Raw genomic sequence first — 72,089 nt, forward strand, 5'->3', positions numbered from 1 at the left:
AACTTCATACAAAGGAAATTATATATAATCGGTAACTATTCGCATCTCTTTTTACTTACCATAATTTCGAGTGGCAATCTCATCCATCTTGTTGCATTTATCATTAACTGGTTTATATAATTGATATATAATATTCTATCATACCGAAACACCGTGAATCAAACATTTGCATTTGCACAGAATGAACAAATCTGAAAAAAAATGTACAGTTTCTATGGGATTGGAACTAAAAGCTATTGAAAAGAAAACAACACAGTTACTATGTCTATGGAAAATATAAGTACAAGAAAGAAAATGAAATGATAATGTATGATAATGTATTGTGTCTCGATTATGAGTAATTCTGAGTGAGCCACACTAAATAAACATTCACTATTGTTAATATTACCCTATTATGAGGGTACAACTATAGAAGCCATGGAAATGCATAAAAGGGGGAGAGTTAAAGATAAAAAGGAATTCTCCATGTTCTATGCTAAGAAGTCAATGCATATGTAAATTTTCAAAAAGAAAATCATATTAGCTTATAATTTTAAAATGCAGAGGAGATAACTTTAAAAATACTAAAAATTGTTGTAATCATTTTCTTATAGGAATAGGGTTCAGGAGTGGGAAGGAAAGAACTGGAAGCTTCTGTTTTTATTTCATATGTCATTTAAGATTTACAGAGCATGGTTTATAACATGAAATTTGAAAAATAAAAAAACAATTATGTATGTTTGCATGCTGCCTTCTACATATGTTATTGCAGAAGCCATTCTTCTAATTTCCATTTCTTACAAACTGCATCAAATTAAGTTCACCCAGGAGAGAGAACATCATCTAATAAGATACTTATGTGAATAGACTAAGCCAAAGCCATGTCCAAAGTTGAGTTATTTCAATTTGTCAGGAAATCTCTAAGAGATTAGAATGCTATTGTGTTTCTATCCTGTTTTAACTGGTAAAAACATTTCTGCCTTAGGATATGCTCATTTCATGCCCCAGATTTTGTTTTCCCTTCAGATACCATTTAAGCTGCATGCATGATAATTAAAACGCACAGGAACAGATGTTTCTAGGTCTCTGTCAGACACTGAGCGAATGTTTTGATGTGTCATTTCTTCTAGTCATGGTGCATAAATACCACAAGAATGGTGTATTAGGTTCCCAGAGCTGCGGTAACAAATCACCATAAACCCTTTGGTGAAATTACTGTATGTCACGATTCTAAAGTCCAAAACTACAAACTCAAGGTGCCAACAGGGCTGAACTTACTCTGAACGCTTTCCATGCCTTTCATAGCAGCTGGTGGTATTCAACTGCTCTTAGTGTGTGATTGCTTCGCTCCAGTCTCTGGCCCGCTTTTCACATGTCTTTCTCTTCTTTTCTTCTCTCAGAGACTCTTTTAAGGGCCCACTCAAGTGTTGCTCTCCTCCCTCGGCTTTTAATATATCTATTAAAAAGCCTTTCAGAGATAAGGTCACATTCCCAGGTTTACAGAGAATGTTAAGCTAGGAGTGTATTTTAGAGGGTTGCTCTTCAGCCTACTCACCATGCACAAAAGAATAACAGGAGGAAAATATTACTGGTTATTCACTCTTGGCTCATGCAGCTAGACATGGATTGTCAGGGCCCTGAGAAACAGAAGCTGCAAGCATTCAGGAGAATGGGAAACTAAGGAGACAACTTCATCAACCAGCCGCATATTTATCCTATTCTTTTTCAGATGTACCCTGTAGCTCCTCTATCCAATTTTATGCCAGCTGTAAATTTGTTTGGTTTATTGCCTGTTTCGAAAGCAAACACAGATGTTGACTGGAAGTTCCCAGTAGCATCATATCTTGGATAACAGAAAGTGAATTCTTTCTCAGTGAGGAATGAAATCTCTCTGGGGCAGCATGGGATATTTTTAACACACTAAAGAGAATACACATAATATAATTTGACAACTTTCATTTATTCCATCATCTTCCCTTAAAAAATTATGGCATTTCATATTTATTGGGATAGGAAGGATCCTGAAAAAACTTTTCAATGTTTGTGCCAGGCTGGCAATTATCAAGTCTATATACTTCCCCTTGAAATGGCTCAAAGTAGAATTCTGTAAATATTTGGTGACATTTTCTTCACCAGAATTTTTTCTTTTTTTTTTTTTGCCAGTCCTGGGCTTGAGCTCAGGGCTTGAGCACAGGGCTTGAGCACTGTCCTTGGATTTTCTCAAGACTAGAGCTCTACCACTTGAGCCTCAACACCACTTCCGGCTTTTTTCTATGTATGTGGTACCGTGGAATCGAACCCGGGTCTTCGTGCATGTTAGGCAAGCACTTTAACCACTAGGCCAAACTCCAGGCCCCACCAGAATTTTTTCTTAACATTAGTCTAGATAGATTCTCTTGCCTCATGTAATATCTTTTAATTTTAGTCACATTCTGCTTAAACACAATTTAAATTCCATAAGAAAAGATTGTGCTCAAAAAAAGAAAAGATAGTGTTCATATAAATATATGTATATATGTATACGCATATATGTGTATCTGTGAATATGTATGCATATACATATATATGTATGTACGTGTTTATATATATATGTATATATGTATTTGTTAAAAATGAGTCAGTGAATAAGTCTTGGGTATAGGGCCAGGAAAGTAATCTAGTGGTAGTGCTTGCCTAGCATGTAGGAAGCCCTGGGTTCAATTCCTCAGTACCACATACACAGAAAAAGCCAAAAGTAGTACTGTGGCTCAAGTGGTAGAATGCTAGCCTTGACAAAGCTCAAGGACAATGCCAAGGCCCTGAGTTCAACCTCCAGTACTGGTAAAATATAAGAAATAAAAATAAGCTGGGCATGGTGGCTCACATCTGTAATCCTAGCTACTCAGGAGGCTGAGAGCCGAGGATCATGGTTCAAAGCCAGCCCAGGCACCTAGTCCATGAGACTCTTATCTCCAATTAACTACTAGAAAACCAGAAGTGGCCCTTTGGCTCAATGTATAGGGCAGTAGCCTTGAGCTGAAGAGCTGAGGGATACCACCCAGATACAGAGACTTGGGTCTCAAAGATATCCACTACTGCCTTTAAAAGAATTAGAAATCATATTTCTTAGTTTAAAATTTATCATCTATAGGGTGTACATAATTACTGTCCTCTAAAATTTATTTTAATTTTAAAGTAATTCAGTGGCTCCTAAACCATTAGCCAGGGCCTGACACATGGCAAGCGTTTAATAAGAACCGATGTTATTAATTCTTTCATTTAATGATGACTTTCCCAGTAATCAAGAAAGTCTTTTCTTAGCTGGGCACTGGTAGCTCACATCTATAATCCCCAAATATTCCTACTAGATGTTGTGTTTCATTCATAAAGTTCTAGTTCCAAATTACTGACTAATAAATTCATAGCTTATGCTTAGCAATTGCCTTTTGTTTCACTATATTAGTTGGAATCAAGGAGGTATTTGAACTTCCCTGTCTTTGGCTTCCATGACATTTTTGTTACCTGTCTATTGGTTTGCTAGTTTTGCCTTCTTCTGATTCTTAAATGCCATCTCTCTCAACATTTATATCCTTGAACTTACCATTAACATTCTGTTTTGATTTATAATTTCCATCTCTCTGGCTGCTAAATTGAAACTTCGAATTCTAGACTTTCACCTATACCCATATTTCAAACTTTGGTGCTTACAATCTACACCTTGTTATTTCCTTGAACCCAAAGAGCCTCTATACTCTCCCTTCAAAACTAATTCCATAGCAGCTTTACTTAGTGGAAATAATGCATTTCTGAGTTATCCAGATTTAAGATTGGAGTAATTGTGCATATGATACATATTGGTAAATCCTGGCCTAAAAGTACGACAAGTCCTCTCTGGTCCATGAAAATTCTCTTCTTGCAATATCCTATTTACAAATCTCCTATGTTCATCAGGAGAAAAGAAACTATAGTTTGCAAGCTAAGATTGGAAGAGCAAATCAACCCTGGAGACCAGTGGCACTAAATAAAGACAACATAACTACAATCATCTTTTCTTTATCCTGTCTCCTTAACTTATAATTATTGAAGCTATATACATTTGTCTTCCTCAAGGATCAAAATGATTGAACTATAGATTGACCTACAAAGGTGTTCTTCACAGTGTTATTTATATTAACAAAACCAAAATGATTTCATTTTACAATAAGGCACAGACTAGATACTTATATATAAAATATTCGATTAATACTTTGCAGCAATATGAATTTTTATAGTTTTTTTGAATTTTGATAGTTTTAAAAATTGATACAGAAAGGCATTTACATCCATTGCAGAATAAAAGCAGGGACTAGAAGGAAGAGAAATAGGATATTCCAAAAAACCTAAAGAATATTATTTCCTTTTAAGTTTGACTGTCAAATTTCTGTATATAAATGCAATAATTCTACCTTCATTGTATGCAGGGAAAGTTTGAAAAGAAACACAAAGCGTGAAATAGATCTAGAGCAATCAAAATATTGTAAGGAACACCAATTTCCCCAGAATTGTACACTTCAAAAAAGACATGAGATACAAGCCCCAAATCACTTTATGTGCCTTGTAGCAAGTGAAATTGAATGGTTTTTCTCCATGCCACATGCCCAGCCATGACGGATATGGAATTTGAGTCTTCTAACATGGGTGTATTAATTCTCACTCTTTCCTTATCCCGGTTAATATGACAAATGCATCCACTTTGAGCATTTTCAGTGTGTGTGAAAACTCATGCATACTCAAAGCTTGCGAGACTGTCTTCATGAAAACCAAATGGAATGTTAAGAGTAGAAATTTGAGGAATAGTATTTATATTTGATTTTTGGTGACTTCTACAAAAGATGATTTTATGCAAGTTACTTAATTTTTCTGAGCCTCAGATACTTGGTCTGAAAAATGGGCTTGTTTCTATCTACTTTACAGGGAGGTTTTGAGGCTTCCATGAGGCAAAATTAATTTGAGACGAGCCTTCAGCCTGAACATAATGACTCTTCATTCAATTGCAGTCCCTTTCCCCCTTGGATAGACGTGTTGAGTCTTCATAGCAGCTGGTAATGTGTCCAGTTGTGTGCCATGCAGCCCTAGATCTGTGACTTAACATCCTGTCCCCCAGAATCACAGAAGACATTTCTGTTGATTAAACTGTTTTTGGTACCTCGTTATGGTAGCAGTAACAAATAACCCCGTATTTCTTGTACACCACTGCTGATACTTACGTCCCTTAAGTCTTAATCAAGATCGGTGAAATTCTTTTCTAAATTCATGGAAAGCGAGTCAAAATGTCCTTTTATTCTACTCTTCGTTTGCAGGCCTTTTCAAGAATATAGAAGGTAAAGAGCCTTTCTAACATAAATGACTCTGGTTCTAGTATTCTGCTTCTTTAGTGCGTCTAGCCTGTACACAAAATGTGAGTTGGTAGAACAGATGGATAGATATAAGGAAATGCAAAGAGACAGAAAAGCTCTATATCTATATCAAAGCTATATAGTCCGTGTGTATACTTCTTAAGAAACATAATACTAAAAGTTTCCCCACATTTCATAAAAAAAAACTTGCTATAAACACTGCTCAAATAAGTCATTTCATATCCTCTCATACATCTCTCAGTTACTCTAATTTGCCAAATATCAGAGTAATGTGAAACTATTCAGCTCCTTTCTCCTTTTGTGGCACTCTAAAAAAAAAGAGCTTTGTCTACATGTCAGAATATTTTCTTGAAACAGTGTGATAGAAGGGTAATTACTAAGCTAAAGGTTAGAAGCATTTTTTAATATTCTTAATACTACATGCCAAATTGCTTTGTAGAAACTGATTATTCTTTCACTTTGAGCTTCATCCCAAGATAATTGTTGGTATGGAGGAAAAAGCCATTTGTCATGAGAAACGTTGGAAGCGTCTATGCTCAAGTGCCATGTCAGGTCATTGAATTTCACATCACAACGAGCTCAAAGGCATGCACAGTGTTTGCAAAACATGTGCACAGATCTCGGGTTCATAACCCTACTGAAACTCAGTATGCAAATGCAATGCAACCTAAATCGCCAGCTCAAGTGGGAGCAGCAGGCATCTCTATCCACCCTGCTCTTGAGGATGTTCTGAGTGACCTGCACACTGGAGTGTTTAGTTCAGAGATAACGCTCAGTAAACGGTTGTCACTTGAAAATAAACAGTCTGGACAATGTATGCTGTGCTTGGGAATACTGGGGAAATAAACCATCCAGGCTTTGCCTCCTCCTTCATCCTCGTAGCCCTTTCTGTAACGTAGGTTACTGATCTTTTCTCTTTCTTCTCCACCACAGGAGATTTTGCTTAAAGCTGTTTATTTGACATTTCAGAGAGACCCATTTTGCGAGGAACCATAGCCATGAGTGCCTTTGGTATCCTGCTTCGAAGCAACCAGTCCGTCCTCTTCCTGCTGTTTCTCTTGCAAATTCAGAGTTTGGGGCTGGATATGGACAGTGGTCCTACCCCGGAGATCTGTGCCACACACGCCATTTCACCAGGACCCAAAGGTGAGGCAAGAAATCCTAATGTTTCATCTAGTACATGGGATCTTTGTCCTCCTCTCCTAACCTGACCCAGCTTTGCAACAATTTTCTCTTTCTGTCTCCCTCAACTTATGATTGTATTGTGTTGAAAATCAGTATTCTGTCCCCTATCTTAAACTAGAAAGTATAGAACTCCAGGCAGGCATCTGACAAGAGCCACCCAGACTAGTCTAAACTGCCTCATTGCCTCTTCCTTTTCCAAAGCATTGTCTTTTGGAGGATTTTCTGGCGTTTCTTTGTTTGGTGTCGTTTTGTTTTAATGTCAGTACTAGGATTTGACTTTTCTGCCTGGCTGGCTTCAGACTGTGATCCTCAGATCTCAGCCCCCTAAGTAGCTAGGATGACAGGCGTGTGCTACTAACACCTGGTCAAGAGGACTATGTTCAAACAGGCTCCTGGGTCATATTTTTTTTGTCTTCTCTTATCCTACCTTTGAGACTGCTATTTAGACAAAAAGATCAGTGAGCTCAAAATAAATCTGAAACATTTATTTCATAAATTAAATGGCTCCTTATTTCCAGTGGGAATTTTTTTTAATCAGGGACTGAGGGTAGACTATAATGAACATTTCTTTCTGTGAAAGTGAAGTTTTTCAGGCCAAGTGGCTTCAGCTGAAGAAGGGTAAAATTATTGCGAATCTTTTTTAAAGTAGAGCCAAGATCCAAAGTCCAAATGTGCTTCAAGCAACTAGCAGATAAAAAAAAAATCTGTTTTCCTAGTTACAGCTCTTACCCTTTTGTTCTGAGAGTGGTCACTGTACTGCAGACTGGTGCTCTTATATTAGTAATTCATGTTCAGTTTCTCTAGGCTGTAGAGTGGAAGAATTGCAGCTGCTTAAATTTTCAAGTAAAGAAAAAAAAGGTTCTTTCCAAAAAAAAATACATGGCCCAATTGCTTGTCGGTTATTTAAATGTGTATTGCTTAAAGTGCATTTTTCTTAATCAGTGAATTAATTTCCTCCTAAGATTGCAATCCAAACTTCAACCTTTGCTACCATAAAATAAATGCAGGGAGGAACAAGGAGACCTTGGGGCTTCCAAATAATTTATCTGGTGAACAAATGAATAATGTGAGCACAAATGGGCAGAAAAGAAAGTTTTGGTTAGAAATAAAGTATTTACTTAAAACTATTACTGGATTTTCTCTAGAGTATAGAAAAGTGCACTATCGTGTAGAATGCTGAAAATTAAAATATTCCTTGATTGTGCAAAAGGAAGAATTCACTTGAGAACGGCAGTATTGAACAATTTTCCTCAAAGAGAAACCGAACCTTTCAAAGAGGAATAATGGAGAATATTGTTAAAATAATGTCCAAAACATAGTACATTTTAACCTAACAATTCTGTTCATGGCGATTCAGCTATTACACACTGAATATTCATTGTCTGTTACTATATTAGGCACGTGGTACATCAAATAATATATATTGGTGGTGTCATGAACAATGGAGAAATAATTAATTTAGAAGAAGGGAGAGATTAGAGCAAACAGAAACAAAGAAGAGAATATGTAAGAAATGCTTGGGTATAGAATCATTAATCCTTGCTTTTAAGAGTTTATAAAACATAGATAAAAATCCTGAATCTTTCTATGGAAAAAGCAATGCATACGCTTTGTAAAAAAAATTAAACCATTTTATTTTGTCTTACATAAATCTATATGCAATTAATATTTGTCAAAAATCAGAGGTTTAGTTCTGGAACTAAACCTTTTCAGTTCACTTTTTCTTTTCTGGAGCATGGAAACTTTGAACCAAATACATTCTAAATTCCTTTCTTGACTCTGTAATGGTGGATTTTCCTGGACAAACCACCCCCCTCCCCCCCCACTAAGTTTCAGGCAATGAGGTTTTGAAGCTAAGGAATCCATCTGAAATCTAGTATCTTCTTATCAAGCTTGTCTTTGGATCATAAACTTTAGGAATCTACAGCAGTTGTTTTTCTTTTTTTTTCTTTGCTAATTGCTTATACATCAACATGAAATGACTTTTTCTCTGCGTTAGGTAATGTAACAACCAAAACTAACACATGGCACTTTTTCCAACTATCATCTACAGTCTACCTCATTTCTTTATAAATACTCTAACAGCCCTTCTCGATTTTCTTAGATGACAAATTTGTATATTTAGCTCCTTCCCCCCGGCCCTAAATAAAACCCCACATATTCTTGATAGCTACCATTTGAAAGAATTAAGTTAATACATTTTGTTCAAAATGTATTTCCTACAATAAAACCAATCTACACTTTTCTCCAGGACCAATCATCTTGTTTCTCTACTTGCTTTAACTCTCAGCTCAGAAACTTCCAGATCCTTTGGTAAATATATAATAAAAGGAATTTACTCTAAATTAATTTGAGAGATAACCAATAAATTATTCCATTTCTGATGAAAAACCAATACTATCCAGCTACAGAATTTGTTGTCAAATATACAATTTTTTTAAGTATTATTTTCTAAGCATGACTTAGTGGAAAGATAAAGTACTACACTTAGCTTGGCTAGTGTTTAGCATGCTATTATATCTTGTTATGTTTGTTTATTTGCAAGATGAGCTTTAATTATAGACTTATTATTATTATATAAGACAATCACTGTAAACTTGAGTAAACATTAAAATTTCTGCTTGTTTTTTCTTCATCTCTTTACCTATATTCATTAAGAGTTTTTGATTATCATGGCTTCTTTTATTTGATGGCATCATTATTTTTCTTTTTATACCTCAATTTATTATTTTATGCTGCTTAGCAGGAAAATGTTCTCTCCCTCTCTGTCTCTCTGTCTCTGTCTCTGTCTCTGTCCCTGTCTCTCTCTCTCTTCCTCTCTACTGTTTTCCCTCTTCCCTCTCCCCACCACCCTCTCTCTTTTAGCAATTTATATGAAATTCTGACCTCTAGTGGCTTTCTTAAAAACGACAAAATATTTTAAACTCAGTATTTAAAAATTTGGATGGAAGTACAACAGACAAAGGCCTCATATCTAAAATATATCAACAGCTCAAGAAATTGAATCACCCCAAAACTAATCTCCAAAGAAATAACCATCCCATTAAAAGATGGGCCAAAGACTTAAACAGAGACTTTGAAGAAGAAATAAGAATAGCCTATAGACACATAAAGAAATGTTCGACATCTCTGGCCATAAAAGAAATGCAAATCAAAACAACTCTAGGATTCCACCTCCCTCCAGTTAGAATGGCCAGGATCAAGAAATCTAATAACAACAGATGCTGGAGGAGATGTGGATAGGAGGGATCATTACTACACTGCTGGTGGGGGTGCAAACTTGTTCAACCACTATGGAAAGCAGTATGGCAGTTCCTCAAAAGACTAAGCATAGAGCTCCTCTATGACCCAGAAATTCCATTATTTGGCATTTACCCAATCGTCCAGAAACAAGGACATACTAAATCCACCAGCACAACAATGTTCATTGCAACACTATTTACCATAGCAAAGATATGGAACCAAACCAGATGTCCCTCAGTTAATGAGTGGATCAACAAGATGTGGTATTTGTACACAATGGAATTCTATGCTGCTGTCAGAAAGAATGACATTGCCTCATATGTAAGGAAATGGAAGGACTTAGAAAAAATCATATTAAGTGAAGTAAGCCAGACTCAAAGGAACATAGGTCCAATAGTCTCCCTCATTTGTCATAATCAGTAGAAACCTTGGGCTCTCCTAGCAGAGATTCACAATAGAACAAAATCTAGATAAGGCCATATGGTATGAGCTAAATGTAAGGACATCCAGGATAAAGAAACAAAAGCCATATAATGAATGATTGTTGTCTTTAACCTACTATGTTATCTCTCATCTCTTTTACTGTCCCTTAGTTATCTCATATTGTTACAATGTTTCACCTTGTTATCTGATATATTTTATATATGCTTAATTGGTTATTTGAAATTGGATAGGGTAGGGGGAAATTAAGTTGTGCGGGGGGAGGGGGGAGGGAAATGGGGACCATGACATGAGAAAGGGTATCAATATTTGTGAAGTAATGTAACCCTTCTATTAGTTACAATAAAAAATATATGAAAAAAATTAGGATGGAAGGCAGGTGCTGTGGCTCATACCTGTAATCCTAGCTACTCAAGAGGCTGAGATCTGAGGATGGCAGTTCAAAGCCAGACCTGACACTGAAGTCAGTAAGACTCTTTATCTGCAATTAACCACTAAAAAACCTGAAGTGGGGCTGGAGCTCAAGGGCTAGGGCGGTAGCCTTGAGCTGAAGAACTCAAAGAAAGCGCCCAGGCCCCAAGAGTTCAAGTCCCACAACCTTGGGGTGGGGGGTGGGAAAGGATGGCATATTGGAGTTGTGTTACAATTTTCAAGGAAATTTAGGGGAAAAAAAGTTCTTATTTTCTTCTCACAATTCTCTGTCCAGTCACAATATCTCAAAGTTCAATATATAGAAACATTCTCAGTGAGGCCCAGGGGAACACCCAAAGTCTTTCAGTTAATGTAGTTTTGCAAATTAAATTTAACCCCTGACCTTGACTTCAAAATCAGTGTCATTGCAGGACATCTACTAGCTTCCAGTACTTTCCTGTTATGTTTAAAGACAGAAACCACTGGTCTCTTTTTAAATGATAATATATGGACAGGATGATGCTTCCTGAAAGCTCACTACTCAGTAGTGACATTAGACTCCTAAAACATGAACTGAAAGGGATGGCATGTCTTCTTTATTAGTAACAGCACGTTATTAGTTGCTTAGCAATTACCACTAATCATCTTGATCCTTATTTTTGTCTCTTCTAACTTTTAAGGTTGTTTTTGGTGCCATATTATGTGTGTGGCCTATCAAGTCCTCTTCAGTCTGCCTCCTCTCAACTTCACATTCCTCTATTTGTAATTTTCTCAGGTAGTCATAGTTTTGTATTCTCTGTGACAAGAGGAGCTATCCATGAGAAGGCCTGTGCAGCTCAGCACTGGTTTCTGGCATCATTTCTCTCTCAGCAAATCTCTAGCCATGGGAAAATGAATTTCTATTTGGACATCCCACTATGTTCCTCGATAAGTCTGTATATGTATAATTGATGGCACAACTTAAAGTTATTTTTCCAAGCACTTCTCAGCTCCCAACAGCCTACTTACGATTTCCAAAAGACAGAAGGCAAGATATACCCAGAAATAGTCATATCTCTGTGTTCAAGTCAGAAGTCACATTACCTGCCAAGATAACTCCTGTAGATCAATACACGACACAGTGTCAAAGACTTGGCAAATATGAACAAACTACAGATTAGCAAAAATCCAAAGGAGAATTTTGATTTGATTGTTTTTCCTTGGATTTTTCTCTATGAAAGTAAGCAAGTTGGGGAATGTAGTAGATCCATGGTAGAATGCCTGCCCAGCGTATACAGGCCTAGCACAATTAATATTCTTTATTCAATCCCCACCACGTGCACACACAAAGAACTTTTCTTCCAGCTACTCTCTGTGCCTTAGGCAACATATCCTATTTGTCTTGAGTCATTGATGAGTTCTGTTTAGTTCTATGACATTTTACATGGAAACTTGGTAACTGTTAGAATAGTTTTATTCATTCTTATTCCTCTCCCCCGCCCTGATACATCTCATTATATTCTAGCCCATCACACATCTTTCTGCATAATGTGTATCACATATTTAATCTGCAATATTTTATCCTTCATAAAACTCCTTTAAATCAGACTTTATAGCTTCTTCTGCTCTTTTAGAAAATTATCGTAAATATATGCTACTTCACTCAACTGAAGTAGCATTGAAATAATTTAATATTTTTGTATAATTCATTGCTGTCCTTGATGGGAAAGTTCTAGATGCAACATTTTCAGTTTCTTGTGGACACTTGACGATACTCATATGTATTAAGCAAATTAAATGAATGGAAGTATTTATTTATTGTTCCATTTTAGTTCGGCTAATAACATATATAGAGATCATTGCCCTACTCGGAAGGAAAGTCAAGTACACTGTTCATGCATGCTGTCTAACTACACAGCTGTAAGCGGGTATCCTTAAGAAAAATGCTGTATCTATTCTTCTCTGGGTATGAGAGAACCACAGCTGATTCTGTGAAAGGAGCTGGGCTCTGTTGAATGGGATAGCATCATCTTAGGAAAACCAGTCACCATTCAATAAAGCAGGTTCAATACGTTGATAATATCAAGGTGGTTTTTTTTTTAATTAGGAGACTTCTATTGCTTCTAGATTTCAAGAGCTTCTCAATTCTGAGGATTTTAATTTGATGCTTCCTCAGAAACAATGTATGTGCAAAACATGGTAATACTGAGTGTAGGCAAAACTACCTTCAATATTGCTCTTGTTACCTGGCTTGAGAAGAAGCAATAACTCAAGAAAGAATTCCATTCTGCTCCAAAAGCTGCAACAAAATCTTAGCAGTATGTAATCTTTCATCAGGCTGTATATGCTGTGGGACCCAATGACAGGACAACCAAAAAGAGGGGACCCCATATGTGCAATGGGAAATTAGGGATTGGAGTAACACTCTAGTGACACAAGCCAGACCAAATGCTTAAGTCCCCACAGAAATGGAGGGTGGGGAAGAACTTTCATACACTAGAAAAAGTTCCCAGAACTATGGTCAGTGTCATCCTAGCTCTACACTTTTCCCTTGATCCAACCTGAACAGCCCACAAGGATTGTGGGTAAAAGATAAACACAGTCATTAGAGCTTATCTCACAGGATGTGCAAACACAAGAGAATTGGGCCTACTTCCTATGTTGAAGTGCACCTGGACTTTTGCTTTTCAAATTAAAGTAAGCTTAGGGCTAGAGGTGACAAAGCATTTCCTTCGCATGTGCAAGGTATTAAGTTTGATCCCAAGCACTGCATGTATGCGTGCATGAATACATACATGCACGCATACATGTACACACATATAGTATGCTCAATATTTTATGAATCAGTATAAAGAATGTTTTGCTTATCTCCCAATAATCACAAGGCGTAATATCATGTTGCATTGTTTCAGTTGAATTAATAACAAGGCTAAGATGTTTTCTGCTGCTTCCTGTTCCCAATTATCTATCTATTCTTTTCTCTCTCCTTTCTTCTTTTCTATGTGTGTGTGCAATTGGGATTTGAACTCAAGGCCTCATGCTTCAAAGGCTGGCACTCTACCATGTGTTCATGTCTCCAGGCCTAATTTTTCTTGGAGGCTATTTTTAGAATGAGCTATAGTGAACTTTTTGGTGCAGGCTGACTTCAAAGCATGATCTAGCAGATCTCAGCCTCCTAAATAGGTAGGATTACAGGCCTGAGCCACTAACACCCAGCCTGATTCTCTAATATTTAAATTCTGAACAGATTATTGTACACAAAACTTAAATGTCTTACATTCACTGCTGCCCAACATTTGTAGCTCTTCACAAATGGGCACTGAGTGTCTCAAAATACTTCCTACCACTGCTTCTCCTATAACCTTTGTGTTATTCTTAGGAATATGGGTTATGAGTTAGGAGTAAGGAGTTATCTTTAGAGGAATGGAAAATATAGATTAGTATAAGCCATGTCTTGTGACTTCTTTTTGCCATTGACTTTTCCAAAGACTTACTTTGTAATAGACCAACGAAGTTCCACTGTGGTTTTCCTTTTGTAACTTACACACCTCTAGAACATTTTTCTGTGTCCTTTCCCCCACTAAAGTGTAAGGCATTGATTATGTCTTATTGAAGATGTGGCTGAATCTCTAGGCCCGTAGAAATGCAATACATTTTCCCAGTGAGTAAGTGAATAAGTGAATCAATTGTGAAGCTTTGAACAATGCTGCATAGAAAAGTGGGCTATTCTTACCATCCAAAAAATGCACACTCTAATTAAGTAGTTGACAATGATATGAAAGTTAAATAAGACTGTATTATTTAAATAATATTTCACGGGAGAAATTAGGAAGTACTAACAAGGAACCAGATGGTGAGTTACAAGGAAATAATTCTATCAATAAATTTAGAGAAATAAGACATTAACTTGCTACAAGATCATGAGTAGGACTTAGGAAAGGAAAGAAGAGCTATAGTGATTTTAACATTGTTTACTGTATGTATTTCAAATTGAAGAAGTATGCTTTGGTAGCATGTAAAATGTAAAAATGTACAAAATAAAGGTGTGTTAAAGAAAGCTAGTGGTCTCCTTTTCACTGTCATGCTTCCATTTCTGCCATAGAATCCTCACTGATATCTTGTATTAATACTTTTATCCGTATCGAATTTTCCTTCATTTTAAATAGCATCTTACGGCACCTATTACTCCCTGAGAGATCTTCTACACATAACATGATATGGAGAACCCTCCATATGAAAAGCCTATGCCAGCCCCTTATTTTTTGCCTTCCCTTTTATGGGGGTAAGGGGTGGGGGTGGGGTGTGCACAAGTCCTAGGGCTTGAGCTCAGGACATGAGCACTGTTCCTGAGCTTTTATGCTCATGGCTGTCCCTCTGTCACTCGAGCCACAACTACATTTCTGTTTTTTGATGGTCAAGTGAAGGTAAGAGCCTCATGGACTTTCCTGCCCAGGATGGCTTTGAACCACAGTCCTCAGCTCAGCCTTCTGAATAGATAGAATGATTGGTATGAACCACTGGAGTCTAGTGAGCCCCTTATTTTAACTGGGAGAATAAAATTGTGCTATCTTTTTTTGTTTTTTTTTGTTTTAATATTTTTATTGTGATTAATAGAGGGTTACATTATATTCACCAGATAGAAGGTGCATAACTTCACAAACATTGATACCCTTTCTCATGACATGATCCCCATTTCCCTCCCCTTCATCCCCCCCGCTCATCTTGATTTCCCCCCTTCCCTATCCAATTTCTAATAACCAATTAAGCACATATAAAATATATCAGATAACAAGGTGAAATATTGTAACAACATGAGATAACCAAGGGATAGCAAAAGAGATGAGAGATAACATAGTACATTAAGTACAACAGTCATTATATGGCTTTTGTTTCTTCCTCCTGGAGGTCCTTACATTTGGTGTCTCTAGATTTTGTTCTATTATAAATCTCTGCTAGGAGAGCCCAAGGTTTCTACTGATTATGACAAATGAGGGAGACTCTTGGGCCTATGTTACTTTGAATCTGGCTTAATTCAAAATTGTGCTATCTTTTAATACAACTCATCATTACAATGTTATATTAATCATTGTTTTAGTTTTCAATGATTAATTTTTAGACTGCTTACATTTTTTCTACTATATAATTGTATATGCCACTTATGGCTGTTTCAAGAAAATAACTTTACTGTGGTAAATTAAGGTATGTGTGTTATTTTAATCATTTCCAACAGATTATTATCCAGAAATGTAGTAATTTACATAGTCAAGAACAATGAATGACAGCATGTAGACTGTCTTTAGATCTGGTGGTAAAACATATAAACCTTATAAACACACGAACACACACATACACACGTATACATACACCACATTTCTTTGACTGGAATTGAGAAATTGGGCATTTTTTGATCTTTTATTGATCATTTAAATATTTGGACAGGTATTTTGGGGCTTTTTTGCAAAGCAGTTTATTCAAACTATTTTTTAAATTTCATTGTCAGGGTGATGAACAGAGGGGTTACAGTTACATTGATCAGGTAGTAAGTACATTACTTCTTGAACATTTTTACCCCTTCCTATGTTTTGGTCCCACTTTCCCTTCCCCACCCTCTCGCACTCATCTTGTTTTTCTCTCACCTTCCCTTTTTCAAATAAATATACAATATGTCAGGTACCACATTCAGATATAATAACAACATGAGATAAACCATAAAGGGAAAAGAAGGAAAAGGAAATAGCTTCACAGAGCACATTAAGAACAACAGTCATAAAGATAAACCTCATGTTTCCATATCCTGGATCAAATTAACTTTAAATTTCTCATTTGATCATTCATATCTGTTTTATGACTCTGGTTCTCTGAATGGAAAAAAATTCCAATAGATAGGTAGATCATGTGTGATCACATGGCAGCAGAAACTGGAGGACCCTTTGGTGAGCCATGAGCAGACAGGAAGCAATGATAGGAAGAGAAAGTTATGCAAGTCGACACCAGAAAGTAACATCGGGAAGTCTCTGTGAGGCTAACTGAAAGTCTCATGCTACATTAATGAGTGAGGATTTGACCTAAATAGTACACCAAAGAACTCTTGAAATATTTTAATGGGACAGTTGCATATGAAAACATGCTTTTATGTTTTTATGCAACATGGTTTAGAAAACTGAATTTCAGATCCAAGGAAACCAATATCCTGGTAGCTATCTAGTGATCAGCCAACAATATTGATTGAATATTGATGACACTATCAATGGAATTACCATGAGATTACCCCAGGAAATCAGCCATATGGGACACAGATAGGAAGAGGTAAAATAATGATAAGAATAGAAAGGTAAGGAAAGGATGGACTTCAGACAAATTTAACTATAGGATGTGAGGAAAAATGAATGATTACAGTTGACTTTGAACTCAAAGGTGGTAGTGTACACCTTTAACTTCAGTCCTCAGAAAGTACAGAGAAGTTGATATGAAATTAGGACAGCCAGAGCTATCTTGTGAGACCCTGACTCAAAAGTCCCAGGACTGGGGTATCAATGTCCAAAGAGTAACGTACCCACTACCTGATGAATGTAACTATAATCCCTCTATACATCACCCTGATAATAAAATAAAATTTAAAAAACAAATCCAAGGACCAAAGACAAAGCTTAGTGGTAGAGCATTAGTTTAGCATTCAGAAGGCCCTGTGTTCCATTCACTCTATGTTCCATTCACTTCAAATTAACTACAGAAGTAGCTGAATTGGATATGGAGCCTAGAAATTAAAGTGGGGAAAGTACTGGGAGACAAAAATATAGAAGGAACAAAAAATATGGGGGTACAGATAATCAGTAGAGATTTATTTGTGTGTATGTTTTTCCTGGGCTGCCTCACTAGATGGTAGACTGTCTCTACAGATGTCCCAGGAGATGGAAATCAATTCATTAATCCACCTCTACTGAAAATGACATTTCAATCAATTATGGATTCATTTGACTGAATTGTCATTAAGTTCACATTTATCTATCTTGTCATTAAAGATGCCACTCCTTTTACTTTTAGAACATTTATTGAGCGAGAACCTACTGTATCCCAAACTCTGTGCCAAGTGCTAGAAATACAGATACAATATTTGATCCCAAACCCATCTCAGCCTCAATGATCCCATGTGGTAGCATGCTTTGAAGAATGAGAGAAGTGCACTTTGGGGACTGAGATTAATAATTGTCTTTGAAGAGGAAGACTGAGGCAGAAATGTGTCCCCAGCACATAGAATTAGTTTGCAAAAGATAAAATATACAGGAGCATTTATTGAGAGTGCTTTGGTAACAGCTTTGCCCTAATACAGCATCAAATTTTTGAGTGAGCCTCTTTCTATCTCTTATCTTGAGATACGAGTGTATTCTGGTGGACCGCAGTCTAAAAGATCCCATTGACTCTTCTCTGACAAAGACAAGGTGAGAGTCTAGGATCTGGGAGGAAGAAAGTAGTCAATTTTCGAAACTTCTTCAGCATATATCAACAAAGCGTCCCCTTGGCTTTCATCATAGGAGTCTTCTGAGGATTTCCTCAGCTCATGGAACGGGACATTATTGTCCAAAGCAGGATCTATTTTTTATATCAAACAGGAATCTTAGGTTCACATGTCAAAAAATCCAACACAAACTACAATTGTACTGGTTTGTCAAACAAACCATCAAAAGTGAGAATGTCAAGTTCATAGACTCAGGAAAAAAGGGAAGGCTTTTGAGCTCTGCCAGAGATAGGTGCTTGGGTGATGGGTTGTAGATTCAGCCTTCTGGACTTGGCTCTATTCACCTCTGTCAGGATTTAATTATAAACCAGATGCTTTATTGATAAACTCTTCTATGAGCCTCACAGATTGACTCCCTAGTTTCTAAAAATTCTAGCCAGGCACTGGTGGCGTATGCCTATAATCCTAGTTACTCAGGAGGCTGAGATCTGAGGATTACCATTCAAAGCCACCCCAGGCAGGAAAGTCCATGAGACTCTTAGCTGCAATTAACCACAATGGATGGATGGAAGGAAGGAAGGAAGGAAGGAAGGAAGGAAGGAAGGAAGGAAGGAAGGAAGGGGAGGGAAGGGAAGGAAGGGAAGGAAGGAAGGGAAGGAAGGGAAGGAAGGAAGGAGGGAGGGAAGGAAGGAAGGAAGGAAGGAAGGAAGGAAGGAAGGAAGGAAGGAAGGAAGGAAGGAAGGAGAACAAGAGAGAAAGAAGTGAGAGAGCATGCTGGAAGTGAAGAGAGAGAGAGAGACAGCGAGAGACAAAGACAGAGAGAGAGACAGAGACAGAGAGACAGAGAGAGAAACAGAGACAGAGACAGAGACAGACAGAGAGAGAGACAGAGAGAGGGAGGGAGAGGGAGGGAGGGAGGGAGGGAGGGAGGGAGGGAGGGTGAGCACTGGAAGTGAAGCTGTGGCTCAAGTGATAGAGCATTAACTTTAAGCACAAAAGTGCCCCAGGACTGACACTCACATGTGCACCTGAATACACACACACACACACACACACACACACAAAGGTGTAACCGAAATTTTCAAGTTGAGATTTATAAGTTCTTATTGGGTCTCATTTCAATCTGCTGAAGCCATTACTGGGGATAATTTCCAAACTATGTCAGAATAAGTGTAGTTTTTCTAGAAAGGTGTGGCATTCTCATCAGAATCTCAGGGAGTGGATACCAGAAAAGGGAAGGCAGTAGATGCCAACTATACATATAATGTTTGTGAAGAGCCAGACATTCAGGACTAGACCTCTGTCAGGACTTTTACTATCCATAATCTAACTTGATCTTCAAGTAACTCCATGAGCAAGGGGTCATTATCCCCATTTTCCAGGATAGAAAACTGAAGCAAGTAGGTTAATTGTTTCATTTAAGATTTTATTAAGCTTTAAATAATGTATTAAATAGCTTGATAAGATGTTTATTAAAATTATTAATATTTAATTATTTATTAGATTCAATTATTTATTGAACTAGAAGTATAAATTATTTAGCATATGATTAAAGAACTGTTATTTGGAAAATTCTGAATTTTAACCTAAGTTTGCATATATATATATATTTATGTGTTTACATGTATGTGTGTGTGCATGTATGCATGTGTGTGTATGTGTATGTGTAGAGATACTTACAGAAAGTAAGAGTATATTCCTATAACCTCTATTACACAAAGATTCCAGAGGGAATCTGAATGAGTGCCCTGTGAGCTAGGTTACATACAGTTCCTAAAGGTGGAATCCCTCGGCAAATTTTACCTTTTTAAAGAGTTGCTCTCTCTTCCAAGATCCTCCTTCGAGCATGTTTCCTACCTAAAGGCATAGTTTCCTGTTCATTTGAACAGAACAGACAATGTTAAATATGTTAGGGAAGATGTTCATTGATCTATGTGAATGATCTTGTCCACTGCACATTTAGGATAACTGGGTGATAACCCGGGGAGGAGAATCTCCAAAGTCTTGGAAGTATATTTTGTTTCTTTTTCTTGCTGTTTTGAAGTGCAGTTGGACAAAGCTGGGGATCTTCCTCCACACAGCAATAAAGGTGGCAAATGTAGAATGTCTTCAAGCCACTCTTCACTTACAAATCATGCTGTGTTTCTGCTTTTATTAAATATGCAGAACTCACTTTTTGTGTCAAATGAAGAAAGAGCAAGTATAGCCTTTGTTACCTCTGAAGACCAGAAAGCTGTGTATCCAGAGGCCTGGTTTGAAGTTACACACCACTGTGTGCTGGTTTCCACTAACCAAGCTACCATTGCCACTTTATTTAGCCTGCTGAAGAATTCCATCTTCATTGCAATCATACCTTCAGAGAGGCAGAGATACAGAGAATCAAGGTTAGAGGCCAATGGTGCCCCTATTACCCCAGCTACACCGAAAACTGACTTTGTGGAGATTGCAGATCCAAGCCAATCAAGGGAAAGCCCATGAAGACCCACTCATCCCATGACAAAAAGCTGAGTGTGGTGGTACATTCCTGCCATCTCAGCCACAGAAGAAAGCATACATAGTAGATCACAGTCCAGGCAAAAATGTAAGATTCTTTCTTTAAAATAGCCAAAGCAAAAAGAAGACTCAAGCAGCAGAGTCAACAGGAAGCCCTAAATAAAAACCCTCAAATCCCCCTAAGACAAATCGTACCCTTAGACAGCAAGCATCAGCCACACAGGCAATACAGGACCTTCCTTGTCACCTCAGTGAACAGGAAATTTGGAAGGCATTGGATGTGTTTCCTCCTCTGTTGGCAATGCACGTCACAGAGCTATTGAAGCTAATCAAAGAAACAAATGTCTGAGACTGAACAAACTACCTTTGGCAGGGGTCATTCTAGCAGAAGAAGGTACTTGAGCCATTTCCAATTACAGATATGAAAAAAGAGATTGTGGAAAGTTAACTAGGACACCTCAGCCCAGCGTATTAGCCAGCTCTCTGTTACTGTGACAAAATACCTGGCATCATTAATATGTAAAGAGGAAGGGATTATTTGAACTTTTCTTTTCAAGGTTAGATGTAGTAGCTGTGGATATGTGATGGAGGCATAGGTGAACTGGCTACAAGTGTGTACCTGAGAAACTGTCTATCTCATAGCCATCATGCAAAAGAAGAGGAAGGTGCAAGGATTCCACAATCCCCTTTAAGGTCATTCTCTCAGTGACACAAGGGCCTCTTAAAGGTCCACCACCTCCTAATAATGCCATGTGTGGAACCAAGCCAGGCTGTTAAGAAGCATTGAACATCTAGTCTACTGCGGTTGGTAAGCAATATAGTGAGAACATGGAGACAGGACAAATAATCAATATATCATTCCACCTTCCAGTTTTCAGTTAATGGCCAGTGGAAATTTGTCTTCCTCCATTCACTCTGTTTTAGAGTTGTTTGTCTCTGAAGAACATAGTCTACCCCTATGGATTTCTGCTTCTCTAAGAATTCAATTCAAGATAAATGAGATCACAGAACTCTATGAAAGCAATTTTAGAAAATCTCTGCAGCCTATTAAAAAGTAAAATAATTATAATGATAATATGTTTGAAGAAGAGATGGCTCTGTCTTTTAGAGGCATTTACTGAAGTATTTCAGGAAGATATGTCATGTCTATAATTTGACTTGCTTTTCTAAATCAGCAAAATAAGCACATGAAAGTAATGATACCATGTGAATTGTTCAGTCTCAGCAATGAGTGTCTGGTTTTCATAGTGCAGAGTAAAACACAGTCAAGTACAAAAGTAAATAATGGAGCTAGCCACAAAAGGAAGGGGTAAGCTGAGGTTTCAGTGGTAGAACAGTAGCCTTGAGCACGAAAGATCAGGGATAGCACCCGGGCTCTGATTTCAAGCCCCAATACCAGCAGCATAATAAGAAATAAAGGGACCAGGAGTTCAGCCTAGCATGCATGAAGACAGGAGTTCGATCCCTCAGTGCCACATATATAGAAAAAGCCAGAAGTGATGCTGTGTCTCAAGTGATAGAGCTCTAGCCTTGAGAAGGCTCAAGGACAGTATTCAGGCGCTGAATTCAAGCCCCAGACAGACTGGCAAAAAATAAATGATATAGATTAAGTTGGATACAAAAGAAGAATCACTATTATACTTCTCTTCTAATTGGAGCAAAAACCATAGAGATTTATCAAATGAGCTGTGTTATATACATTTCATCCATGAGAGGAGATACTTTTAATTGACAAGAGTCCTGTGAGTCGTGGGCCATGTTCTCTAGTCTATGGATAAGGAGAACGAGACTCAAAGAAGGGAAAGACATTGTTCCAGAGAGCTTGATACAATGCTGCTCAGGCTGTTCGGAGAGCCATGGGGAGAAGAACTAAGGTGAGAGAACCCCAAGGAAGATAAGGCAACAGCGGGTGGTAAACTGAGTAAGCAGGGAAAAGACAAACATTGGGTCACGATTTCCTCAGCATGAATGGAATGAGAAGTGTCTAGTACATGCCTCTTTCATGTACCTAGTTCTACCTGAAAACCCTGTACAGCAATGGATATGACTATTGAAAGTATATTTAGAAAGATGATGCAAGTAAGGCTGGGGAGAGTATCTTGTAGACACAGTAATAAAGGATACCATGCCACCTCTAGTGTTCTGTGCTAAGGCTAATCAGGAGAAGTTTGCTAACTCTCAGTCATTTTCCAGTGAGTTTTCTTTATATTTCTAAAAGGAATGCACTAATTTTTCATAATTACTTCCTTTGAGTACAGGGCACTGACCTGGGTTTTCAAAGGAATTTTTGGTTTTAGAAGTGTGTGTGTGTGTGTGTGTGTGTGTGTGTGTGTGTGTGTGTAGAACAAAAAGAAAAAAAGACCCACCTAAGAGAATTTTGTCAATCGGGTGCTCTGCAGGAATTCTGGACAGATTATCACAGTTGGTAAGCTAGTGGCTTGGAGGGTCCAAACAAATCATTTGTATGAAATTGAAGTCAGTTTATTTCAGTTTATAGCTTTTCATCTACTTTTCAAATATAAGTGGCTATTTTTAAATGAAGGGAAGGAAGTCTAAATAGCCCCCTAATCCAATGAAATATTGGCAAAAGGATAAAGACAGACAACTGTGGGACACATAGAGGATATTTCCCAAAGCTCGCTTTCATGTCTCCCTTCTGATCTCATTAAAGCAAGTCCCAGGGATCAAATGAACCAGGACCTGAGCTGAAGGCAAGACACAAGTTGCTTGCTTTACTGCTGCCAGCCTTCTGCTTGCCACTGGGCTGCATCTCATCACGTGGTTGATGGTCACAAGAACAATCATGTTGTGTTCCCTTGCCCACATTTCTATCTGGAGCCTATGTCACTCACCAGACCATCTCCAGTTAGACACTTGTTTGAAAATCTCCCGGGGAGAAGGAGAAGGAGGGGAAGGAATAATGATACCAATATCCATATCCATGTGGCATTAAGATCCTGCTCTTTGTAAGTAGGGACATGTGTCTTTAGGTCCAGCATACCGCTACCAAACCATCACACAGAAATAGTGAGCTAGGAATTTGTTCTAAATTGTATAACCTGTTCAGAACATTGAATTTTTAGCCAGATGCTTTGATTTGAATCCTGCCTTTATCATTTATAATCCATGTGATCCTACATAAATTGTCACTCAACTTTAACCCAATTTCCTCCTTCAAAAAAATGGAACAACATCCAACTCAAAGGTTATAGAAGGGAATGAAATGATAGAGGACAGGTCAAATCCTAAGCACACATTGACCACATCATCCTCCATCACACCGTTATTATGTTTGTAAAATGCTTTATGGTTCACACAGAATATATCCAACTATACTACATTTGTCAAAGATCAGACTCCATGACTGTGCCTAAACACTGGTTGTGCTGGGAGAAATTGATAATGTCCTAGCCATCATTGAGTCATACGTGATTGTGAAGGATAAACTGATCCAGCGAGTTGGAAATGGGATCTGTTTTCTTTGAATATATTTTATTGTTATTGTAGAGGTGGTGTACAGAGGGGTTACAGTTACATAAGTCAGGTTGAAGTGATATTTTAACCAACTAAGGTAATGAGAATTTAGCTCAGATTATCATTTGATAGGAAAGGCTTCCTAAAGGAAGACAAAAATTACTTCTGGGGGAAAAAAGCACTTTTGTTCATTATACAAATGAGTGAAACAAGGTTTTTGGCATGCCAAAATCTCTCAATTTGACATCAGCAGAGCCAGGTCTCAAGACTCATCTCCATATTTCCTCTGAATTAAATCACTGAGACAATGAACTAAGCTTTATTTTCCTTTTTTTCCCCTACTACAAAACAGTGCTATTATTTTCTGTATCTCCCCTTTTCTCCCTGAAAACTTGACCAAGTGCCAAATTCTCTAAAAGCTACGATCTGCTTAATATCATGAGGCCTGGCTATCAGAGCCAAGCATCTACTGTTAGGCAAGGCAGAAACATAAGTGGCATTGAATCCTCACTCAACCACTAATAAGCTCTAGGATAACAAGCAGGCAGCATAAGACTTTAAGGTTTTCTTTCTGTTTATAAAATTAAACAATGATAGTGTCCATCTTCTAGGAGGTGGATGATGATGATTTCATACCAAGTCTTTAGCTCAGTGCCTAGCACACGTTGTAATTGCTCAATACACATTCATTGGTAACTTTGACTAGAAAAGTATCCTGTGGTTCAACCCTTCAACCCTTCAAGGCTGGCAACAGAAGTCATCTGTACATCTTTTGTGAAAGCCTTTCCAGGAAGGAGCTCCTGAAACACTCTCTGCTTGACCAATCTTATAACCTGCAAATCCAATGCATCATTCACTTAAAAAGTTCACATTGTTGGGGCTGGGAGTTTGGCCTAGTAGTAAGAGTGCTTGCCTAGCATGCACGAAGACCCAGGTTCAATTCCTCCTTATCACATATATAGGAAAAAGCTGGAAGTGGTGCTGTGGCTCAAATGGTAGAGCTCTAGCCTTGAGAAAAAGTCCAAGGACAGTGCTTAGGCCCTGAGTTCAAGCCCCATGACTGGCAAAAAAATGTTCACATTGTGCTCTCAGAAAATACAGTTATTATTTATGTTTTTCCTTTTCTGGAGAAGTCAGTGAACACTTTATCTTTTTTTTCCCTCTGTTCTGAACTGTCTAGCCCCAGGAATTTTATTTCCTTTTGGTCTTTAGAAATTGTTCCATTTCTTTCCTCCTGTGATGAACAGAAACATTTCATGTCATGGTGATAATGTCAGTGTACTATTATGAATGTTGCACTCTGTATTTTCAAAGCACGTTCACATGCTTATCTTGTTGATCCTAAAACAATCAAGTGGGCTAAACAGGGAGGTCAGGTAATATTCCACATAAAGAATGTGGAAACTGCAGAATACGGAACACAATAACACTGCAAAGCCCTGATCAGGTCCCGGGGGTATGCTATGTGTATTATTGGACTTCAACTTCTAAACTGTAACCTACGCTAGCAGCTATTATTAATTCAATTTACAGGGAAGGAAAGTGAGGCACTGAGAAGAGTAGCATATGTTCAAGTTCTTCCAGAAAGCCTGGAATAAATAAATAATAAACAAACAAAGCCAACCATCAGTTTACCAAAGAGTTTGCTCCATATCTTAATGACTAATGTGACATTACAATCTGAAAATTCGGACTCATAATCTAGCATAGCTTTTCTTGAGCAATTTACTCAGTTTGTTTTGATTGTCCAGGCGTTGAAGCTATGCTAATTATGACTAAGACAGTCACAATTCTCATACAACTACTTTGTACCTGTTCCCTAGTCACAATCGCGGGTGGTTTTGCTACCTGGTCTAGGGCTTTAAATGCACGGTGAATGTGGAGGGTTGGAGACACAGTATGAAGTATCCAGTTCATGTGAGCTAGGTTTGTTGTCGTCTCTGAGTTTCTAGGTGGATTCTAATGATGTTCACCTCCGCTCAGGGAGATTACATATGAGATGTTGAATTCTCTTTCATTTTCTATCTATTTTTAAAGGAGATGATGGGGAGAAAGGAGATCCAGGTGAAGAGGGAAAAGATGGTAAAGTCGGACGCAAAGGGCCAAAAGGTAGGTAAACCCATGTAAAATGGAAACTATAATATGGAAATGCTCTCTTTGTGGGAAATCAGCAGTCTGATAATGCCCTCTACCCTGAGGATACTTTTAACCATCTCAGATGTACTGAGCTTTCCTGTCAACAAAAATAAGGCATATTTTACAAGTTGTATCATTAGGGCTGCACAGAGTAGGGAATTCTATGAACCCACCAAGATATTCTCTGGGAGTATCTAAGGAACGATGAGTTTTAAGAAACATCTCTGTTCATAGCCAGGTATCTTTCAGAAGTTGCAACCAAGCTAGTGTCTCTGGCTGGCCTAGAGTTAAAGGAGGGAGATTTAAAAAATAAAAGTATAGGTGTTGGGGCAGATAGAACTGTCTGATCCACTGATACATTCATCTTTTCCCAAGATATCTTTATTTAAGACCACCTTCTTTATAGAACTAAATAGCATAATGGGGAAAATGGAGGGTGATTGAGGGAGTGGAAGCAAAAGAAATCCCAAAATATGAAAGTGATTAAGGGATATATATATGTTGTGTAAGTATATATCCTATGAACACTTGATTCTCTGCCAACCACTACCCATACGGTTTGCTTGTACCACTTATAGTAAAATCTTGAACTATTTATTTTTGCTTGTAATGATTGTTCAAAGAGATTTTGATGTGATACATCAAATGCACACATTGAACTTTAATCAAATTCACCCCCTCTAATATTCTTTAACATCCTTCTTCTTCTCCTTTTAATAAGCAATTTTCATGGATTTTATGCTGATAAAATACTTCAGTCCCATTTACCTTCCATCACTCTCCTTTCTCCAAATCTCATCCCATTGGTTTCCTGCTTCAAGAGTCCCATTTTTGTGTTTATGTCATATTTTTTCAGTCTAGATTTTACATATGACAGAAAATGTGAGATGATTGTCTTTCTAAATCTGTCTTAGTTTATCATGGGTATGTCTGATCCATCCATCTTTCTGCCAAGAACACGATCTTATTGTTTGTGTAGCTGAGTAATACTATAAAAGGAAGAAAAGACTCACTAGCCTCCTAAAGCTTCATGTTGAGAAATATTGATTTCAATTCATTATATAAATGTGCATGTCAAGAGCAGAATTATTATTACAAAACAAAGCTTTCTGTGGCAAATATTGTAAGGTTTTCATTTTTTAAAGAAAGCAGAATAACTAGACATTTTAGAAGAGCTTAGTGATGCCAGAAAAGGTTTTGTATTAACAACTCAGCCAGACACTATTCAGCATCGTTATGCTCAGTCTCTCTACAAAGTACAAATGGATCAAGAAAATGTGAGATATATATGGATATAGAGAGATCCATATGCACATATATACTTACATATGAATCATTATATATGTCATATATGTGTGTATATCTGCATATAATGTAATTTTCTTTCTCTGTCAGGAAATATAATATGCCATTTGCAAGGAAATGAATAGAATTAGAAAAATTACATTGAGTGAAGTAAATTGATGATGATCTCTGATCTCTCTGTGCAATAGGTTTCATGATCACACGAGTACTCTCTTCTCTCATTTTAAAGTGTCTAACACTGTCAAAAAAGAAAAGAGAGAATCCCCAAGCAAGGCCAAAATAAATCTAGAAATGGATAGCTTCAGATAGAGTAAAAAAAATCTCTCTACTCATCCCCATATCTATCCTTGTGATGAAGCATTCTCTGATGTGTCGTTCTAGAAATACTGCATCATTAAGTATTTTAATATCATCATATATAGATTATCATCACGACTGATATTTGAATATCTATATTATATAGTAGAGAGTGTATATAGTGGCAATCACAAAAAATCTTTTTGCTGTTTCCTATTAGTGAACATCTTGTTAGTTACAACTTTGAAAGAAACTGGTATAAAGATGTCATGCTTTGCTTTTCAGGACTCAAAGGAGAGCTTGGAGAGAGAGGAGATCAGGGGATTATTGGCAAGTCTGGGCCCATGGGCCAGAAGGGTAAATTGTCTTTTACTACTTTCCAGTCACAAATGAAATAAAATTGTGCATATCATATATTTTAAGTCTTTTGTGTTATGAAAACAATACTTTGTTCTTTCTTTTTAAAAAGAAATATTTTACTATCTTTAAGTAGTTGTATAAAGGAGTTGCCATTTAACAAAGCACTTTTTTTTTTTGCCAGTCCTGGGCTTAAGCTCAGGGCCTGAGCACTGTCCTTGGATTTTTCTCAAGGCTAGAACTCTACCACTTGAGCCTCAGTGTGGTACCAAGGAATCAAACCTGGCTCTTGGTGCATGCTAGACAAGCACTACCACTAGGCCAAACTCCCGGCCTTAACAAAGCACTTTTATGTATACAGTGTATTTGGATCACAGTGTTACCGCTTTCAACATTATCACCTAATCCTTCTCCTTCCACCCCTTCTCTTGTTCTTCTTAATTTGGATTCTTGACTGCATTTCCCACTTCCTCCCTTTTTCATTCATCTATCCCCTTCTCCTTGACCCCAACCCTTTTGAGTACCCATTTCTTGGTATTTTATTTTGCTCAACCTTGATTTAATCTTTTGAAGGAATTACATTTGGAGATCTCCCTTGAATCTACCACATCTTAGTTAATACATTTGTAATGCTTGCATACCACCCAACATATTTACTAATGATTTTTAAGCTAACTCTACTTTCCATATAAAAGGGAAAACCTGGATTCTTTGTCTCTCTCGGCCTGAGTTACTTCACTTAATATAACTTTTTTCCAAGTCTTTCCATTTCTTTACAAATGGTACAATATTATTCCATCTAATGGATCAGTAAAATTTCATTGTGTGTAAGTACCGCACCTTGTTTATCCATTTATCCATTGAGGGGCATCTGGGCTAGAGTAAACATGGCTGTGCAAGTGGCTTTCTACCTATTGGGTAAATAACCAAGAGTAGAATTATCAGACCATAGGGTAGTTAGTTCTATGTTTAATTTCAGAGACAGTGCTTTAGGCCCTGAGTTCAAATTCCAGAACTGGCACACACACAAAAAAAGATCCTCTAGATGAAGAAGAGTTACAGAGCCCCCATGGTCCACGAGTCCTGCTGCATCCGGTGTCAAGTGGTTTTACCATGAAAGAAAGCTAAGACAAAACTTACTCCCTCATCACATGGATTCCTACCAAAATCTAGGAGAAGCCTTAATAGTGGATCTAAATAGCCATATACCTTGGTAAAATTTGTAAAGTAAGACAGTTTTACTTCCAACTAGTGGAGACAAAATAGTGGTTATCTACATTTTTTATGAATTCTTTTTCAAAATAGACTGTTTAGATATATTTTTCCTAATTGCTTCTCCCCAGAATAATTTAATATTATCTATAGCATATATGTTTCATTATTAATTTAGATAGCATATACATTTATATATACATTGCATATTATACTTATAGAATATATGTTATTTATTTTTCGCCAGTCCTGGGCTTGAGCTAAGGGCCTGAGCACTGTTCTTGGTTTTTCTCAAGGCTAGAGCTCTACCACTTGAGCCTCAGCACCACTTCTGGCTTTTTTCTATGTATGTGGTACCGAGGAATCGAACCCGGGTCTTTGTGCATGCTAGGCTAGCACTCTACCAGTAGGCCAAACTCCTGGCCTATAATATATTGTAAAATATAATTCTATGTACACACACACACACACACACACACACACACACACAAAACCAACTCACATTTTGCATCTTTGAGGTAAGATCACCAAACATGAGGGGGCACAGTCTTCTCCACCGTCTTCCTCCCATTATCCTAGTACTGAGTGGTTTGAGACACATACAAACATTTTAGGAGCTATCTGTGATGATCTTATTATATGGGGAAATATTTTATGTAGTGCCATTTGCATGCACAATGAAGTTACTGATAACAAATCCAACGTAGTAATAATCTCCAAGAATTCTACCACTTACTGTGCAGATGTGTCCGAAGCCATGATATAAAATTGCCATGCGAGAGTCCTAGGACACCCAGCACAGGAAATGCAGCATGTAAATAAAGAAGGCAATCTTGAAACTTTTAGGGCTTTCTTCTGATATTTGATTATATTCTTAATTTATATATTAATAATAAGTTGCAAATTTGAGAATAATTGTGATGCTTAGTTCAAAGGGCTGAGAAGTTGGTGAGATCATGTCCATTTAACTACCAGAAAACTGGATGTGATACTGTGGTTGTGGTAAAGAGCTAGCCATTAGCAAAAGGAGATCAGGGGCAGCACCCAGGCCCTGGGTTCAAGTCTCGTGACTGACAAAGAAAAGTATAGTGAAATAGAAGTAGAAGGAAGCATACTTAATCATAAAAAGGACTATTAGTAATTACAACATCTATTTTAAATTATATTCAATAATAAAATACTAAGACTGGGAATGAAGTTAGCACAGTCTTCTATCACAAATTCTAATCAATATTTGGCAATGAGATTCTAGACAGAGAAAAAAATATGATAAAAAGAAATAAGAGGGCTGGGAGTTTGGCCTAGTGGTAGAGTGCTTTCCTAGCATGCAGGAAGACCCAGGGTCAATTCCTTGGTACCACATACATAGAAAAAAGCTGAAAGTGGTGCTGAGGCTCAAGTGGTAGAGCCCTAGCCTTGATAAAACCCAAGGACAGTGCTCAGGCCCTGAGCTGAAGCCCAGGACTTGCAAAAAAAAAAAAAAAAAAAAGATTATCCAATAGTTGAAAGAATAGTAAAAAGAGGGTCATTATCTGCAGATAACTTATTCCATGTCTAGAAAATTCAAAATAATCCACAGGTAAACTATTGGTATAGAGAAATTTTTTAGACAACCAAATATACAAAGAGCATCTGTTTTTTGTTTCTATATAGAAATAATTAAAACAACAAATAAAACCAAGGCATGTATCATATCATTTAATTATCAAACCTACTAAAACTTGCATAATGCTGCCACAATAGACACAGCAAAATGATGAAATAAAGTATTTCTAAGGGAAGAGAGGGAAATTTATCTTATGGATTACAAGATTGAATAACATTAATATAGTATGCATTTGAAATTGATCTATACATTCAATATGATTTCAATCAAAATCCCTAAAGCATTATTTTGGAAATTGATATGCTGATTCAAAATTTACATGTAAATAAAAAAGATTAAGAATACCCAAGATAGTCTTGAAAAGTAAAAACAAAGACGGAAGACATAAATTACTGAAGCTGAACATTTATTATAAAAATAAGCCATTAAGATAGTGCTGTGATAGACAAACGAGACAAAAGAAATTAATAGAAGCCAGAAGTAGACTGCCAAACTTGACTTATATAGGTTAAGTTTATTCTGTAATAGGAAATGATAAATCTGTTGTGAAGGTGCTGTGTTGACAGCATATTTATATTAAAAATAAGAATTTGACCACATAGGAGCAATCTAAAAGTCAGTGGTTTGTAGATGGAAACAGGAAATTGAAAGGTAAACCAATAACGCTCTAGAAGTTAAGTATACACATATATCTATGCGTGCACGCGCGCACACACACACACACACACACACACACACACACACACATTGTGGAATAGTGGAAAGGGTATGGATGTGGATTTGCATGCTGGTTCTGGGGCTTAACCTCAGAATCTGGGCACTGTCCCTGAGTGTTTGTGCTCAAGATTAATGCTTTACCACTTTAGCCACAGGGCCACTTTCAGCTCTTTCTGATTTTATTGGAGATAAGAGCCTTAAGGACTTTCCTACCTGCACTGGCTTTGAACTTCAGACTTCACATCTCAGCCTCCTGAGTAATTAGGATTACAAGCATGAGCCATCAGCACCTGTTTTTTAAGTATATTTTGATGCAAGAGTAAGCAACAATTTTATAGACAAGGCATGAGAATAATAACCAAAAAAGGAAAGTAACAAATGGTAATCTATTAAAAGACTTCCCATTCATTAAAAACACCTCTCTGAGAACAAGCACAAGAAATCACAGAAAGGATTACAAATGCATAGGTGGTATCCAGTAAAAGATTTCTATCTGAACAGATCAGGAGAGGTAGGTGGACCACCTCCTGTTGAGAATTTAAGAACTTCATATCTCAGTTAATCACTGTGTCAAGTTTGAAATTTGTCTCCAAGTAGAAGTATTGGGGGTTAAGTTTTAGTCCTCTCACAGAATAAAATGGCAGAGGAATAGAATATTACAGACATCCTCATGGTATAAATAGTTAGTAGCTAAACTCTGCTGAGAAAAAAAATCATCTGGAAACGATAGGGTCAACTAACTTTGTCCTTCAGGTTAAACCTTCCTTCAGGTTCCTAATACCTAGTACATACCTCTGCCACTGTCCTGGTGGAGTAGGTTGTGTGTTATCCATTTAGATTGTGAATTTCTATCAGTAGAATTACTAGACCTGTTTGTTTAAAAAATATATAAGCCCTCCTTTGAAACTCTATTTTTGCCTTCATGTCTATTATAAACTAGAAATCTTCTTAATATTTGGAGTATTGAGTGTGCAAAAAAATGAGGCAGGGGCCAAGCACTGATGGCTCACACCTGTAATACCAGCTACTAAGGAGACTCAGATCTGAGGATGGCAGTTTAAAGCCAGTAGTAGGAAAGTCTGTGAGACTCTTCTCTCCAATTATCTCTGCCAAAAAGCCATAAGTGGCCCTGTGGCTCAAAGTGATAGAGTGCTAGACTTGAGCACCAGACTTGAGTACCTAGGCCCTAAGTTCAAACCCCACAACCAACCAAAAAGAAAAGAGGTAGGAATATAGATGAAAGGTAGTATGCCTGGTTAGCCAGCATAGGGTCTAGGGTTGATCCCTGGAACTATAAAACATAACTTAAAAACAAAATGAATGAAGGCCAAGTGTGGTCACTCTTGCCTGTAATCTTAGCTGCTCAGGAGGCTGAGATCTGAAGATCAAGATTCAAAGCCAGCCCGGGCACAAAAGGACCTGAGACTCTTCTCTCTAATTATCCTCTGGGAAATGGGAAGTGGGACTTGGCTCAAGGGTAGGATGGTAGCCTTGTGCTGAAGAGTTCAGGGACAATGCCCGAGACAAGTTCAAGCCCCATGACCCACAAATTTTTTTTTAAAAAGAATGGAAAATATATTTCCCAAACTGCATTTCGTTTCTACTTCTTATTCTTAGAACACCTTAACATCAATTTCTAGCAATGGCTACTGGGATTTCCTTCTCCTCCAGACACCTGCCATTGAAATTTATGAGCATGTCTTGAATTTTTTTTAAAAAAATGAGATACAGTGCTCTGGTTCACTGGGATTAATTTCATTTTTAATCTGTACTTCAAAATTTATTGTGTTCATTCTGACTGTGGGCCTTCAAAGTTCTTCACTGACTCAGATTAATCTCAACTTTCTAGGTTGACCTTAATGCTGTCACTTGCTTGGATAACGTAGCTTTCTTGATGTCAATAGTTCATCTCAAGAGTAAGAAATAAGAATGATTTAGTATGGATAAATTCAGTTCCAGAGCAAAATAAATGTTTTGACTTCAGGTCCATAATCCTTTTACACTGTAATCATGATGACATTTTTTTTTATTTGTTCAAATGTGATCTCTAATTCTTCAAACTTAAGATAGTTATTACAGACATAATCCATTCATAGACCAAAGTAAGTCTCTATGGATGACTTCACACTATGATTAGTTTTGTAGAAGTGGATTTGCAAAGCCCAAACCCTCTGTGAACTAGGTAAAGAGATAGCATTTCACTCTTTACCATAGTTCAGAGTTGGGGAACGATGTTAATGTTCTGACTCAAGCCTAGTACTGACCTCATTGTAAGATAGTCTAATGTTGTCTCATGAACATCCTGTCATCTGAGGTAGCATTTTTTCCATTTAAAAGATAAAGGGATGGAGACTTAGGGAAATTAAATAATGTGTCTACAGTTAGCTATTAAATAACAGAGCCAGAATGCAAAGTGTATATTTTGAGGCTTCCATGATGTTTCACACTACTAATCAGATTGGCTTGATGTTCCAATTTGTCAGAAAGGTTAAAGAATTCATATCAAAATATTGAGAAGTTGTCAGTCTTTCCATCTTCTCAGAAGGATTTTAAAAAAAGAAAGAAAATCCAGATGCCCTACTGCAGATGAATGGATACAGAAAATGTGGTACATATATACAATGGAATTCTACATAGCCAACAGACAGGATAAAATAATGGCATTCACAGGGAAGTGGATGAATCTAGAGTGAATCATGTTGAGTGAAACAAGTCAAGACCTAAGGAACAAAAGGCGCATGGTATCCTTAATATGTGGCTATTAAATCCAAAGAGTACAAGAGCGAGGACTCAATATCTGCATACCCAATGCTATGGACATGGTAATGGAAATATAAACATAACTATATAGATATAAAAACCTGTGACTCTATGGACATAATGTTTTATTTCATAAATTAATACGTTTCTATGACATACAAACCCTTAGCCTAATTTTGATTAAGTTCTAAAAACTAAGTCCCAGTGATTGTATATAGAGTCCCTTCTTGAATACTTGTTTGTTAAACTTGTCATTTGAAATATGATGTAAAAATCAACGTTAATAAATTCTTTAATAAAAAAATACAAAAATACTCTTTCCCTCATTTCTTCAATCAAGTTGAGTGGCCCTGCTTTCATGTAGCCTGCTCTACTGTAATCCAGGCCTAATTTTCTTTTCTGACTACCTCAAAAGATTTTAGTTGATTTAACATTATTAGTACATTAACAGTGCCAATCTTTTTGTTCTTGTCTGTGTATTTTTTTCCTTAAAAGCATGTGCACCTTCTAAAGCAAGTAATACAGTCTCTTATCCCAGTGGAAAACATTCAAGACTTTCAGTTATGCCTGAAACTGCAGTTATACTTAGTATGTTGTTTCCTAAACATGCATGCTTACAATAAAATTTATTAAGCAAAGTAGGCCAGGCCCAAAGAAACATAGGTTGCATGATTTCCCTCATTCATAATAACTAGAATTAAATCAATAAGTAAACCTAATGGATAGTAAAAGACAAAAAATTACACTTACCTGATAAATTAAACAGGTTGTTAAACATTCACACAGTGAGACCAAAGAGAATATTCTTAGGAGAGGATCACAAGAACTCAATACTTATGTGCACAGGATCATATAAAATGATGCTTATTGAAGTAAACTCCAAGAAATGAAAGAAAGAGGTTTGTTTGTTTGTTTGTTTGTTTGTTTATTTATTTATTTATTTATTTTGCCAGTCCTAAGGCTTGGGCTTAGGGCCTGAGCACTGTCCTTGGGTTTTATCAAAGCTGGAGCTCTACCACTTGAGCCACAGCACCACATCCAGCTTTTTTCTATGTATGTGGTACCAAGGAATTGACCCCGGGTCTTCATACATGCTAGGCAAGCACTCTACCACTAGGCCAAACTCCTGGCTGGAAAGAGGTTTTTTTATTGTACTGACTGCAGTTTCTTTTCCCCCCAATTTTCCCCCTTTATCACAGTTTCTGATTTCTGCACCTTCTAACTTGAATATAAGTTTATCTGACTTTGGGAGGGGTAGGAAAAGCTCTGAAACACTGGGAGCTAATTCAGTAGTGATAGTAGACGCCATGTTGGAAATGACCTATACAGCTTGCAGGGAAAGTGGGAAACTAGGAGAAAATAAGGGACACTGTCCAAAAATAAATGGATTCAATACCCGATTTATGTAACTGTAACTCCTCCATACATCACCTTTACAATAACATTTATTTAAAAAGCCAAAATCTAAATTAAAATCAGAGTACGAGTGACAATATTGAAATTAGAACAATTATAGATATAGGCTCTAATAAAAGTTATGTGAATGTAGCTCTCTGTCTTTACCCCTCATTCCTAAATGTCTTGTTGTTCTGTGTTCGTGCTTCTTGTGATGTTCTGAGATGATGCAATGTCTGCAGAGTACAAGTGCAGAGAATGGCATGGGTACTGTGTGGCATGGGAGAGAATGCTGCCACATAAAACCTCATTGGATCCAAGTGTTGTAATATTTCCATGATCTGTCTAATCACTGAGATGATTATTGAGTGATTATCAGGTAGATAGATGTGTGATGTGGGTATACTAAGAAAAGGAATAGATCCCATTCATAAGGAAATGGAAATACTTGGGAAAAAAATCATAAGTGAAGTAAGCCAGACCCAAAGGAACATAGGCTCAATGGTTTCCTTCATTTGTAATAATTAGTACACATCTAGGACTCTCCTACCAGAGGATTACAATAGCTCAAAACCTACGTGTAGATATAGGGTAATACTAAATGAAAGAATCCCTAGGATATGGAAACAAGAGCTGTATCTTGTGTGATTGTTGTTTTTAATGTACTCCCTTACTTCTCTTCTCTTTTGTTGCACTTTGGTTAATCTCATATTGTTACAGTATCTTACTTTGTTACCTTGTATATTGTATATACATTTATTTATTTATTTGAAATAGGAAAGGGAAGGGGGGAAGCAAGATGATTGGGAGGGGGTTGGGGGAGAGAGAAATGGGGACAAAAACATGAGAAGGGGTATCAATGTATGAGAAATAATGCACCTACTACCTAGTGAATGTAACTATAACCCTTTTGTACATTACCCCAATAATAAAAAATTAAAAATATATTTTAAAAAAAGGAATGGGTCTTGATCCAGACAGGATGGAGCAGGATGGCATTTTACTCCTCAGGCTGGCATGCAATTTAAAATGTATAAATTATTTATTTCTGGATTTTTCCATTTAATATTTTGGGACCATACTTGACTACAAATAGCTGAAACCGTGGAAAGCAAAATCCCAAGTATGAGTAGACCCCTGTTCACTATACTTTACTTATGCCTATTACGGAACTTAGGCAAAACTAGGATCTTACAGAACAGGAATTAATATTTAATCCATATTCTGATGAAAGATATTCATTTGTAAAGAAAATGTAAATGATGAAGTAATTAAAAATTTTAACCTGGTCATATTTATGGGGGTAAAATGTGATATTTTATATAAGTATGTATTGTGCAATAATCCAGTTAGCATAACTGGCATTTCCATTACCTTCAACATTAATTATTATCTTTTAAGAGCATTCAGAATCTAGATATTTTGAAATATACAATGCATTATCATTGGCTACTGTTACCAGGCTGTGCAATGAAATGCAGAACTGATTCTTCCTTACTGTGAATGTATATACTTGCTAAATCTCTCCCAACTTCTCTTTTTTCTACTCTCTTCAGCCTCTAGTCACCATTATTCCACTCTACTTACATGAGGTTAGTTTTAGATTCAACTTATGTGTGAGGACATTTGTTCTTTGTGTTTCTGTCCTGGCTATTTCACTTTAACAACATTTATTTTTTCAAACATTCTCTCTTCCCTGAGTATGTCATCAGTCAACTCATTTGGGAAAGCACCATAAACCAGAGGGTCAGAATTGATTGTGTTTGGATAACAGCACTGGAACTTAGTTGTTGGCTGTCCTTGAACAAATCACTTGCCTCTCTGATGCTCAGATCTTGCCATTGTAAAATACAGATAACCATGGCACTTAGCTCACCGGCTCTAATAGGATAATGTATGCAAAGTAGGCAGAATGATATTTGTCAATTCATTTGCATTCTGTAAATACATGTTCTCTTTCTTCCACTAATCTATGCTCAGTCTGCTTTGATCTTTCCTAATTTACATATAAGGAAATAAAGAACTTATTGGCAACAACTAAGAAGTAAGCAGATGAATCTTCCTCTGAAATGTGTCATATTTCCATGCTTTTCCCTCAGTCTCCCCCCAACACCTTTTCCATGCCCTCTCTTCTATCTTCTACTGCGGAAGCTTTTGTTAGCCAAATTCAAGTGTTAATCATTCCTTCATCCTTCCAACAGAAGCATTAACTCTTCTAGCTTACTCTCAGAGTGTGTTACCTTTGTTCAATGTCTTTTGCAGAACTGATCACATTCTGTTACCATAGACTTTACTACTGCTTTATTGAATATAAGCACAAGTGCTGAGACTTTCCCTCCCTCGATGAAATTCATTTAAATCCCAGTGTGCAAGGATTTTTCCTTCTATTAGGGAAGTACCTGAGTATCTTCCTTCCACGCTGAAATCCATTCTGGATTCCTAGGACCTTTTTCATTTGTTTGGAGAGCAAACAAATGAAATGTCTTACTTCACTGAATATCTTACTTCACCGGAAAAATAAAAGTCCATATGAGACAGTTTTGAAAGGCTATAGAAATCCCTAGGTGACCTTCACATATCTTTAATATGATATGTAAAGGACTTCAACTGAAAAGCACTCATCAGATAGTGTTAAGAATAATAGGAAATGAGCTTCCTCAATACAAGTGACACATAAACTATGCAGTTTTGGGAGGGAGAGGCTCCACATTCTTCCTATTGCTAAGGAAGAATGAAATTAGGCAGAGCCTTCCTGTTGGCTCACATCTCTTTCATATTATCATCTTCAGTCAGTTATCCAGTTCCCTGACTTGTGTCAAATTGTTATCAAAGGAACCCCATGCTAGCCTAGGTGACTGTACTCCGCTTACCTTTCAAAAGTTCTTCTCCTTCTAGATACCTATTGAAGCTTACAGCTGTTTCACTTTTCTTTTGATCCCAAAGCCAAACTTTTCTCCTTTAAATGAGCTTTTTTCTTTCAATTATTGTGTCTGGTGTGAGTTTCAAGCACAAGATAAAACAAACAAAGCAACATACCTTTCCTGTCTGTTTCAAGAATTCTTTTGAGAATTGCTTTTTGGATGCCTCTGACTGAATTAGAAAAATGCCAAAGAGTAGAAAAGAAAACCACCAAGTTTGGCATTTCAATGTAATATGCTATGTTTGATATGACCTTATAGTACAGCTATGTGCTTATATCACATTTCTTCTGAAAATCATGAACCCCTTCAGAGAGTATAACCTTGTCTCTCTGAGTACACTCTCCAAGCACCTAGTCTAATGTCTTGCACAAAGTAAATATTTGTTGAGTTGAAAAAGACTGATATGTGTGTTTCTAAACCCAAGTACAAAAGCCACATAGAACAAATTGGTGCATACTAAAACTCAGACACTGAAATTTGCTAACCAATTGATCTGGATCTGTAAACCAACAGTATCTTTTAAATTAAAAGCATGCTAAGAATTATATTAGCCTTGTTAAGAATCACGATACATTCCATTACAAATTCAATGATTTTTTAAGCACCTTGCTGGAATTCAACATTCACCTCAAATAAATTAGGACTCCTTTAATTAATCCTATCTGTGTAACCAAGTCAGAAACAAATTTTATATAGAATTGATAGATATTATAGAGATAGCAAATGAAATTTGGAAAAGTATTTCCTCTGATTTTTAGAAAGACAAGACCTTGACTGCTTGAGGTTATTCAACTTGTTGTGGAATCATGCTTTTACACTATTGCTGTTTGTTTTTCTTCAGGTGACAAAGGAGAAAAAGGGTTGCTTGGCATGCCTGGAGGAAAAGGCAAGGCAGGTATGACAGTTCATTTGCTGGCATTGTTCCGAATGTATTGTTCATCTCACAAATGAATATCCTTTGTAAAGAAAAGTAAAACTCCCTTCTGTGATCAACATTATTCACTTTGGACAGAGGAAAGGAGGAAGAGAACCTTCCTTTCTATGTATGGATGATTTTCCAAGGCCTGAAGAAGGAGATAGGGACATCTCCACCCCTGACAAGCTCAGTGTGAGAAGCAGACAAAGCACATCAGAAAACACCCAAAGGAGAGTGTACATCAGAGCCTTCCCATAGCTCATACAGCATTTCAACAAACTGCTGGCCTGACTCAGAAAATATCCCTGGTTATAATACCTGCTCCCATAACCAGGGAGAGCCTGACTTAGTCCAAGTGTCTTACTTCCAGTGTATTATATGGGGAAAGGAAGTAGATTCTTTGGGGTCATTTCACTTGTTTCTTTTTACCCTCATCTAGTGAAGACTAATTCAAAGAACTGTTTTGCTTTCTTTGTATTTATCTAAAACTGTATAAATTAAGCCTCATATAGCTGGGTGCCAGTGGCTCTCACCTGTAATTCTAGCTACTTGGGAGGCTGAGATCTAAAGATCACAGTTCAAAGCCAACCGGGCAAGAAAGTCCTTAAGACTCCTATCCCAAATTAACCACCAGAAAACTGGAAGTAGCACTATGACTCAAAGTGGTGGAACGTGAGACTCTTGTCTCCAACTAATTACTTGAAAACTAGAAGTGGGGCTGAGGCTCAAGGGGTAGGGTAGTAGCCTTGAGCTGAAGAGCTCAGGAACAGCAAACCAGGCCCAGAGTTGAATCCTCATGACTGCCCCCCGCCCCCCAAAAAAGAAATTAACCTCATATTTATTTTCCCTTTGGCAAAGAAAAACCATTTGTTTTTACTTTTCATACTACTGATAGAGGGAAAGGGAATATTTACATGAACCAACCATGAAATAGAAAAATAGATTGACATGAATGTTATGTCATTTGTCCCAGCATTGCTTCTCTCTCACACACATGGTGCTAAGTAGTTGGTGAACTAGGTGAGGAAAGAAAATGAAAGTCACAGTCAGCTCCCAAATGGGACTTCTGACTTTTCAAAATGTAATCTCAGTCTACATACAGGATTTAAATAGTCTTTGAAATATGCAAGCTATACTTCATATGGGTGAAAAGAATTAACATTCGATTCAATCAGGAATAGTTTCTTCTATCTTAGGACAGTTGTGTGAGCTAGTGAATAATTCAACAACAGAAGTCTGGTTGCAAACATTTTTGAAAGAAGCTGTAGAGAATTTTATTCTGAAGTTAAGCAGACAAGTTCTGTGTTCAACAAAAATGCCAACTGGTCTACAAAAATGTGTGGAGTGGTTTATCTTAGTTTTTCTTCTTTTAAAAAAATCTAATTTTGCCAGTCCTGGGCTTGAGCTCAGGGCCTGAGCACTGTCCTTGGACTTTCTCAAGGCTAGAGCTCTACCACTTGAGCCACAACACCACTTCCAGCCTTTTCTATGTATATGGTACCAAGGAATTGAACCCGGGTCTTCGTGCATGCTAGACAAGCACTCAACTATTAGGCCAATCTCCGGGCTCTGGAATGCTTTTTACTTTATTTCAAACATTCAAAAAGGTATTTTCTGAATTCCTAAAACATAATATAAAGAATCTTACTTAACTAAAAATGTTCAATGTATAGTCATTGACAGAACAATCTGTCCAGGCTTAAAAAGGAGAGAAGATACTAGAAAGAGAGGAAATGTTCATTCCAACTGGTCTGCATCCCAACATGAATTCCCCATTTTTATTATTTACCAGGTACTATCTGTGACTGTGGAAGATATCGGAAAGTGGTTGGACAACTAGATATTAGTGTTGCTCGGCTGAAGAAATCTATGAAGTTTGTCAAGAATGGTAAACCTATTTTTTTCCTTTTGCTTTGTGCTCTATATCTCTCAGTTTAATCTTTCAAAAGTACATTTCCTGGATTGAAATACCTTGGGTTGGGCAGAGGCCTGTTAATATAGCACCCTTAGCTTAAAGGCCTTCCAAAATGCTAGTTATCTACACAGACCCCAGGATTTTCAATTCCACTACATAGATTCATGCATGTGGGCATTGCCTTCTCTCAGACAAAGGTATTTCTCCTAAGATAAAGGAATGGAGAAAAAAGAAGAATTTAGCAAGTCAAAACTTAGGAAACAAAAGCGATAGCAAGAGTCACATAGATATCGTATTTAAAAAATAGAAATGATAATAACAATAACTATTTTCTTAGGTAGTTGGAATAGTTTATAACTAATGCCAATGTCTTACTGAGTGTATATAGTTGTCATGGTAAACATACTATGCTTAAATGGATGCTTTCAGAAAAAAATCACATAGCTCATAGACAAACACCAAATGAAGAGTGGAATGGAAATTTGGTCCTGGCTCTAAAATCAGTAATATAGGTATCGGTATGAACCAGTGGAACAGTTTTGCAGCCTAGCCATTTTTATTATCAGTTTTCCATTTCTCCATAATAATGACCAGTAAAATCCTGAAGTTAGAATAGTCTTAGGTATTTTATTCTGGGACTGTTCTTGAGAGCCCTGTTATTGTTACTCTTACATTTTGTGATTTTTTTTAAATTTAGTGTTGTCTTGGTATATATACTGTACCTTACTGCAAGCACAAGAACACTGCCTTGTGTTCATTGCCATCTAGTAATGCTAAAAACAGAGCACACACAGAATTAATTATTCACTGTAATTAAAGCTCTGCTTATAATAAATATTGAATTTTCTGTTTCTGATTTGATATAGACTGCTAAGAATAAGCCAGACCTAATAGGTACAATGAAGAAAAATTAGGTTGCCACATTTTACTGGTTATGGATTTCTATGTGAATGAAAATTATGAATCCCCAAATATGCATCTAGATGTAAAGTGTACATGTCCTCGGGTGAGCTCAGGATGATTCTAGTCCCAAGGTCTGACCTGAAACTCCATCCATAGCTCAGTCTTCCTGTTGTACCTAAGATGAAGTATGTGTGATCTCAATGACAATACATGTTTACTATCTAAGAACATGTCCCAAAGTGGGACCTGTATTATTTTATATCTCTGTATTATTTTATATCCCCTCTGTATTATTTTGTATCACCTCTGTATTATTTTATGTCACTTCAGTAAGCATTTACTATCTCCCAGACTCTTCCAAGCACTGAAGTTGAAGAGTTTCAAGGACATGAACATTGTCTTGAAATATTCACAGCTGGTTACAAGAGACAAATGGGACCAGCATGAAACATGCTGAGTGCTATATGAGAGGAAAAGAAAAGAACAATGACACAGGGGACAGCACTGAGCCCCCACAACTGCTAATAGCAGAATCCATTTTCACTCACATCTAAAAGACAAGTAAGAATTTTCCAGGTTAAAAGGTAGTAAGAAGACTTTTCAGGCAATGGAAATGAAAGAGAGCGTGGTTTGGGGACAATATGGACAAAATATAATAAACATGATGATTACAAACACAGAGAAGAAAGCAGATCAGTGACTACCTCACTCTTAAATAAATGAATTTAAATCTGCAACTTTAGATTGCAATGCCTTTTCTCTTGCCTTAGAGGCATAATGGGTATTTTTCTCCTCCCTCAGTCATAGCAGGGATCAGGGAAACTGAGGAGAAATTCTATTACATCGTGCAGGAGGAGAAGAACTACAGAGAATCCCTGACCCACTGCAGGATCCGAGGAGGGATGCTAGCCATGCCCAAAGACGAAGCGGTCAACAACCTCATCGCTGACTATGTCTCCAAGAGCGGCTTCTTCCGGGTGTTCATTGGGGTAAATGACCTTGAGAAGGAAGGAGAGTACGTGTTCACTGACCACACTCCGCTGCAGAACTACAGCAACTGGAAGGAAGGGAAGCCCAGTGACCCTTATGGTCACGAGGACTGTGTGGAGATGTTGAGCTCGGGCCGGTGGAACGACACGGGGTGCCATCTCACCATGTACTTCGTCTGTGAGTTTGTCAAGAAGAAAAACTGATTTCCTTTATTGCCTCTGTAATTTCTTCTTTCCCCCCCCCCGTGCCTACCGCCACGTTTATTGTTATCCGTCCTTGTCTTTCCAATTACACCAGGTTTGTTCAGATGCAAAGCACCTAAGCCATTTTAAACTGAGGTTTGTGTGCTCCATCACCGTGCAATGCCGTGACAATTTGATATTTTCATGTAGACCACTGACTCCACAGCTCACCAGGTCCAGAGAAAGAGAGTCTGAATAAATGAATGAATGAATGAATGAATGAATGAAGATCTTTGTCTACATCTCACATAGAATGTTCTGGTTTCACTGGTTGAGTTAGTGGTGTTGGTGACAATTCATTTAACTGGTTATTGCTTGAAATCAGACATAAATAGGAAGGCCTCTGTGAGGAAAGTCAAGGCACTAGCTATCTTTGAATTCAGTTATTTGACCTGTCACACACTATGAAGTCCTTGAAAGTTTCCCATCTGTACAAGAATGCTTCAGTCCTAGACCTTAGCATAATCTTAGATTAATTTGGGAGCATGACGTAAACCCTCGTGAATCACGAAGTCTGTCTTTGAGGCTATTGCTTTACATGCAACCATTTTCTTAGAGCCCAAACCTTCCACTCAGATCCCTTAAGATTAATCACTGTGACTCTCAAGGGAACTCTCAAAATCAAAGTGGGAAAAAGAAAAAGACATGTATGTCTATGGAGTATTTTTGTAACCTTCACATTACCTGTCCCTTTCTATTCATTTGGCTCTATTTTTCATTATCATAAGCTTATTCCTATAGACTTAGAGTAGGGAGAATGAGCTAAGGGATAGTTCTAGAACCTCCATGAAATTCTATAAGCTTCAAGTTGCTACTATGTTTAAGTCTCCAGGATCCTCCTCCTTGCTTTTAAAATGTCACTCATGGTGAACACTGGTGGAATGCCCTGTACTCTTCATTTATATTATATATGTACATATTATATACATTTATATTTTCTTAACCCCATACTGGTGATAGGCTTTCTGCTGCTTTGACACATCACAGCAGTTGTCCAGACATGGAGATTGGAACATTAGTAGACTCTACATGTTCTGAATCAGTAAAATTCTACCTTGAACTTCAGGCACCACCTCAAAAATGCTTTTGTTTTGCATGAATAAAAAATTGATGAAACTCTATGATATCTCGTTATAAACTAATGTTTCAGCTATGGTTTGTGACAGATGCTCAGACTATTTTAAATGCTGGCAAAATGGTTAATGACATAAGAGAAACCAATCAACAACATATGTTCTCCTTAAACCATCTGGGAGTGATTTTGTGAATGGCTAACTGGTTTTGAGGTTGATTTTTTTTTAATGAGCTTAGTTCTGTGGGTTCAACATGGGTCAAAATTCAGATCCTGCAGGAGTCAAATGATGTAAATAAATATAGTAGAATAAGTAAGGGGCTTAATATACTTAACATGGCTTGTCCTTCTGAAGGAGCTGGTGGCTTCTTAGCTGCCACCTTTGTTTCCGCGGGGAGCTGGTGTTGCTATGTGTCTGACACTTCAACAGAAGTCTGAAAGCTGGAATATTGTATATTTTAAAATGCTAGTGACTGATCATTTTTTTAATTTTGAGTCCTTTAGAAGTCTACTAGTCAAAATTATGATCTTTCTATTTTTTGACCTTTGGGGGAAAAGTTGTGAATCTCTAACCATATAGATTGTCATTAGTATATGATGATGTCAAAATCAGATTTTCTCACAAATGCTTTATTCAGTTCAGATAATTAATAGAAAATTGCTAAATGTTTAACATTTATCAGATTATCAAATAAGCAAAATAGTCTCTTTTGAGATTATATAATAGGATACTTGGAAAGCTGGAAGTTTAATGATAAAACTATACACCAAGTTCCAAGTCAATATCTTTCAGCTGAAGGTTGGTCAAGCTCATGAAAAGAAACACAGAAACACATGAAGAGAAAGAAAAGGATCAAAGAGGAGAGAAGGAAAAGGCAGCAACCATTGCATAGAGCTTCCTTCCATTAGGATCTGTATTCTACCTGGCCCTAAGTTGGCCAAAGTCTGAATATGCTATGAATATGATGATATTCATGCTAAGTTCTCTTAATCACTCATCTTTGCTGTAAATACTTCCAAGAGAAGAATGCCAAGCTTCAAAAGATCAAATTTATCGTATGACTTTGCTTAGAGGAAATGTTTTTTAAGCTATATCTTTTTAATATCAATATCTAGCTATATCAATTACTTGCCATTATTTATTTGCATTAGGTTAAATGTTAAATATACTATTATTCCATGAGTGACAATTGGGCATCAAGTAATAATTCTTCATGTCATCTGTTATCAGTCTTCATAAGTCCATTGCATTATACTTAAAGTTGATATATAAAAAGCCAACTTTTGAGAATTTGAGCATATTTTAGCCCATACCAATATCAGAATTACCCACACTTAACTTTCCTGACTTTTAAAAATGTTTTTCAAAGTAATTGAATTCCATGGTAATTGGGTTTTGGTATTTGAGGGTAAACAAAGTAAGTTCCCTTAATTGTAATAATTAATTAGAACTCCAGCAGTCTAATGACTATTTTGAATCATTGAGAAAGAATAGATAATGGTAACACAATTTTCTCAAATGTATTTAACCATATAACTATTTTTAATGTTTATTCTGAATATTGTTTATTGGCACATACTTTTTGTGAGGCTTATATTAATCAAATTAATGGAAGATTAAAAGAAACAAGGCCTTAAGAAGTAAGTTTGAATGAGATCATGATATATTATGTTAGCACTTCATTGAATTCCAACTAAAGTCTAAATTTCTTTATTAATGAAAATTCAAGACTAGAAAACCACAATGGATGTGATACATCAGAATTGTCTATAGTGAATTCCCTAGGACCACGGAAAGGACTACTTTATTTAAGTTGAATCTTCGGATTGGAAAAAAATGCTTGGAAGAAAATTTAAAGGTACTCTATATTTAATTAAAACCACTGTGCAAATGTAGTATTTGTATTTTATAAAATGACTTTGCTTATCATTATAACATGAAGTATTGATGTTTCCTAAAATGCCTCTGCATACCACTTCTCTTTTGATCCTGATAAAATCTATGAAGTATGACAGACAAGCATTTCTTTCCTGCTATTTTCTAAATGAGAATACTGAGGTCACAAAAAAGCTAAGATATTTAATATGGGGGAAGGGGGAGGCAAATGGGAACAAAAACATAAAAAAATATCAATGTGAGAGAAGTAATGCACATACTATCTGGTGAATTTAACTGTAACTCCTCTATACATTACCTACATAATACAAAATAAAATGAAAAAAAAGATATTTTACATGGTCAACTCCCTGATGACCAGGTTAGTCTTTCCTCTCACTGATGGGAATGCCAGTCCAGTGTTCTTTCCAACCTTTCCATTGCTCATATATTCAATGGCAGTTTGTCCCCAGTGCTTTGTAATAGTAAAGGTTCAAATGATCTGCCTCCACTCCATTTCAAAGTGAAAGAGTAGGTTAACTAACAGAGCCGTGGAAGTGGGGAGTGACTTAGAATAACCCTGATAAATCATAAACACACATAGATAGCAAAATCAAATCCTAGCCTAGCCAGGAAAGTCTATGAGACTCTCATCTCTTTTAAGCTACCAAAAACTGGGAAGTGGAGCCATGGCTTGAGTGGTAGAGTGATAGCAAAAAAAGGTCAGGGACAGTGGCCAGGTCCTGAGTTTAAACTCCAGGACCAGCACAGAAAAAAAAGGAAGGACAGAAGGAAGGAAGGAAGGAAGGAAGGAAGGAAGGAAGGAAGGAAGGAAGGAAGGAAGGAAGGAAGAAAAAAATCCCTTAAAAATTAGCATTTAAAATACATTTTACTCTTAAAAGAATTAATTTACACTAAACTTTTTCAAAAACAAGAGCTATGTAAAGTCACAAGGGAAGAGAACTGAAGAACTTGCACAGCTCTGCCTTCAAACAATACATCCTTTATCCAGGAAGAAATCCTTCTATCAATAGCATTGCCCAACAGAAGAAAGGCATATAGATTAGGTAATGAGATATGCAGCTAACCTTGATGGAACTGTGTACAACTCATCTGTAGAAGCTGCTCAGTTTGAAAACATTAGTCTGCTTATATCTGTGTTACACATTTATGGATTGTTCTGTTAGTTGTGATTTTCAGCTCCCTGGATTTCATATTTTGAGACAACAAAGTATATGTGTAACAGGAAAGAAAAATAAATGCTATCACTCACAGCCTCACCAATAGATTGAGAACGAGTTCTTGTGGGTGTCACTGAGAAGAAAGCACAGAAACCTGACTGCCGGAATGTCAATGCGGCGAAGGCCCTTACTAGGCAGATTAGAGAGATATGTTGTGTGTGTTCTGGTACTAGAATTTGAACTCAGAACTTCACACTCCCATTTGTTTTATACTACTCAAGACTGGTGTTCTACCACTTGAGTCATACCTCCAGTTCTAGCTCTTTGCTGGTTAATTAGCAACAAGAGTCCCATGGACTTTTCTGCTGACTTCGAACCAGGATCTCCAGATTTCAGCCTACTGAATAGCAATCCTCCTGCTAGGATTGCAGGCATGGGCCACCAGCACCCAGAGGGATAGGGAGATATTTTAAAAGCCTGAGCTTCATAAGTACTAGGACAATTCAAGACAATATAATGAGATATTTAGAAAAAGAATCTAGACCTGTTTTATGGCTATAATAAAACATTACTGCTAGCTACCTATACTATAAGCTTCATGTTGAAAAGGAATAAAGTATATATTTATGTAGAAATTAAGTAGATATATGTATCCCATCTGTACAGTATATATGCTGTATGTACATAGTACATAGCATATACATGTATATAGTAGATTTTTGTGTGTATAAACAGCAAGAAAACCTGTTTTGTCCTCATATGTAGATGAATATTTGTCCTCAATGAAGTGAATATATTTATGAGAAGTTGCACTGTGTACTGGTTTAGTGCTGAGCTTCACAATTAGGCATGATTGATTCTGAAGCCAAAGAAGCTTTGTCAAGGATGCAGTACATTCGAACCTAAGTTTGTCACATAAAAATAAATATTAGATTTAAAAGGGAATCCATTGATTTGTGTTACCTTAGAGTTATACACCTTCTATATAATAGCTGAGTTCTTTCAATGTCGAGGAGGTAAAAATCTATCACATTCTTTCCAATAAAAAAGGCATCATTTGCCATGGATATTGTACATAGGAATCTTTTTTGGTGAATAGTTGATTTTATTTTGCTGTCCTTTTTAAATATATTTTATTGTAATTAATAGAAGGGTTACATTATATTTGCCAGATAGAAGGTGCATTACTTAACAGTCACTGTTACCCCTTCTCATGTTTTTGTCCCCATTTCCCTCCCCCCAACCCCTCCCCTGATCTTGTTTTCCCACCTTCTCTATCCTATTTCAAAGAAACATATATACAATATATCAGATTACAAGGAAAGATACTGTAATAATATGAGATAAACAAGAAACAAGAGATGAGAAATAACATAGTACATTAAGAACAATAGTCACACATTATATGGCTCTTGTTTCTATATCCTGGTAGTCCTTTCATTTAGCCTTATCCTATATGGCCTTATGTATCTAGGTTTTGCCCTATTATAAACCTCTGCTAGGAGAGTCTAAGGTTTCTACTGATTATGACAAATGAGGGAAACCATTGAGCCTATGGTCCTTTGAGTCTGGCTTACTTCACTTAATATGATTTTTTCTAAGTCTTTCCATTTCCTTACAAATGGGGTGATGTCATTCTTTCTGACTGCAGCATAGAATTCCATTGTGTATAAATACCACATCTTGCTGATCCACTCATCAACTGAGAGGCATCTGGGTGGGTTCCATATCTTTGCTATGGTAAATAGTGCTGCAATGAACATAGTTGTGCTAGTGGATTTAGTATGTCCTTGTTTCTGGATGATTGGGTAAATGCCAAGTAGTGGAATTACTAGGTCATAGAGAATCTCTATGTTTAGTCTTTTGAGGAACCGCAATACTGCTTTCATAGTGGTTGAACGAGTTTATATTCCCACCAACAGTGTAGTAGTGATCTCTTCTGGCCACATCTCTGCCTTTGCTGTCCTTTAGACAGATGACTATGTAGTCTGTATTTTAATTTTTTTGGTAAATTGATAAGTCTATTAGAAAGTTTTTTTTCTTTACAGTGAACTCAAATACATTTCACTGTAATTTTCACTAATTATCCTTTTCCTAGTTATATCTCTGAGAAGTCTAGTCCCGAGACAAGGTGGACCACCAATCAGAAACTCTCAAGGGAAGAACAAAGAAATGTACTATCTTTGATAGGCATGCATATCTAGTACCAGATGGTGAGTAGCTACTCACCATCTGGTAAGTCCCCAGTGAAAATTTTCAGCACAGATAGCCAACGAGAGAATGAATTCTAAACAAGGGCCATGAAACCTGCATAGAGAACAGTTAAGAAATCTGATTGCCTTGACTCATTAAAAATAGTTACCAAGTGTCTAATGTGTTTTAGTCAACAGCATAATAAAGGGAAGAGACCCAGGGGAGAAGGCAGGTCAGACATGTTGAAGGCAGCCCTGTGGGTTCCATTTGGCTTCATAGTATATCACTGTGATGACATCAAGCCTCAAGATCCAATGCAGTGTCAGGGGTTACATAAATGCATCCTATTTTTATATCTAAGATATGTTACAATGTCACTGCTCTCCAAAGCTATACTAAAATAAGCTGGGAAAAAAGATTTCTTTATGCTTCCTTCCCCCTCTTGGAAGAGTACCATTGGCACATCTGTTTGAGTGTACTAACAAACCTCTGTGGGCTGACTCAGTTATGATGGGAGCACCACAATCCCACACAGACATGTACATTCGCCCACATCTTCCTCACAAGATAGCATGTAACTTCAGTTGTGCATGAATGAACACTGATGAGTGGTAAGAGCCTTCTTTGCCTTATTTTTTTACCTGGTGATCTATAGCTAATATTCAGACTTCCGTGTTATACACTGTCATTTTTTATGATGAACTAAGGAAAGGTAGAAAAGGAGAAAGTAGAAGTGTATCAAATATGTTAAAGCTTATTCAACTGTGAGTTTAGCCACATCAAATATATCCTCATGTTAGCAACTGAATGTATGAGATAATATAGATTCATGAGTGTCCATACAACTTTAAATATATATATATATATATATATATATATATATTTACATACTGCTTTGGTATTAAGAGAAATCTTAAACACCTTAATTTGTAGTTATCATTCTTTAGGAAATTCTAGAGATGGCTTTGGGGATGACTTTGGGAAAAGGAGTTGATACTTTCTGGAAGTGATTATGTTTAAACATCTTTTCCACAATCTTGTTTTGTGGTCTTATTTTTTATTTTACTTACCTTGTGGCTGTTTATGGATTCTGACTCTAAGATCAGTGAAAGTTGATTTTTTTCACCCTTCCCTTCACCAGACATGTGTGTCCTTGTCCTAAAGATGCTTAAAGTTTAAAGAACAGAAATAGCAAGCAAGAACAGAATCAACCAAAATAAGAAGCCATTTCCAATTTTGTACTCTTGAGAAATAAGATGTAAGTTGGTATATCTAAAAATATATTTGAGACATTAGAACAAATTGTCAAACAAGAACGGTTTCTAAATGAACTTAAAAATATTTCTTTGAGTTTGATAACTCTAAACATTCCTACACAACAGATTTAATTTTTTTAGCAAGGCAAGGAATAAAACTATGTATGTTATGCCTCTTCCTTTCAAAATACAAGAGAAAATACTTGAATCTCATTTTTTAAAAAGATAATCTATCCCATTGGGAATAGGGTGAGAATTACATTATTGCTATCCTTCAAAAAAGTCTGGGGTAAGTTTTCTCTCATCTTTACAGTCTAGAAAATTACTTGCTTGATATGCACTAATGTTTTGGTTTCACTGGTTCAGGACCTATGAATTATAAAGATGATTCTTACAGGGTGAAATTACACATGAATTTCTAAGGATGTATCTCTTTGATAACCACCAACAGCCCTCAGTTACAAATGGACAGAACTGATTTGGGACCTGGTATGTATGCAAATCTAGGACTCTCTACTGTCAAATAGTTTGTATTCATGAATAATTTACTTTACTTGGGATTCTGAAATATTCTTACATTTAACATATTTACTGGGCATTAGTTCTTGCATATTACTGGCTACATTGTTTTACAATGTCTTTATCCTTTGCAGAAGTAATTATCACATAGTTTTGGGATACTAGAAAATTACAAATGCGGGAAACTGTTGATAGAGCCTATGTTTCTTTGGATCAGGAAGACTTCAGAATACAAAGGAAAAACAGTGACTAGAATATACCAAGTTTGCCACTACATGATAAAAACAGAAGACTTAATTGAGTTGATAGGGCAGTGGGTAACAATAAGTAAAGATTGTATGTATAGGAAATGTTCCCGAGAAGCAATGAACAGTAAAATCGGGACATGTCAGTCAGAAAAGAGTGAAGTAGCCCCTTAGCTGACCTCATGGCTGAATCTAAGGAGAATTCCAAGTTTTCTATATCCTAGATCTTCACTCACCTTCCCAAATGCAATGTGTTCTCCATGCACTTATGACACACTGTGACCATAGCTTTTAGACTTTTTTCCGTGTGACAGAAAACACACACAGATTGTTGTTTTTCTCCCACAATTTCACAGAAGATTCGTTTGTACTGTAGACCTTAGTAACCTTAGCATACAGTATTTTTCGGTTATTACATGTAGAACTTTGACCTTTTTCACTTAAGAGAAGTTCCTTCTGTCTTCTCTGTCTTATAAGTGAAGGGCCACAGTCACTAAACCTGTGCTTTGCAGTCATTATCAGTAATGGAAAGTTTAGGTGAACACAAGAAGCCAGAAGCCCTAACAGTTGATCTGATAACCAAGGTGGCTACCCGCCACAGCTACTGGGTGTGTGGTGTGTACAGGGTAAACATCAAGAATGAAGGAATTATCCATGCTCTGGGTGATATCAATTGAGAGACTGCCCAAGATTTCATCACATGGAACTGAATGACAGGAGATTTCTAGATTATTATCTATTTCTAGGATTTTTTTCTTTCATTTACAATTGGACTACAATCAGCAACAGGTGGCTGAAATGACAGAAGCTGCAGATAAGGAGAGAACTTGTGTGATAACTTTTATAACTTGAGCAGCATCCTGCTAAGCATTTTGAATGGTTTTAGTTTAAGCTTGAGATCAACTCCCTGTGGCACATACTATGATCTTCTCAGTTTAATCGAGGAAGAAACAGAGTCTCAGAGACTAAGTCACAGCCCTAAGTCCTCTTGGTGAGATTTCAATGCAGAAGTTCAACCTAGTGCTTGCGTAGTTAATCACCCCACAATTCTGCCATGCAGTATGATAATTTGGAGAGTTTAGAATATATGCTATTGTTTTTGCCAACTTGGATTTTATGTGCCTTCGGTAACCCAGTTTTTCCTTCTCTTTTTGTTGGTGCTACTAGGGTTTAACCTCAGGGCTTGCATTTGCTGTGCACGTATCTACAACTTGAGCCATGTCTTCAGCCTTCTTTGAATTAGCTGTTTTCCAATAGGGGTCTTGTGCTATTTTATGTTTTTTTGCCAAAAGCCTTAATTTATGTAATCTTTCTGATTTCTATCCCTCAATTAGCTGATATTACTAAGATGACACTATGCCCAGCTCAACCCAACTTTTCTAAGTTTTGTTATTTACATGTACAACTAACTCATCTATTCATGAATCTATGGGGAGGAAGAAAAACTGTATAAAATATTGCTATTTTATAACATCTCCATCCATCATGAATAAGCTTGAAATCTTAGAACATTTCATCCATTCCTCAAAAGGAAAAAATGGATATTTCAAGAATTCTGTCCCTCAGAAGGCAAGGAAAATTTACAGCCTTACATAAAAGAAATGATTCTAATAGAGATAGACTGTTCCATCGGGATGTAGTTGAAAACACTTAAAGTCAGACATGATAAAGTTCTGGAAAAGAACTTGAGATGCAATTACTCTGGGAGGAATGATAGATATTAGGGTACTCTGTGCAGAAGCTATGTAACCCCAAGATGGAGTGTGATACACAGGGAAAGGGCACCGGGTCTTCTTAAAGAGGGAAAGGAAATGGTCCTGTGGTTACACAGTTGTGAGAGCATCAGGTCCTGTTGGGGATTCTAGAAGCAACTAAGACCCTGTGCTGTGGAAATATTCTACATACCAAAAAAGTCAAAGAACAAGACTGCAAAATGACTTTCTTATCTTCCTCTCTTCTTGCTGTGATATATGCAGCAGCAGATGATTTTGATTTTTTAAATGAAAAGGCAATTCATCTATCCATGATAATTTTACAGCTCGTTGTATAAGCCAGAAATCTTGCCTCCACTCTCATTCTCTTACTGTTATAGTGCCACAGAATAAAGCCACAAATTTATAGCCTACTGTTTGTTTGATTAATGAATACACATTCTTTATAATTTAGACTCAGCCAAAATTTCCTTTCCTGTAAGTTCCTATTCACTTCTAGGTACACACTTCCAAACCTGTGTATTCATGTACTAGCGTAACCAGTCCATTTCTCTAGTTTGTGTATCATCATCATTATTTGCTATCTTTGTTTATGTAAGTTATTGTAAACAACAGAAATTGAAGTCTTGAAGTTCTGGAGGACTGAAAGTCCAAGATCAAGATGTCCACAGAATCAGTGTCTAATGAGGGTTGCCTTCTTGGTTTTTAGATGGTTCACTTTTCATTATGTTTCCATGTGAAGCAAAGAATAAGACCCAGGATATTGCACTTGCTAGACAAGCACTTTGCAACTGAGCTACACCCCAGCCTGGGGTCGGGGGGAAGATTTTTTAGTATCTTTAACAAGGACCTTAATATTATTTATTTGGCTTCTGTTCCAGTAACCTTATCTAAAATCCATCTCATACTATTATATTTGGGAGTTAGGATGCCAGTATCTGAATTCTGGCCATACATCAAAACTTCTCAAAACCTTGAGGGGTGCCTTACAAACTTTCTCTCTCCTTCTCCCCACCCCACCACCCCGCCACCTCTTGTTCCTGTCATAGCCTTTTCTATTGATGACAAGGATTATGTATCCATTTTTGTGGCACAAAGGCCACAGCAAAATTCCTAAGACCTGAATAGTCAATACTTGTTTCCTGAAAAACTACCAGGTAAATTAAAGGCACAAAAATACAGCTCCAGGTCTCCTGGAACCCCTCTACTGTACCATGGGCTTGACATTATTCTAAGGACTGAGAGAAACATAGCATGTAAATGATGTAATTGCAAAGAGGAGAATAAAAGGGAAATGTCTACGAAGATGTCAGCATAGTTCAGAGAAATCACTGTGATAAGGCTCAGGTAAGTCAGCAATAACCTGTACAAACAATGTGGTGGGAAGTTTACCAAACCTGAGGAAGTTTCCTGCCAGGGATTCCTTGAAAAGACTGTATGAAAGATAGAAAAGCACGCTGCTGCCAGTCAGGGAAGAAAGCCCAACAGTCAACAGGTGACTTATGTCTATTGCTATTCTGCTCTCCTACAAATGCTTCTCGTTGGCCAATCCCAACTAGAAGCCAGTGGAATAATCAGTAAAGTTCATGGTTCTTAACTAGTACCAGAGGCTCACACTTATAATCTCAGTGGCTCAGGAGGCTGAGAGCTGATCAGTATGGATCAAGCCTAGACAGACCAATTTGAGACTCTTACCTCCAGTTAACCAACTAAAATCCAAAAATGAGGGCATGGCTCAAGTGGTAGAGCATCTGCTAGGAGCAGAAAAGGACCAACAAGAGCTCAAGATCTAAATTCTAGGGAGAAAAAAAATAGAATCTTAGTTCCTAATGATAAAGATAGGAGACCCCTTGTTCACTAAAACTCTTCAATCTGTGGGCTCAGGTGGCATTGTGTCACACTTGCTCACTCTGTCTAGTTCCTAGTTCTGAAGTCTTACAAGCAAAGCCCATATTAATGATGGCGGTTCATCACTTGCTGTCCTTATGATTTTAAAGCTCTTCTATATCTTAAGCTTATCTTGATCCTTTTAATCCTTGTAGACAGCTGTTAGTCTCAGCGAGTGTGTGAGTGTGTGGTTTACTCTTTGTATTGGATATCTTTGATTTGTCCCTTCAATTCCGTCTATATGGATCCACAATGCTCAAATCCTTTGGAACTGTCTAAATTACTAAGGTAAAATAAGCCAGATTTAATTCAACAGTTTGGTCTAGATCCTTAGATCTCTGAGAACTCTGCTGTGGCTCCTTGTCATTGCTGTTGAAAACTCTCTTTGAAACAGTTGTGATAACAAAACCCTTAATAGTCTTTGATAGTATAGGTATCAAAGAAATTTACAAAAGGTCTATCTAGGCAAATATAATTTCATTAAATTTTTAAGAAGTTATCAAATTGGATAGTGTGGCTTACTTAAGTTTTTATCACCCACAAATTGAGCATGACCTAACATTTTGCTTTAGATCACTAATACTTCAGTAAAGAAAACGGGTTATTTCCACCAATAGTGATTACTTTGCAAACAGGTTTCCTTCCTCATTGTGTATTCCCAGCATCTACCTATTCTACAGTACTGCTTCAACCCAGAATCTCTCAGGCAACAGACAGAACCCATGTTCAGCCAAGAAAAGCCGAGAAAGAAACTAGAAAACATCAAACTGGATTGTAGCAGAACTGGATCAAACATCAGAAAAATATTCTGTGTTTTCTGGATTCTCTTAATATTTGGCTCTTTGCTAAAAATCTTTCAAATATCCATTTCCTGGTGTTTATTTTGTTGAACTATGACTTTGCCTTTCTAAGGAATAAAACTGAGTTTTCCTCTGAATCTGCTGTCTTTTAGTGAACACATTTGTGTACACTCCCATATACTCAAAGTACTTATATATTTATAAACTAATTCTAGCTTCTATATCTGAGGAAAATGTGCAACCTCTGTCTCTCTGGGTTTGACTAATTTCACTTAATATAATTCTTTCAAGTACATTCATTTCTTTGCAACTAATGCAATGCCATTCTTTCTAATGATTAAAGAAAATTCTATTGTATGTATAAACCACATTTCCTTGAACCATTCTCTGTTGAGGAGCATCTGGGCATATTCCATTCCTTGAATAGAAATGCTATGAATATGATTGTGCTGGTGGCTTTATTGTATACTAGTTTGTGATGCTTTGGATAATCATGCCCAGAAGTGGAATTACTAGTTCACAGGGTAGTTCTATATTAAGTTTTTTGAGGAACCTCCATACTACTTTCCAGAGTGGTTGAGTGAGTTTACAGTCCCATCAAGTGTATTAGAGATTCCGCATCCCCAACCAGCATGTGTTCATGATGATGGTCATTCTAAACTGGGGTGAAACTCGATCTTACTCACGATGGGAAGTAATTCTGCTTGTGCCTGTTAGCCATCGCTTTCACTCCTTCTTCTGTGAAGTCTGTCTTTAGCTCATTGGTCCTTTTATTAATTGGGTTGTTGGTTCTTTCACAGTTTAATTTTTTAAGCTCTCTGCATTTTCTGGATATTGGGCCATAGTTGGATGCACAGCTGGAAAATTTTTTCTCTCATTCTTTAGGCTTTTTCATGTATTGGCTATGTCCTGCGCCAGGCAGAAACGTGTTATTTTGATGCAATCCCATTTATCAAGACAAAGAGAAGAGGTGAGGTAAATGTAGTCAACATTCAATGTATATCCTAAAAGTAAAGAAAAGTGAGTGAAGAAATGGGTTGGAAAGAATGGGTGAGAATATTGAAAGAAGTGGCATTGATCAAGATGCAAGTAGTCATAAACTACTTCCTTGAATGGTAACTCCTGTGTACTTGAAGACAATAAAAATGATTTTCCATCCCATTAAAGTTACACAGAAGGCAAGAATTTATGTCCTTCTACTTTATCAGCATCAGGGAAAATTCAGTGTGCCTGTTTAATCTAATAGAATAGTCTGTTTTTGTCCCCTACCCTTTCTCAAACAGTTTGGTATATGTCATCATTCCAGGAATAGGGATGAGATGAGGAAGTGAATAAGAATTTTATTAATTCATAGAATTATCTTTTTCTTCATATCTATCATCTATATTATTTATTCTCTATATAGTCCACCCATCTTACCTATTATCTATCCATCAGTCTGTCTATCATCTGACATGTATCTACTCTGGGGTAAATAGGTTTTCAACTAAATACTAATATGTTATTTTGTGGTATGTTGTTTTGAATTGAACTGGAGGTCTGAATGGGTGGAGAGAAATCAGTAGAAATGGTTAATGTGCAAAAGGCATGCCATAACTCTACCATCATGATTACTCAGTGTTTCACCTTAGAAATTCTAGCTTACAGTCATGTTCTTCTTCTCAGTATCTTAAGATCAGTGAGATTTTATATATAATACCATGAGGCATCACTACTCATCTTTTTAAATTGTAAATTGCCTCCTACACTGCTCCTTCCCTTCTGTTCCTCTCATTTCCCAGTTTCTCAGTTAACATTGGCATACAAACTTGCTCCTACTAAATGATTCAGCCCAAGGAAGCTGATGCATGTGGCTGCAGCAACAATTAATTTGTTTGCAATTCTATATCTCATCTCAGAAATTCTTCCAATACTGAAATCTATTCTACAACATAGCACATATTTATTTTCACAGAAAATAATAAAATAAAGCTGGGAGTAAAGAGAGCCAGGCTACGTTTTCCTTTGTCCTGCCCTTCTTTGCAACAATAATTTGCTACTCAATCCACTCAGCAAAACTGTGCTTCCTGTGTCATACAGAAATCAAACATAGGTAACACCATGGTACATCACAGCTATCTAGCGATCAATCATTTTTTGTATTTTTTATTGTTATTGCAAAAGTGATGTACCAAGGCATTACAGTTGTATAGCTCAGAATGCATTTATTTTTTAACAATTTTACCCTTTTCCTCTTTCTCTCCCAGTTTTTCCCTCCTATCCCCGCTCACATACATTGTATAATTCATTTTCAGTGAGTACCACTGTTACATTAGTTCATCCTTTGTCCCACCACTTCTGTGCTCACCCTTGCCCTTGCAAGACAGATAAAAAAAAGAAGGAAAAGAAAGCAAAAACGCAACAATAAAAAATTCCTCTTGTTTCCATTTTCTGGAGCTCATTATGATAAATATCATTTCATATGATCAGATGCATATAGGTATTATACTTTGTTCTTCTAAGAATCCTTCTTTGCTCTCACTCTATGTGAATGCCTATAGATCTGTATATTTTTTGTGTTCCATTATATTTTAATCACCTATAAATATAGACTTATAGGCACATTCTAGCTACCACAAATGAGGGAAACCAGGCAGTCTATGTTTCTCTAGGTCTGTCTTACTTCACTTAATATAATTTTTTCAAAGTCTTTCCATTTCCCTTCAAATGGTAAAGTATCTTTCTTTCTGATGGATGAATAGAATTCTATTGTGTATATATGCTATGTTTTCTTGATCCATTTGCCAAATGAGTGGCATCTAGGCTGACTCCATATATTGCTATGGTTAAACAATACTGAAATGGTCATGGTTGCGCTGGTAGCTTTAGTATGACCTGCTTTGTGTTCTATTGGATAAATGCTCAAGTAGAATCAATCTTACTGTGCCATGATCACTTTTGTATCCATTGAAATTTCCATTTCCCTGAGTGTTTTTACAATTATTGGAAGCTTCTCTCTTTTTTGAATATTTTTGTTATCTTTAATTAGTTGTACACAGGAGTTGCCATTCACCAAAGCAGCTCATGAAAAAAAGGCATCTCAATCAATGTCACTCCTTTCAACATTCTTACCCATCCCTCTCAAACCACCCCTTCCCTCGCTTTTCTTGTTTTTAGGTTATATATTGAATTTTTCCCATTTAACAAAGTACAATGTATCTTCATCTGTGTCATAACTTTAACATCTTCATCCCCCTTCCCTTAAATGTCTCGATCTGTGGTATAGTGAATTCTTACCTGCTTCTCTCCTCTTCCTTCTTCCTTCTTCTTAAATAGGGAAGTAACAATTACAGTTTTCCAAAGAGGCAAGTTCAGATTGTTGTGACGCCTATGGTGATCTTCTTGTCTATTTTTGTTTTATCAAGTTGATACTTTTCTGAGATGAAAAATATTTGTTTCTATAATTCAAAGCAACACATTGACTTTAAAGTGACTTGTTACTGCTGGCAGTTTGACAGTCCATCAGATGGTGTGAGAATATGAAATTATTCGGGGTACCAAAGTAAATGCACTATTCTCTTTCATTCTGCTGGCCCTTGCTTTGATCTCTGGGAGAAATGACTTTGACCACTCTGCTCCACCACTCTTGCTTCTGCATAGGTGCCCATCCTTCTCAAATAGACACATCCAATAGGCTTATCGGCATCAGGACACTCACTGAGGGCAATAGTATTTGTAGCCTGGTTTGAGGGCTTCAGAGTGATTCTAGGTCTTATAGAATTAAAAGCTCTTTTGGACCAGAGTGATTCAGTTTTGTTTACCAATACATGAAATTCACAAATTAATAAGCTTCTGCTCCCCTTTATTTTAGTTTCATTTTATATCAGCAACCACACTCCAAGTTGTTTGATTAGAAGTGTTAGTCATGCCTTTCTCTACTTCCTTGCTCTGTACCTACAGCCTTCCCCACCATTCAGGCCTTTCTCAAGTCAATGGCTACTTCTTTATAGTTCTCTGTAGTTATGGGTCTAAAGTCCATATTTTTATTACAGCTCAGCCTCAAAACACCTTATCCAACTGAGAAGCTTTATTAGACCTTCTCTTCAGTTTCTTGAAATATATCATCTTTAACAATTTGGCATCTTCTCACATGAAAACACTCTTAATTCTATGCTCTATTTCCACACAATTATGCTTCCATACTGTCCAATTCTTTTCTGAAATATATATCCATGATAACCTAACCAAAAGCAGCCAATTATAGCCAATACACACTAATGCTCTTGTTCTACTCATCCATTTCCCAGAAAATTATAAGCAAAAGGCACCTATTCTAACTCTCAACTTACTGCTGGCAAGTTTTCTAAATGCTCTTTGTAAAAGAAAATGAACAGCTAGCTTCTCATATAACCTAGCTCTGATATTGGCCCCCTATTGTTTAGGAATAAAGCCAATGCCACATTATCACTCTGGTGATTCAGGTACTTTTTTTTTCATAGTCAGGATACTCTGGGCTATGTCTAAATAAATACAGCCTGGGTTGTGCCTAAATAAATGACAAAAGAAATGTTAATTTCTGATTCACTTTACAGTTGAAAATAAGTCATATGCTTTTTTCCCCATCTTTTAAGGGATCCAGTGTAGAACCCTTAGTTTCCTAGATTGCCCTAGAAAGAGTTGGAAGGCTGTACATGATTTTTATGAAAGCTGGGCCTTGTTTTCATGACCAAAATTCAGCTTTCATGCCCAATTGCAAAGTATTCCTTGGAAAGAACCAAACTTAATCCATATGGAAAACTTTCATTAGGGTCCATTCCAGGTGATTTGACACACAATCTAGAATAAAATTTAAATGTATTAAGAATAAAAGGGTAGCCATTTCCTGAGATATTTCATGTAATAGAATATTAGGAAATGCTACAGCATACATGCTTCAAAATTCAATAAAGTGATAATTTCACTTTCAAAAAAAAGAATAAAAGGGTAGAGAACTAGTACCCTTTCTAGGAAATACAGCTTCCTATGGTCTCTGGAAGAGAACATGTAGTGAACATCATAACATGGACTGGCTGCAGAAAGTTTTAACCTTGTAAATCTTGTAAACATCTTCATGTGATATGATAGGACTTTAGCCAGATTGCTTAACCTCTGTGCTTTGGCATCCTTTCTTTTATATGTGAATGTACATATGTATGCATGTATTAAGTATGTATACACACACAAATACACAAACAATTAAAGGAGTCTGGGATATAGAGCTTTAAAACCGTCACATAGAAAAGTGTTGAAATGCCAATACAGAAAACACCAGAAAATTTTAAAATGTGCTATTTTCTATTAAATCTATTTAACTAGAAAATCATATATATGTATGTGTGTGGGGGGGTCTATGCCCACATTGATTCTAATGGCAAAATAATGCTAATTTTCCTGAATTGTTTTGTCACATTGTATTTTAGCTCATTTAAACTTTGCATGATTTACTTTACATTGGATGCTTAGTCAATGGAAAGTGTCCTTAGGGAAAGTTCTTTATCATATGAGCCTGTCTGGTTCTCATATAAAAATATTTTAATAAGTATAATAAAGGAATTGTCTAGCCAATGACTACCAAATCTATCCAGTATTGCATTTGTATGAGAACATATTGTCTTTTCTTCACAAAATAATTCATTTTTATTTAATAAGCACTTAGTATGTACCAGACACAAAACTGAACAGAAAAGCTATAAATAATTGATTCTCTTATGATAGTTGGAGCAGATCGTGTGCTGGTGGGAAAGAATTTATTATTATCCACAGTCTTATGGATAAGAAGTTGGATTTTGAAAAGATGCCTTATGCACTCTCATTACTTAGCACAGGACACAATAGAGTCTGCCTCATGCAACATTCACACCGTTTTACATTTCACCATGTTGACTAAAAATGCTGGGAGAAAGCAGCCAATACATTCCAAATACATATGTCAAGGTAAATGTTAAAAATAGATGGTTAACAAAATCAAGGACAATGGGGGAATGGAATGGGGGAATATTGGCATACACTGAATCTGATGAAATTGAGCCACCATTAGAAGGGTCTCCATGAGGAAATGTGCTCTTTGGTCCATGTTGTAGCCATATTAAGCAACTACAAAGAAAAGGATTTGAGTAATAAATATTCAAAACTTCCCTTCCCTTGATTTCATTAGCCAACACAAGGAGAAGCCACATTACAAAGGGAAACCTGGTGAATACATTGTCATAATTAAGCATCCCGAGCAACAGAAGAGCATAATAGTGAAGGAAAAAGATTAATGTGTATGGAGACAGGCAGATTAGAAGAACTTAAAGGCTAAGATGAGAAAAATGACTCTAAAATAGCCTCTAAAATGAACACCAGAATAAGCACCATTTAAAAGCTCACCAGATATTTTAACCTGTTGACAGAAATTATATTAGTCAAGGTTTTTTATAATGGATTCAACTTAAATTTCTCAGAAACAATCTACTTTTCATGATAAATGTTCCCTGAGTTTATTAATATTTAATTATTTTATTACAGTAATAAGTCAAGTGGCATAAGGGTACACAGACATTTGACACAACAAACACATGAATGGATGATAGCTGAAGCATGCGAGTGGAACATAGATGCCAGGGCCATGGAACATGGTCACTGAGCCAACCAAGTGCTGAAGATATGAGTGAGTCCTTCAAATCAGGTTGAGAGGGCACACCAGAGAGTTTCTAGTGAAATTCTACACTGAGCATGTGGGTGATTTTGCTTATTACTCTAAATGGAGAAACGTATGCCTGACTAGATGCAAGTCATCTTTCCTAATCTTTTTTTCTGCTCAGTATCAACCTTCAGTATCAAAGCTGTCAGTGGCAGTTAACATTTGTGCATACCTTCTGTCTGCAAGTTTCAGGGATCAACAATTCCTTCGCTACACCTCTGGTTCATTTCAAGAGACCAATTTTGCAGGTACCAGAAGTGATTAATGGCTCCTGTGTGATGCTTGTGACCTGAGTGCTTTAAAACTCATTACCGGTACCTATTGAAGCTTTTCTAATGGATTTAAAATAGATTTCAATACTGCGAACATGAGTCTGCCCTTATGCAAGCTCCATTCCCATGTTCCTTGTTTATATGTTGTTACTTGTCATTATTAGGCACTATCAACTTAATTTTTAGCAAATTATAATCAATATTCAGGGTGACATTTATCATGTTCCATTTAGAGAAAAAACTACAGTACAAAGTTACATGTCTGCACTGGATTTTCAGCACAATAAATCATTTTTAAAGTAGAATTTATATCTTGAATATTATGAATTTGTACTAGATTGACACTAAAAGGGGAGTATTCTGCACAAGGAGAGAAAGTTTTATTGTTGTAGTTGTTGTTGCTTCTATATGGTTGCAATTGCATACACACACACACCCACACACATACACTGTTTAGATACTCTTCTTTCATGGGCGGGGTCATGCTCCAGGTTGGCCAATCACATAAACTGCTTTTCCTAAACAGCATGATTGGTCCATGAAAGGGAATGAACTGGAAGCATAGGCCAATGAAATTTCTTTTTCAAAATATAGTGGATAAATTATGGGAGTAATTGTGTGTCTGGAATTAAATACCATAAAGATGATGGAGCTGTCACAGATATAATACTTTTGACAAGATAGAAGCCATTTTCAATAGGAGAAAACAAGAAAAAAAATTCCTAGTAAAAGTAGTCACTTTAATTTATCACGTAAAGAAATAAAACCTACCTTAAACACTTCTTTCTTTGCTGGATAGTGTAAAATCTAGAATTCCCTTGTATTTCTGTGTGATTCATGTATTCTATCTTAACATCAGTGTTTGGGGCTTTAGAAACCTCTTAATTTGGAAAGTCTAAAAAACCCTGACTGATTTCCCAAGACAGAATTTTGAGAAGAAGGAAAATTCAGGTTACCAGAAGTACAAATGAATAATAGGAAAGAAAACCAAAAATAAATAGAAAGAAAAAAGTGAAAATTAAAATAGTAAATAATAATCTACCAAATCTAACATGAAAACCAAATCATCATAAGACTTGGGACTTACTAAAAGAATAAAAATAGATGAGAAACAGATGGTAGATTTTTAAAGACACATGAAGGCTTACACTGTTAAATTTCAAGGTTCCAAAAAGCTGTTGATACCAGCCCATAAGAAATATTTAGTCATTCAGAGAAACCAGATATATTAAAAGAAAGTCTTCAAGCAAATAAATAAAAATGTTCACTGAAAATAGACAATTATGATGAACTAATTTTCCTATGGAGTAACATTGAAAACACTAAGTTTTAGAACAAAAACAAACAAACAAATGTCTAAGAACTTTGTTACTACAAATGACAAAATATGACACTTACATTGGTACTCCACTACGTAATCTTTCTGTTTACTAATACTGAAAATTGCACATTAAGGGAAATTTTGTTACCAAGAGAAGGTAAATTTGAAGGATGATTCATCAAGAAACATATGTGTATAATTAGCCCATAGCAAAAAGAAATGGCTGACTTATTTGCCCAAAAATATTAAGACATAAAGTGTTTCATAGAAAGGTACCTAGACTAACAGAACTTTTCTCAGAGTGAACAAATCCTTAAACAATATTAGTTATTTTGAAAGCCCTAATTATAATTGTACTCAGTCATTCAAAAGAACATACCAAGTAAGAAAACATTTTGATGATAGATGTGGATATTTTGAATATGAATTATTGCATTATATTATAAAATAAAGCTATGGGGACTTTAAAAGTATTTGATTATGTTTTACTGATCCTAGATGTCTGTGCTCAGAATTTTATTGACTGGATTTTTATCCTTCCCCCCCCTTTTATTTCTTCCTGAGTGCTTGTATTTAGAGTATCAGCAGCTGAATACTACATTACTAAGGAAGATGCAGGAAGATTTTGCTAAAGAAAAGGAATGGTTCTCTTTTGCTGTCCCTAGGTTATCTCATATTGTTACAGTATTTTACCTTGTTATCTGATATATTGTATACATGTTCATTTGGTTATTTGAAACAGGATAGGGAAGGGGGGGAAACAAGATGAGGGGTGGGGTTGGGGGTAGGGAAATGGGGACCAAGACCTGAGGAGGGTTATCAATGTTTGTGAAGTAATGCACCTTCTATCTGATAAATATAATGTAACCTTTCTATTAATTACAATAAAAATATATGAAAAAAATAAAAGGAATGATATGTAAGTTGGAATCAAGTTCCTAGCTTCTAAACTGTGCTATTTTCTATAATTCTGGATTCCCAAATTCTAATATCTCTCTTTCTCTTAGTCATCTTTGTGTATCTCAATGTATCCTGCACACAAAGATAGTTTTGTGTTTGATGTTAAACTAATATATATGGTGTGTGTGTGTGTGTGTGTGTGTGTGTGTGTGTCTGTGTCTGTGTGTGTGTCTGTGTGTGTATTTGTGCTCATTGGGTTGACTTTCTGTTGCTGAAACGTAATAACCTGAGACTTTTTTTGGCTCATGGGTCTATTGATTTCAGTTCAAGAGCAAGTGGATCCAGTCATTGCCTTAGACCTGAGATGATGTACAATAGCATGGTATCTGAAGCCATGCCTTGCCTCATGGGGACAGGAAGGAGATAGACAGACAGACAGACAGACAGACAGACAGACAGACAGACAGACAGGCAGGCAGGCAGGCATAATGACTGACTGACTGACTGACTGACTAATTAGGGAAAATGTATAACCTCTAACAACAATCCCCAATGACATAATTTCATGTTCTAAGCCCCACCTACTAATATTTTTAGAGCTTCTCATATAACACACCTACCTAGAAATAAGCTCTCAAGACGTAAGCCTATAGAAGATGGTTTATCTTAAAACTTCAACACACTTGGAGAGAATATATACACAAACACACACAAAAATAAAAAACACACACAAATCAAACTACATATACTATACTTTAATGAAAGGAAGGAGTTGTTAGCTGATGATTAAATATCAGAAAGGAAAGGTTTATATACTTAAATATTCATCCAAATGGAATAAAGGACATCAACCCAAATACTGAAATTTTAAGTTACATTAAAATATTTAAGTACTAAAACATAAATTCTGAAACAAACTGTAACCATTAAACAATGCCCATGTTTAAATGTAAAATAGTTTGAAGAAATATTTGTCCCAAACTATATATCAGAGTTTGTCAAAAGTATGTTAAGAGGTTCCAACCATGAGAATCCAACTGCCTTTGAAATATCACTCTGCTAATACATTTTTTATGTATTTAGGGAATTACCGTTAGATAATAACCATGACTCTGTGAAACCAAGAGCCAGTCTTGTTCATCTTTGTCTCTCTTGCCACAGCTGATCTAAAATTGCATAGAGCTCATGACCAGAAAAGCTTGTTGAAAGCATGACTACAGGCCTTGTAAAATCTCCAACACATTGCTGAATGTCTGGCTGCATAGATGACTATACTTATAAATATATAGATAAATGTACTAGAAAAGGTACATTCTGTGATATTCAATTAATTATAAATCAAAACACTTCATTTATTCCAAGGATATTTATTGAATATCTGAGATAAATGCTTCAATAAAAGAATGCATGGCCTGAAGATTATGGTTCCTTTGAAGAATGCAATATTGATATAATATCTAAGGCTTGTATATTTCTGCAATCTTTGGCAGCAAAGATATTTAAAATGTCAAATAAAACCACTATCTTAAAATTTCATAACATTATTTCTCCCATTTATTACTTCCTTCCTTCAGAATGGTGACACAGTTTGTAAACTCTCAAGTATACAAGTCTTCACCTTAGAATGATTTGAGATACAATGGTGGGAAATTGATATGCATCCAGTTGTAACTGTGCTTCAAATTTTAAATTTCAGTTTTCTCCCAGGCTAGCAATAGATGGTGCAATACTGAACAGTCAGAAGAATAAACAACCCAGGTGACAAAGTATGCTGTGTCTAAAATGTGGTGTCATCTGAGACCAGCCCCAGGCAAAAAAAAAATAGATCCTAAGATTTAAGTAAGGCAAAAAAGAAAGGCTGAAGACATGACTCAAGTAGTAGAGTGCCTAATCTAACAAACACAAGGTCCTGAGCTTAAATCCTTATGCCATAAAAACATTCAAGACATAAGAAAGCCAGTAAATAATGTAATGGTTAATATAATAATACTAATATGTTAGTACTTGGTACTCTGTGCTAAGGAAACTAAAGCTACATAAAAGGAAATTTGATCTACTTAATGATATATTCCATGTATACACAATGCAGTTGCATAAATATGTGTCCATTCTGCTGTCATGTCTACAATGCTGTGGACTTTGAGTCCTAAAAAAAATGTTACCAGAATGGTGGTAATAAAATAATAGAGGTAAGCATTATTGAGCTCTGAGTATATTCTAGTATTTCAGTCACGTTTTCCATTCTGTAATAAAATGTGTTAGATATTTCAACTTGATTAGAGAAAATAATTTATTTTGACTCACAGTTTTAGTGGCCTCAGTCTATGGTCAGCCTAACTTTCCTTTATGGGTACAACTCCCAGTAGTGCAATGGCCTAGGGATCAGCCATTGAACACATGGATTTATTTAAGATACAAAATATAACATATATATATTAGTATTTTAGATGACTAATAGAAGTATTTTAGGCATTAATTTATTTAATTCTCATAATTGCTCTCAGTCATTTCATTTTATTCCCATTTTACAGACAAAGTCTCTAATCTATAGATGCTCTAAATTAATGGAAAGCGGTGTTAATCCTTGCACTTTAATCCGATTGTCTGATGACTATAGAAAACAGAGGGAGGAGGGAGGAGAGGAGGGGGAGGGAAGGGAAGAAGAAAGGAGGAAAGAAAAGAGGAAAGATGGAGAGAAGAAACAGGAGAAAATTTTTCTGGCTTGAAGTTGTCAAACACACGTTAGTGCCAATTGCTCAGTTAAAAGTTAGGCTTTTGCAGGAAATAGAACTACTTTAGTTGGGTGTGGTTCCATAGTCCATATGCTACAGTATATTCCCCTGCAGTTGATTATCTTGAACTTTTGAATCATTTTTCTACTGTACGGAGTGGAGAGAAATAATTTAGCCAATAGAAAAGATGGAACTGCACCTAACCATTTTAAGAATTCAGATATCCTACTGAAAAAAAATCCACAAAGTCAATCTAACTTTAGGAAGATCACTTCGCGAATGATATAAGTTCCTATGACAGAAAATGACAAAGCATGGAGGACCTGTGCATAACCCTTTATGAAATAAAAACTCCACATTTCTCCTGATATAACATGAGCACCTAGTCTTGGTGGCAATTAACATATAAGCAAAGTAAGTTTAGTGAATGAGAAGAGCTGTCAACAACAGCTTTGTATGTCATCCTGAAGAGAGAGTAGTATTTAGGTGTTACAAGTAACATGTGTGTGTATACACACCTATGTGTATATACATCTATATATAGGGATATGCATAACTTTACTATATATATGTCCACAAATATATGAATATACAGTTATATAAAATGAATCTCCTCACATAAACAAGCCAGCCTATGGAGTGCTCCACTGACCATCACTGCAGGCTCTCAACAGCCTTTTTATGATCCTTGTTATCATTTCTACTGTATACAACAGGAAGTGCAAGTTAATAACTTGTTCAGGATTACACAGTACACACTGCCATCTGACATGGGCAAATCGCCTCTGATACCCACTCTGTAGCCGCTTTACCCTCTTTGAAACCAATTTGCTTTGATAAGAACACACTGGCAGCTGGCCCATCACACTGAGAAGGTAAAGGTGGGAATGGAGAAATAGCTATCTCACTGACTTTTGATTTGCATTTCTTTTTCTAAACCTTTTATTGTATTTTATTGTCAGGATAATATATAGAGTAGTGATAGTTACATTCATCAGATAGTGGGTGCATTACTTCTTGAAAATTGATACCCTTCCCTCATTTTTCTCCCACCCCCAGCCAATCATCTTGTTTTTCCCTTTCCTTTCCCTATTTCAAATAAAACATATATATATATACATTTATATATACACAAACACACAATATACCAGGTACCAAAGTCAGATACAATAACAACATGAGATAAACAATAAGGGGGAAAAGAGAGAAAAGCAATAACTTCACACAATACATTAAAAAAATCACAAAGATAAACCTCTTGTTCCTTATCCTGGAGTTCATTTGGCTTAGCCTCATCCTATAACTTTTTTCATATATGTTTATTGTAAATAATAGAAGGGTTACATTATATTCACCAGATAGAATGTACATTACTTCACATGCATGATACCCTTTCTCATGACTTGGTCCCCATTTCCCTCACCCCACCCCGCCCCTCATCTTGTTTTTCCCCCTTCCCTATCCTATTTCAAATAACCAAATACGCATATATACAGAAAACAAGGTGAAATCCAGTAACAATATAAGATAGCCAAGGAATAGCAAAAGAGATGAGAGATAACATAGTACATTAAGGACAACAATTACTATTCATTATATGGCTTTTGTTTCTATATCCTCGAGGTCCTTTCATTTAGCATCATTCTATATGGCCTTATACATCTAGGTTTTGTTCTATTGTAAATCTTTGCTAGGAGAGCCCAAGGTATCTACTGATTATGACAAATGAGGGAAACCATTGAGCCTATGTTCCCTTAAGTCCTGCTTACTTCACTTAGCATGATTTTTTCCAAGTCTTTCCATTTCCTTACAAATGGGGCAATGCCATTCTTTCTGACAGCAGCATAGAATTCCATTGTGTATAAATACCACATTTTGTTGATCCACTCATCAACTGAGGGGCATCTGGGTTGGTTCCATATCTTTACTGCAGTAAATAGTGCTGCAATAAACATTGTTGTGCTAGTGGATTTAGTATGTCCTTGTTTCTGGATGATTGGGTAAATGCCAAGTAGTGGAATTGCTGGGTCATAGGGGAGTTCCATGTTTAGTCTTCTGAGGCACTGCCATACTGCTTTCCACAGTGGCTGAACAAGCTTGCACTTCCACCAACAGTGTAGCAGTGATCCCTCCTGGCCACATCCCCGCCAGTATCTGTTGTTATTAGATTTCTTGATCCTGGCCATTCTAACTGGAATGAGTTGGAATCTTAGAGTTGTTTTGATTTGCATTTCTTTTATGACCAGAGATGTTGAGCATTTCTTCATGTGTCCATAGGCCATTCTTATTTCTTCTTCAGAGAAGACTCTTTAAGTCTTTGGCCCATCTTTTAATGGGATGGTTGTTTCTTTGGAGATTAGTTTGAGAGTGATTCAATTTTTTGAGCTGTTGATATATTTTAGATATGAGGCCTTTGTCAGTTGTATGGTTAGTGAAAATCTTCTCCCCCTCTGTAGGCTTTCTAGTTAATTTGCTAGCTATGTCCTTTGCCATACAGAAGCTCTTCAGTCTAATGCAGTCCCACTTATCCAGACTTTCTCTGATTTGTTGTGTTTCTGGGTCCTTATTAAGAAAGTTTCAACCTCTGCCAAGGAAATCTAGTGTATCGCCTATTCCTTCTTGTAAAGTTTTCAGTGTATCTTCTTTTACCTCGAGGTCTTTGATCCATTTGGAGGTAATCCTGGTGCAGGGTGACAAAGAAGGATCCAAGTTTAGTTTTCTGCAGGTGCTTAACCAGTTCTGCCAGCACCACTTGTTGCTGTCTTTCTTCCATTCTATTTTTTTGGCTCCTAAAATATTACTTATGGTCATAGATGTTATTTAGCATGTCCTTCCTTGGCTCAATCATGGCTGAAGAAGAATTTGTGGGAAAGAAGAAGGAGGGTTTTTTTTTTCTGATCTTTGTTCTCAAATGACAGCATATGCAGTAAAATACTTGGCTTTGATCCAATCCTTCTTTATATATATTATGTATTTTTACTTCCTTGTGTCAAGAAACAGGTAATGCTTTACCAAGAATGTAGTCTAACGAGTTTGATTAGTTTTGTGGACGTTTAAAATTTTAGATGGAAAGGAGCAGTAAGCAAATGTTTTAATTAATTTTAGTTTCATTAAGGTCTATGCTTGATACGTCAGTGAAACATTAAAATATTCATTAAAGGAGAGTTGTTTTATTTAGGAAGGAGAAAATGAGAAGTGGTGGGCTTAAAATAAAGCTTTGTTATACTCCACAAACTAATTTGATTAAGAAAATACTTTCATAGAGCTATTGAATTTGGCTCAGATAAGTTTCTGTACTGAAGTGTAGTCTTGGAACTAAGAAGTTCCCACACATTTTTCTCCCTGACAATATTTTATAAAGCATATATCATGATAATTTTTCCTTTTCATGTAAATTTGAGAATCTGTTATTCAAAGAAAGAAAAGAAGCCTCTATAAGATGATGATTGCTTTCCCTTTGTATTTTCTTTAAAAATCACCACCCTGTTAAATCAATATTTCTCAAGTATCAGCTATGTGCATTTTTCTGAGAAACTAGTTCTACCAAAAAACATAAGACAGAGCCCAACTTAAAATGGTCAAAATGATTATAAATTTTTAAATATCTATTTTTTTTTTGCCAGTCCTGGGGCTTGAATTCAGGGTTTGAGCACTGTCCTTGGTCTTTTTCCTCAAGGCTATCACTCTGCCACTTGAGCCAGAGCACCACTCCTGGCTT

The 72,089-nt window shown here is 36.6% G+C and overlaps 1 protein-coding gene across 1 annotated transcript; it reads left to right on the forward strand.

The window, feature by feature from the left end:
• The first annotated feature begins 6,241 nt into the window (after positions 1 to 6,241).
• On the forward strand, positions 6,242 to 46,673 carry Colec10 (collectin subfamily member 10). The gene is made up of 6 exons (XM_090339308.1): positions 6,242 to 6,500; positions 26,071 to 26,142; positions 28,057 to 28,128; positions 39,581 to 39,634; positions 41,448 to 41,543; positions 43,275 to 46,673. Exons 1-6 carry the CDS (start codon positions 6,353 to 6,355, stop codon positions 43,664 to 43,666), a joined length of 834 nt encoding a protein of 277 aa, XP_090195434.1. The 5' UTR covers positions 6,242 to 6,352; the 3' UTR covers positions 43,667 to 46,673.
• The last annotated feature ends 25,416 nt before the right edge of the window (positions 46,674 to 72,089 follow it).

This window comes from Megascapheus bottae, chromosome 9 (genome assembly GCF_031878675.1).
Source record: "Megascapheus bottae isolate mThoBot1 chromosome 9, mThoBot2.hap1, whole genome shotgun sequence".
Lineage (NCBI taxonomy): Eukaryota > Metazoa > Chordata > Mammalia > Rodentia > Geomyidae > Megascapheus > Megascapheus bottae.

Coding starts and splice junctions, on each gene's coding strand:
- Colec10 (XM_090339308.1), top strand. CDS start 6,353: ATGAGTGCCTTTGGTATCCTGCTTCGAAGCAACCAGTCCGTCCTCTTC. Junction 39,635..41,447: donor TGGAGGAAAAGGCAAGGCAG/GTATGACAGTTC, acceptor ATTATTTACCAG/GTACTATCTGTGACTGTGGA. Junction 41,544..43,274: donor TATGAAGTTTGTCAAGAATG/GTAAACCTATTT, acceptor CTCCTCCCTCAG/TCATAGCAGGGATCAGGGAA.